This window comes from Corvus moneduloides, chromosome 1, assembly GCF_009650955.1.
Source record: "Corvus moneduloides isolate bCorMon1 chromosome 1, bCorMon1.pri, whole genome shotgun sequence".
In the NCBI taxonomy this organism is placed as follows: Eukaryota; Metazoa; Chordata; class Aves; order Passeriformes; family Corvidae; genus Corvus; species Corvus moneduloides.
Window position 1 is genome coordinate 42,843,021 of NC_045476.1, and position 72,089 is coordinate 42,915,109.

At 40.4% G+C, this 72,089-nt stretch overlaps 1 protein-coding gene and 1 long non-coding RNA gene across 6 annotated transcripts in view; one reads left to right on the top strand and one right to left on the bottom strand.

Moving 5' to 3' along the window:
- Positions 1–22,203: 22,203 nt before the first annotated feature.
- On the top strand, positions 22,204–49,401 carry LOC116443554. Its single transcript, XR_004239971.1, has 4 exons — positions 22,204–22,409; positions 36,246–36,397; positions 40,473–40,544; positions 42,433–49,401. It is a non-coding gene; the product is annotated as an uncharacterized LOC116443554 (long non-coding RNA).
- Positions 49,402–71,631: 22,230 nt separating this feature from the next.
- The window catches only part of LRRC3B (leucine rich repeat containing 3B), a 51,808-nt gene continuing 51,350 nt past the window's right edge, over positions 71,632–72,089 (bottom strand). For all 5 annotated transcript variants that reach the window (XM_032107771.1, XM_032107764.1, XM_032107781.1 and 2 more), the window contains one exon: positions 71,632–72,089. This exon is cut by the window's right edge and continues 807 nt beyond it. In XM_032107771.1, coding sequence (XP_031963662.1) covers positions 71,952–72,089 — 138 coding nt within the window. In that variant the 3' untranslated portion in view covers positions 71,632–71,951.

A 72,089-nucleotide genomic window follows, 5' to 3' on the forward strand; every position in this document is an offset into this window, starting at 1 on the left:
AGAAGCCTTTCCCTCAAGGGAAGTCTCAAGGGAAATATGGAAATTCCATTGCAAATGATCCTGTGAGTTCACAGATTTGGTCTAAAAGTTGTTAATGTTTTTGGCTATAAGATCATAATTCCAAAATAATAAAATTATGGATTTTTATTTCTAATTAATTTTAGATAAAGAAATACACTTAATAATTAATAATTTGGGTTTGCTATATGTAGTATATGTATAAATATAGAAAATATTTTATATCTTCTTATGAAAAAATAGAGAATAAAATCTAATAAATTTTAGTTAATTTAATTCTGAATTATACGTGAGGCAGTGGAGATCTGACCCTGTAAGCCAAAGTCGTGCCTGATTGCATCTCTTGCCTTAAGACGGTAAACATTTCCCATTCAAAACAATAAGCATTGTAAACACTGTTCTGTTCCAAATCATGGTCAATTATAAGATTACTGAAGGCAGTATTTTTCAATAAAATATCCATGGCTAGAATGGAACGATAATTTTTTTTATAAAAAGTCAGCAGAACGCAATAAAGAAAAACACCACATGAAATTGAAAAAATGGTTCCTCCTCTGAACTGTGTAAGAGGAATGCCTAAGCACAATACATATAACTGTATTTTGCTCAGTACCAGCAAGCACTGTATTAGTATATTAGAATTACATGGAAATGGAAATAGGGGACACACAAATCCATTCTAGATTAGTTTATGTGATTTGGTTTCCCATTTCAGTCTCACATTCAGTTTTCTTTGTTGATGAAATAATCACCAGTATGTCTGAGGGAAAATCAAAAGATCATGCTGGTGCTCTGTCATGACTCTTTTGTTAGGTGGTTAGTTAGTTAGTTATTTTAACGCAAGGTGAAAACTGTGAGGTAGCTGTATGTCTGAGATGGACATCCATTCCTAATGATTTCTCTAAAATTAATTGCTGAAGAACATGTATCTAGATAATTCCCTGATGGCACCACCCTGAGCTAAAAACACCCATTTATGTGGGGACAATTTTTTAGGGATGCAAAATTGTTCTAAATTTACCCCTATGGTAAGCAGTACTGCTTAGCATGAGGTTTGTCCACAGGAGCTCTGCAACATTTCCCATTAGCAGCTATCTGCTCACTCCAGCAGAGGCAGCTATTTGATGCTGAGGCTGTTATGACAGCTACTTAAACATATAAATAGAATCATGCTTTATAAATGTGACAGTATCACATGGCTGAATGCATGGAAGTGCTGAAGTGGGAAAAATTTCTCCTACCCCATAATTATGTGTGTGTTAGTATTACATTCAGTGAAGTGGTAGGCCTGGTTAGACCCAAGAATGAAGCATTTTTGACAAGCTTTGATTTAAACTATAGCTGTGATAAAATTATTAAATTCAAGTTTGATGTAGATGGGTACCAGCACTCTGTCTGTGTAAACAGCCAGTGCATTTTGTCTTCAGCTCCACGGCTATCCAGTAAGTCTCCTGGTGATCTCTGAGTAGATATGGCAGTGGACTGGCTTGAGACAGGCAATAGATTGGATATCTGTGCTGTTTCATGGACTAGCAACAGTCTAGGTGGAGATTTCAGACAATTGCGTGTTGTGCCTAGACCAGTTAGGCACTATTTGTGTGCTTCAGTGTGTTGGTGAAGTCCCCGGGTGGAGGAATCGTGGGCAGTCCCAGTGACACTGCTAGTTCCAGTGACAGGTGAGGGAACTGGCCAAACTCCACAGGGATAAATTTAAACAGTCTGCAAAATGCAGGTGCAGAAATGTCTTTGGAAATGTTCTAGACTTAACTAGTCAGCAACATATAACTACCTAAGCAGCTTGAACTAATTAAGGGCAGGATGGGGAGCAGTGGGAGGTTGGATTAGATGACCTTCATAAGTCCCTTACAACCTAAATCATTCTCTAGTTCTATGGTTATAGGTAGGACACTTTGTACATAGTAGGAAAACTAGAAGAAGTTCTGTGCATGGTTCTAAAATAATAAGTAGAAATGGATCATTGATGTACTGTAGCCATCACGTAGGACCACAGAGCAGCTGGACTGTAAGAAATTGTCAGAACAAATTGTGGTATCTCATCTTGATCCTGTAGAAGCTGCTCTTGCAAGAACGCTTGCGATGGAGACTCCCATCCAGACAGCAACTGACCATCCTCTTTGAGAGATTTGATTCCCCACATGACCAAGAATATTTATGCATGAGATATTATGCAAAATATCTCAGTGAGCAGATGCAATGTTGTGTGAGTGCTTCTCAGAACCCATTCGAGGTTCTCATCGTGCGATTAAGAATGAAAGAGTTGAGCAAGAACTGGTCAGTTTCAAGTGGTTTTCTTGAGGGTTGTCTTCTTTCCCACCAATATGGAATGGTTAATGTAATCTTTGCAAAGAACAACACTGGCGGATTTTCCTTGAGAAACAGGGAAAAAAAATGTTGTCAGTCAAAAAAACACAACAAAAAAACCCAACCAAAACTCAGTAGTAAATTGTGTGAATTTGTGACACTGTTGTTGTATAGCAATAGAAAAGATTAGAATGAAAACTTGTAAGCAGGTCCTGTTTTCTTCCCTTCAAAGCAATTATTCAGATGACATGAATTCTTACAATAATTTTTTTCCCTTTCTGTTTTACATCTCCTTGTCTTCTCCAGTCCAGATGCCACAATAAGTTATGTCTCTATGCTATGACGACAACTACAATTAGTATTTCTGTGTGCAAGAAGACACATCCCAAGAGACCAGCAGCGGAATTTATTTTCTATCATACACACAGACACATATATGACAATGAAATATTTCAAGATGTTCCAAATATTTCCTCCTAGAAAAGACTGATGCCACATTCCTGCAACATAGTATCACATTCTGCAGGTGTTGTGGACAGATTATGCCAATCAAACACTGGAGGCAAGAGTATTTTTTATGTCATTCCTGCAAAGTCTACCTCATCCCAGAGATAATAGCAAGAACGCTTTTTCTTGAAATCCTAATGTATGTGCCATTTTCTAGATAGGTCTTGACATCATGCTGTCTTGAAAAAGTGATTGGCTTCGATTTTTGAAACGTTATGCATGGCATAATCAGTGCAAAGTATCCTTTCCCATTTGTAAGATATTATTACTAACCCTTGGAAACTTTGATTTCTACTTAATCTTCTGCTTCATGCCTCCACTGATAGTGAAAATCATTATCAAATGCCATTTTGATGTGTTACCTCATGCAATGAATTACAGAAGTCAACTAAACAGCAACAAACAGAATGAAGGCTGGTGTGCTTGTAGACCTGTATAACTTCACTGGTGCCAGTACTATTATTTTTATCTATGTTCAACTTGAATTGAACCCAGATCTTTATTTAGTTTGCTAGCAGGCAATTTACATTCTCAGAGTCTGTTCCAATGCCAGCTGAAGTCAATGACAGCCTGCACTGACTTCAAGGGGTTTCAGATGAGGTTCCAGTTCTTAGATGTGATGAGATAAAGGTAAAAGATCAATTTTTTTTTTTTTTTGGTAAAAATGATGGACAATTTTTTGTAAAAATGCAAGACAGTAGAGCAGATTACTATATAGTCAATGACTGTTTCAGTGGATGGAGAGGTTTCACCCTTTCTGTGAAGCTGGAGAAGTCATATGTGGTAGTCAGGAGAGGTAGAGTGGGAATTGTTCTTTTCAACCAGGTTTTGTGATGGCTTTTCCCCTTTTTATAGGATTTTTTTTTTACCTAATTCTGAAACTTTAAATGTCTAATTTTAACTGACTGAGATTTACATTCATTAACAATCTGATCCAGAGGTTTTGGACCTTTCTGATAATCAGTAAAACAGAGTATATTGACAAGACCTGCAACACTCCTTGTTAATTGTAAGCTGCTTTCCCTGATTTACAGTGCACAGCAGGCAATTGGTTGTACCAATTCTCCAGGGCCCTGAACTTCTTATTCTACCACTTTAAACCACCTGGAACACAACATCAGTGATTCACTGGCTTCCAGACTGCAGGTTCCTACTCTGATACACAGCCCTCTCATGCAGATGGTCTTGGTGATGAGTGTGACAATAGGACTCCCACCTCTTCAGAAAATACTCATGCCATTAAAGAAAAAGAAAAATAGCATACTGTATATGATTTATCTGCAGCATTATTTCTTTCTCAATAGTCATTTTGCTATGGCTTTGTGTTTCCTTTTTCCAGGTCCTAATCAACGCACCAAATCTGTAGTCATCAAAAAGCAGGTCTGGACATATGGATTCATATGATTGTCCTAACCCAAGATCAAATTCTGACTTACTAAGTGCTTGCTGAACAAAAGAATATCATATAAAAGCTCCATAATTCCACTGCATCCTTTGGCAAATATTTCAACTTGTCAGGTATGTGACGCACAAAGAACCATTCCCTTTGTTGTTTGTTCTGAATCTGGCTCCCACCAGCCCCATTTGGAGATCTTCAGTTCTTGCGGTAGACAACAGTGCTCATAGTTGCTTTCTACTTACCATTGTCATACCAATCATCATTTTTCTGGATAATTTTTCCCAACTCACAAGTCGTAGCCTGCTCAATTGCCTCTTGTATAGAAGGTGTTTTCCATTTCAGATTATCCTTCCAGCTTTTCTTGGGATCTTTTCTATTTCTAATATAAATTTTCTGGCACAGGCAGATGCAAACTGCATATTTTCCATATTGTAGGCAAATCGTGGATCCGTACACAGTAACACTGTATATTGCGCTATTTTTCTTACTGATGCCTGCAATTTTAGCTTTTATTTCCCCCTAACTGCTACTGACCAATACACTGATGTATTCATGGAACAATCTCACTTCTGAATATTAGTGCTTAGCTTAGAGCCCATCATTTAAGATGTGACCCTAGATGTACTATTGTCCAGTGCTCATGCCTTTGTATTTATCTGTACTGAAAGTTATCAGCTGCTGTGATCTACACAGGCCGTCAGTCTTGTAAGTTGTGCAGTTTTTCACAGACAGCTCATTTATCAATACTCTAACCAGAACAGACTCCTGCATACATCCCTCTAGTTTCTGCCCACCATCATGTTTGTTCACTCCTCTCATTTTTTAATGTTTATTAAGAATGCTCAGGAAATTAAATGTGAGGAAATCTACTGAAAGTAGATTTAGAAGGACAGATACACCATACCAGCCAGTTTACCCAATTCAACTCCTTACTGACTTCTTCAAATAACTTCACTGAGCCTGCAAGGTAAGGCATAGTCTTAAAGAAAAACACATGGACTCTTTCCTAGTTGATCATACTTATGCAGGTGTCTGTTCTTTGTGATATTAACATTCTATTGAAGCCAGGGACAGGCATCAGGATTCCACATTTGGACTTCAATTGGTCCTTCCTGAAACTGATTTTTCTTCAGTTAGTATCATATCTGACTTCTTCAGATGTGTGAGGCAGATTTAAGAACCTTATCCACCACTTTTAGTAATCAAACCATTTCATTGGTGAGCTCTTTGAGCTATTGGCTGAACACCATCTTCATCCTGAAAATTTGCTACTTCTGTCAATTTTCTCAAGGACAAAAAAACCCTCATCTGTTTTACAGTCACTTCAGTATCACACAGATTTTGTAATGAGGTTTCCCACAAAAAAGAGTCTGAGCAGAGGAATTGTTCTTATTTTTTCTGGTTTGTGTGTTGATGCTAAGGTGCTGTTTAGCTTCTTGGCAATCACCTCATGGAATCTGAGCATTCTTTTCATATCCTGATCATTCACAGACTCAAAAGACTCTCAAGTGAGCCTGTTTCCCTGACACGCTCCAGGTTATATTATTGTCCTTTTGACAAGAACTAGCAGAGCAAAGTGATAGGACTTAGATGTCCATGAGAAGTAATGGATAATAGAAAACATTAAAAAAATGCTCTGTGGTGTTTTGGAAATTCCTCACTTCTTAAAAATTGAGCTACTAATGATCAAAGACCATTTGCACTTTTTGTCTCCTGCTCATTTTGCTTTTGTTCCTCTCTTTGTCCAGCTGGATGTTAAAGAAATGTTTACCACCCAGTTTTCCTGCCGAACTTAAGATGACTGACTGTGACTGTATGACTTACCAAGCAGGTACTGTTCAGGGAGTAAAAAGAGATATATTAGCTTATATTACACTGGGGGAAATCTTGAGTCTAGATCCAGGGCCAGCTGCACAATTAAAGTATTTATCAATATAAATTTCCAAGACCAAATCATACCAGAGTGCATTTATGGAAGAGTGATAGACAGCCAATGTGATACACTCTTTCAAAGACCATGGAAATGCTGATTGCTTTTTTCTGTGATTTTTCATGTGTAGGATTCAAATGTTTATTTATCAATTCAGAAAAATCTAATGTTTCTTTAAAATGCAAGCAACATTAGAAAAGCTCTGAAAGAAACTCAGCCTATTCCTGTTTTGCTAGGATTCTTTTACTCTAAGTAGATTATCATAAAGTGATATTGGCAATTTCCAAGTCAATTGCACAGGGTACAACTTTCTCCATCTGCTAAGCAGACGTAACTAGATTGAAAACCTGGGTGCATTAGTCTAATCCAATACTATACAGAAATGTACAATCAGTTATACATCATATCATCTCAGCACTGTGTCAAATCAATATTTTTTTCAGCAGGAAAAATGTGCAGGAGATATGACTAATGGGAATGCTATTTGGAGTGTTTGGAGTGCAGTTTGCACTGTAAGGAATGATGACAATTGGTTTCATCTGGAGTAATTACAGCTCAATGGCCACCAGTTAGGCAATTACTCAAAGGAAATCCTCTTGAGGGAAGCATATCTCAGCTTTGAAAAGAAAACATAACTAATATAAATTCCTTACACATGGTAGAAAAACATCTCTTCCAAAAGAAATAAAAAGCAACAAAACCAGAAGAATGGATATTTCACCAAGCCCCACAGAATTTCATGTTTTCTGTGTGAAAAAAATTCCTAAATCCTGCTGTGTCTGGTTTGGTCTCCATGATGCCGTGAACATCTAGAAAAGATAGTGAGAGAGGAACGGCAGTTTTGACAAAGTGCTCGGTCATCTGCGTTTCTAGCGCACCATGTCTGCATTGGGTAAGGTATGCATGCAATGAACATGATTTATGATATAGACTTTATGAAGCATTGTGGGAATGTTGTCTCTTGAAGTTGTCTTGAATGGTTCTGACCTCCAGGAAGGGCATTTTAAGCAGAGAAAACATACTATTTCAAGAACATGCCTAGACTATGAGTTCAGGACATTCCCAGAGTGGCAATAGAGGCATTTTGCACTTGACACTTAAGAGTGCAACTCCAGAAAGTGAGGTAGTAGGACAAGGATGTTAATAATTAGACATATGTTTAAGAAAGAGTTCTCTATTATCAAAACCCCCTTGTTATGGAGTAAGGAGCCAAGAAAGGTAAGGAAAGTGAACTCCTGAATAAAAGAGAGATATGTAGTGCCAGGTGGTGTACCCAAGGCTCTTTCTTGGATTAAAAGACCCCCTCCCATTTTGGTCTTCTACAGGCATAAGCAGAAGCCTTGATGCCAGTCTATCAAACCTCTGCAGAACTACACTAAGGAATCAACTGTTCAATAAAGCCTTGTTTGCATTGTAGGATTCAGCCTGCAGAAATCAGGTCTTTCAACAAAACCTATCGACAAAGCTTACAAAGCAAAGACATTGCTTTTTATTTTTTTTAAGTTTTCCCAAGACTACCTTGAAGTAAAGCCACAGATATGGCACTGCATAAATATCTTCTGCTGTTTCTTCTACTTGTAACACAGATGAGGATCAATTCACAAGAAGAAAAAAGCCATCTTTCGTGAAGTGCTTTTAATAGCTATGGAAAAATCAAATACTTGACACAAAGAGACATAAGGGTATTTTATTGCTGAATTTTAGTACCTACTGTGTGCATAACAGAGCTGTGAAGCACAGATTTTTCAGACAGGTCTTGGAAGCTTCCAGACAGGTATTATAGCAGGGCTTATTGCAAACTCCATCCCCTCCTCTGGGGACGGCAGAGCACTCTGACATGGGGGACCTTCTGAACTACTGAGTCAAACCTGCTTTGATGAAGCTTCATTTCTCCCTAGACAGCTCTTAGGTATTACCTCCATCCAAATAATAATTTTATATTTGTTTAAAACTTTTTAAACTGCAGAATCGTCTATTTCCATCTTTATTTTATATGAAGAGAATTTTAGCCCTCACAAAAAAAAAGACATGTATTTTCAATAGTGTTGAAATCTACCTTGAAGAATTACTGCTAAGATTAGCCTGTGTATTCAAGCTCCCAGAAGATAAAGAGCATTTTATCACCTATATTTATTATAACCAAAAAATGCTTGTTATATATAGAACACAGTACCTAATATCTGTCTCAGTACAGACGAGGCAGATTAAGTCTAACTACCATAGCATTTTTCATTGGCTGAACTACATTCTTATAGAGATCGTAATTTTGGCACTGATGGCCATAGTAATTTCTTCAGTAAATCACAATACACTCCCTAAGTGGAAAGGGCTTTGCAATTTCCCAAATGAATGGAAAAATAATTTTGCAGGATCAGTAAAGGTAGCAATAATTGTTATAAGGCTTATTGTAGTTTATGCAAAGAACCTCAGTTGTTCAACATACATTATCAGAAGTAAAAACACCATAAAAATGGAATCCATAACAAACATAAGTGCAGCATAGTTTATAAGAACGACTTTTTTATTGCTAAAAAACACGGGAGTGCAGAAAGTGATGAAGTGACTGCTTCAGAAGCAATGAAGTGCAGAATGTCAGGTCACTTCATCGTGATTGCACTGTGAATAATTTTTCCAAGGTCCACTTAGAATTAGGCTGTAATTTGTAAGCGCAAAAGGGTTTCTCAATTTTTTTCTAATTAAAAAGGCCACTGATATCCCAATACACGGAGATATTAGAATGTTCCAATAGCTGTTTCTAGCTGTATGTGTAGGTGCACAGTCCCTTAATTGTTGTCTACTTTGTTGCTTACTTTGAAGGCAACGTGGAATCACACCAGGAATGTTGGAAGAGACAAAAAATATTTAGCCATAAAGCAGTGCATATTATTAGAGCATGAAAATAAATATTATTCTAAATAATCTCCTAGTCCACATACTGAATAATACAAAAAGGGAAGCTGTATATGCCTCATTATACAGCCTTGAATGTATATGATGAAAATTTAAATTATCTCTTCCACTTTTGCCAAATGCATTTTTGAATTAGGTGGCAGTTTTCATTTTGTTGTCCTTGAGTGCACAGAAATGAGGAATTTCTCTGCAAAGTGTTTATCTCCAAAACCCTACAAATTAAGAGCCTGAAAATCTTGATCTTATATTAGAAGCTGTTTTCATATTTTAGGCTTCAGCTACTTACTTGGCTAAGATAGGGATGATGAAAAGACATTTTGAATAACTGATACTTCATTCTGTACTCTTCTATTATAATGATGACTTTTACAATGTCTTAAAACTAGAATAACAAAAGATTTAATGCTGTAGTTGATGAAATATAGAAAGTTTTTTCCTTAAAATAATGTTCAGAAAATACTAAGCATTTCTGAAAGACCGAAGAAAAATCCAGATGCAAATTGCTTGCAAACAGAACAACTTGTCATCACTTCAGTGCCATGTGTGGAAAACTGTGTTCTGGAATAAACTAACATTCTGCCTTCCCTTCATAGTTGTTTCATATCTCTGAAGTTTATTTTTTTCAATCCAACCAGAAATGCAGGACTAGAAAAAACATTTTTCTTTTGTGAACAAACTTGGACATTTTACAAAAAAGGTGCTGAATATCAATTCTCTTAAGACAGCACTTCAAATAAGTTAGTTTCAGTTGTGCACAAACAGATATTAATGAACTGAAGAAAATATAAATATAATTTTTAAATTTAAAAATTGAATTTTATGGCAATGGAACTATTTAGATGAGGGCATCAAATGTACATTGGAGAAAAATTAGGTGGTATGAAACAGTGTTTTTGTAAATATTCCTTACTGGGTTTTTGGGGCTTTTTTTGGGTTGTTTTTTTGTTGTTTTTGTTTTTTTTTTTTTCAGGTGGTTGTCCCTGGGGCTAGGACTAACTTTGTAAATCTTTAAACTATCATTGAAATCTAAGAACTAGAAGTTCAGAATGACAGTGTAATATTCTTCAAATAATCCAGGCAGCAGTTAAGAGAGATTTCAAATATAAATGCTGCTCAGGATGACTTTGTGTTGTCTTTGTCTATACACTCTTGCTTTCAACATTATCATCAGGAATGAAACCATTTGTCGTACTAGAATAAGCCCATAGTGAATTTAAGGTGTTCTGATGTTAAAAGTGACTCATGGTACAGCTGGTAAACCCGACCACTTTGTGTAGATAACTGAGTCTCATCTAACATAACTTTTTCCTCTTTTGTTAAAGGTACTTCCACCAGCTCCCACATTCTCACTTTCATTTTTCTGCCTTCCCAGTTTTCTTGATGTAAGTGTGGGTAGTGACCTGCCCTTAAGCAGGATCAACGAAATGAAGCTGGTTTAAAAAAAAACCAACAAACTACAAACACGTTCTCTGGGGGAATGACAGCCTTGCCCTCCAGAGCTAGACCTGCCTGCAGGCACCTGGCAAGGCTGAGGGCTGTTTTGAGAGACAAGATTCAGCACAGACCAGTGTCCCTGGAGCTCCAGTGATGGAGGAAACAGCTGGTATTCCCAGCACCCTCAGCTTTACTCAGACCATGCAGACTTCTACTCCCTTGACTTTGGCAGGGAGATGAGAATGCCTCTGAAGCTGTCTCTGGCTGTTGACTTTTACAGGGAAACCTAAAAGGGTCATGTAGGTGCTTTCATATTTCCACCCAGTTGCTAGCTCTGGAATGCTGCTATGCCAAAAGTGCACAATTGTGCTTTAGACAACATATTTTTTCAACTAAGCCGTCACAGTGAGCATGTCATTCAGTGTAAGTACTAAAAATGGCCGGCAGATTTAAACTTTTCTGGTAACTACTGTTACCAGCAGTCCAGACTTCTCCTTGATAGTAGCTGAAATTAGGAATACTTTTACATTATTTAACGTCAGTCTCTGCTGGTTAATACTTGATTTAACTACTGGCATATTGTTCCAGGTAGCAGCACACTGTGACATGTCAGTGAAACTATAAAAGCAGTCAAGAAGGATAGTTAGCCAGGGAGTAATTAGCTGGTTTTATTTTGGTAACAAACATGTTTAAATGAATTTTAAAAAGAGAGTAGAAGTGATCTAACTTGTTTCTCTCCAAGGAACAGTATAAAGGCTGATCATGCATTTGGTGCTGGGAACTACAGAATGAATTTATAAGAAAAGTAACTCCTTGGTCACAGAATACTCACATACTAGGGAGAAAATACTGTGAGTGAATTGTGTATTTAATCTAGCTAGTAAGGGTACAGAAAAAAACATGAATGTGAAGATAAAGGACAGCAAATTCAAAAAACAAGACATAGATTGTTCTGGTAGGAGTGATTGAAATGAACTATCTGGTGAAATGATAGATTCTCCATCTTTCATTGACTTCCAGAGCAGGCATGTTCTCTGAAGATGTGACATTTTTTGCCAGTGGCAAGTTACTCAGAGAGCAGTTTGAAGAGCAGTAGCTGATGAGCTAAAGACCCCCTCTAGCCTAAAATTCTTTAAACATGGTACACTGTCACAGATCTTATAGGCAAGGCACAAAGTACAAAGATGCCACAGCTTTCTTTTGCCAGCTGCAGGAGAGAAGAGGAACAATAAGGGCCAAAGTGCAAATGGAAGCCTGAGAGAAGTAAAACTCCTGTGCAGGTATGTCTGAAACAAAAAAGACTGAGGGATGTAAATAGGTTATTCTCCCAGGATGCAAAGAGGATGTATGAGCTTCTCTGTGATGCTTTACACATAAGATCCCCTATTAGTTTAAGTGCACATTAATTCAGATGCAGTATGCATAAACCAGAACAAATCCTCGAAGCTGGAGTTTCTCTTGGAAACAGCTGGAGTACTCTTTAATTACAATGAACCCTTTCCATATGGGATGCTGGGGATCTGGCATGAAAATTAAAAACAATGCTGTAAAATGTCGTACTTGTGCACCTGCAGTCCTGAAGGCACATGTGGCAGGTGCCTGTCTGCATATCCCCATTTTGCTGGCCAATTCCCTAATTTTTCAAGGCGCAGGACTCTGACAATCACATTACATGTTCATGTGGTGATAGGGAAAGGCCTAGCGCTTTACCACGGGAAGCTAAACATACATCATTTCAAGGTCTTGACTCATGCCCTAACCACACACTGCAGAGTTGGTCGCATCACCTTCATCTAGAGGAAAATACTGATTTCCAGCTTTGCCCTTGCACCCGCATAGCTCACCTGTCTGTTTGGGGAAGATGTGTGAGCAGTTTCTGGTGTGTGGTGGATTTTTATGCTTCCACAGAGAGACAAAGGTGGAACAGCAAAGAGGTGGTACTGTCTGATTTTCTCCTTGAAACAGGAAAATGTGGAGCCGTGTAGCTGCACCTCTAAGCTGTTTTTTGCAAAGGTATCTGCAGGAAGGTGTGGAGGCCAGAGGAAGTCTCAAGGGACCAAGTTACAGATCGCCCAAATCGCCATGGTTTTAGTTCAGCAGTAATATTTGTTTCCAATTTCATTCCCACACCACCGCCTTTTTTTTTAGTAGAGCTTTAGTAACATGATATTTTGCTTGTACTGCTAAAACCATGTGTCCTTAATCCTTTTTTTTCTTTCTTAACGTGGGTAAATGTGATCATTATCTTGCAAAGGCTCAAGTCTGTCATTTCCTTGGCACTGCTGTTACACCGATGGTATCAGTGGAAGAGAACAAGCTACTCTGAGCTATTACAGATTCATCGTTAGCATAGAATCCTATTGGTTCTCTATATCCTTTTTCTAAGGCTGAGCTACATGGACAACCTATAATATAATCATTGAGTATCAAGTTTAAGTTGGAAGTGCTATAGCTTGTTTTCAGTTGTCTCAAAGTAGAGTAAATAGCAGGAAATATTTGCAAATATTCTGTATGTTTGAGTGCTAAAAGTTATTTTTTTGCTCCACGGTGGATACACATTTTCAGATTGGTGTTTTCAAGTGGGAGTTACAGATATACAGTTGTTTGGGTTTTTTTCTGCTAGGCATTCAACAGGCAAGACTTCTTTCTAAGATGTTTTATTCTATTCTGTCCTTAAGACCCAGCCTTGATTACCTGCAGACAGGCCAGAAGGAGTTATTTACATATTAGTTAGGTATTTTCCTCCAGTTTCCATCTCCTTTCCTTTACTATCAAAGGTCTACTCAGTGTTAAGTATGTCTCTTCTTTTTTTTAGCTTTATTATGATGAAATGTGGCTCAGTGGCTCGGTATGCTCTATTGCTCCTTGAATTAGGCAAGTTCTGAGTAGATTGTTCTTTGAATGTTGTCTGCAGATTCATGAGTACATCCTTCCCTGGGAATGTACATAATCTTCTTCTTTCCCATCAAGGGGAGTGTAATTACAGCAGAGAGTGGTGTGACAGATGTGGGTATTATAAACAGACTATCAGTGCTTTCTGAATGACTCAGGCATTAGTTTTCCCTCCTACCAAACACCAATGGAATGTTCTCTGTACCTCTGTATTGTAAATCAGAACCTTGGTATCGGTTCTCATTCATTCCAACACTGTATTTCAGCCAAGTATCAATAACTGTACATTGCAATGTGTATGATCCCTCCTCCCTTCTTCTCTCTGCTCATTTATTTCTGCTTCCCTTCCCCTGATTTAGTTGCAACTGGGAGCCTTTATTAATTTTCAAGTGGAAATCTGTCTAGATTTGCTCTTACCATGTATATCATCCAATCTTTCATTTACTACCCTTTTATGCATTTCTGGGTGCTGTTTTATTTTTCTATTAATAGAGAACTGTCTTGAACTTTTGCACCTTTTTTGCTTTGTGTGTTAATGTAGCTGTTCAAATCACACAGCTCATGGCTTACTTCTCCTGAGAGTCCACTTTTTTATTATTACAAATGTGTAGTGAAATTGGAGAAGCAATCTGCCTTGCAATACATTTTACACTTACATGAACATACAGACTGAAGACGGTTTATTCCTAGAGGTCCCACTTTCCTGTAATTCATTTCATGCCGAATAAAATGAAGGGCTACTCATTTTACCTCTGACTTGGAAACTGAAAAACACAAGAAAGCTCCAAAACGAAACAAAATCTCCCTTGATGTTTAAATGACTTATTTTAAGGGAAGAAAAGAACAGTAAATATACATTTTTTCGGATCCAAATGCAAATGGAGATAGAGGAACCTAATGTCTGTGTATGCTTTAAAGTTATTCTGGCAAATCTAGCCCTGTTTTTTATCTTTGTCCCATTGAGATTTGTGCCACTATGGTATGGAAAATATTTATCAATATTCTTGCATATAAAGGCAAGTTCTCTCTTATTTATTTTATTTTCTCACTCAGAAGTTCAAAGTCTGCTGTCTGGGCAAGTATCCTAGTACACTTAGTTGTTAAGCAAAGGGAATCCTGTTTTCTCTTGCTACCCTGCATTATGAGGAAGATGTGTTCCTGCCAGTGCCTGAATGTTCAACACCTGTGCTTGAACCCTTAATGAGACCTTGGAGGCTGAAACCCACCTTCACAGGTAACTGATGATCCAGCCAAGGGAAAGACAAAATTTTAGTCTCTCTACCTGCTTTCAGCATCTACTGTCTCCAGGTTTGGACCCCAGTTCTCAGCCACAGCCCCAGCACTTAGAGGGTTTGACAGACAAACTTTTATCCCTGGCTGGAAGGCATTACCTGTCTAACAGAGCTGAGAGAGCACAAGTACCCAGTCCTTCAGATTAACTCCATCCTCTCTGCCCAGCAGCTTAACCTGGGACATCAGGTTGGCACTGAAGCTGCTGAGATGCAGAAGTGAGTGCCATGCTGCTGATGAGGCAGCAGAGGCACAGCTGGAGATGCAGCGACATAGGTGGACAGCCCTGGGCTGGAACACTTTCAGCTTGTACAGCCTGTAGGCCTGAACCTGAAAGTCCTCCTATTCAGTACATAGTTGGGCCATGGGAACACCAAGCAGAACCCAGCCTCTGACTCCTTAAAAATTGCAGTGCACAGCTTTCTGTCTCTGTATGAATTTGGACCTTGGAGAAGTGAATCTGAGAGCATTAACCAAACACTGGCTTCTCTCTTCCTTAAGCTGCAGATGGGCTGCAGAGTTGCTTTGCAAGTATTGCCCAATCCTAAAGCACAGACTGAAACTTAGTGGGAGTTTTTCCTGTGTTTCTTGCAGGCATGTCTGTGTACGTTGGCAGGAAATGCAAGGGATCTGCCAAGTAAAGAATTCCCTAGTCCAATTCTCTCTCTAGCCCCATCCCAACCTCTCTAGGGTAATGGTCCTCTGCAGGAAGAAATTTTGTAGAAGATTTTTCACAATGTGGAGAAATAGGCCATTTCACACAGCTCCTGGCATCCCAACCCAGTACAAGGGGATCCCTCAGGCCCTCCTGTATAAGTCCACACATGGAAATGTGGGCTAAGTCTCTTTCTGGCTACTTGTTTTTATTGCAACAGTTTTCATGGGAAATGCAAACACTATGGACTCCATCCCAAACTAAGTCATGCTCCAAACAGTCTTGCAGCACTTGTGTTATTCTGATGCCATACACTTCCCCATGATCAGGAATAGTCTCTATCAGGCAAAAGAATACCTCTTTCCCTGTGGGACAGGGGACATGGGACATGCCATTCCTTCAGAGAACAGAAATAAGGGGATACAGCTCCTGGTTCCAGTCAGATGCTGCAAGAACTGAGCATATGTCTTGTTTCTAGCAGCAGCTTTGTGAGTGAATTGGTGGGTAAGATTTGTTTGCAGTTGTATAGAAAAATTGTGAGCAACATTCTTGACTGGAGAAGAAAGATCTGCATTTGCAAGGTAATTTATTTGGGATAAATTGCATGAGTGACTCCAACCACCTTCAGTGCAGCTGGTTACATGGGGTGCCACCAAAATAAGAAACAGGAAGGAAGGACAACCTGAAAGCAACGGGGTGAACAATTTTCTTTCTCAGTGGCTGCTGTTGCTGGGTTGGCTGCATAAGTGACTGTTTAGCTGTGCAGTCTGTTAGAATGAAATTCATCTCAGATTCAAGCATTTTTTCCACATTTTGGGTTCATATTTACATTTGTTAAGGTTAGTAGACCTGACAATTTCTTCATGTTCTCACCATGGAGAAGTCACTGACAAACCGTGGGAGAGACTGAAACAATATTCTCCACAGAAAGTAAAATCTGTGCCTCACAAAGCTGTTACATATTCCCTCCTAGTAACAGTCCTCAGTCCTTGGTGGTGAAAACCAATGCAGTGCCCCTGAATTTACCTCATCAATGCCAGTTTGCACCACATGAGATCTGACGGCTTATCCTCGTTACTTGTCTTCCTCATTGTTCCGGTAATTGAAGTGGGGCCTTAGCATTTCCGAAATCCACTTTGTTCTTTCCTATTCTTCTGGAGTGTTTTGGTTCCTAATTCTTCTATGTTTGTGCTACAAAGCCCCAACTTCAAATGTTCTAATTTGCCTTTTAGGTGCCATCTGCAAAAAGCCATTTTTTAAAAGCACAGGTAAAAAGTAGGCATCAGGCAAGAGGTGCCTTTGGCCACTTGTAATGGTGCATGCCTTTAAAAAGAAAATAGTACAGGAAGTCAGGAAATTCCTTCAGGAGAGAACTGAATTGAATTTTTAAGGTTAGTACATAACCTGGGGAAGTATGAAACTGCATTTTTCCTACTGGAATCAGGGCTCTTAGGATATCTGAGGCAAGGACATTACTGAGTCCAAGACCCTATCCTTTCAGCTTTCTTCCCCTTCCCAGACTCCACAGAGAACTACACAGGCAGACTTTAAAATTGAAGAAGACAACCAAGATCTAAGCAGTAGCCCCTTTTGAGCTGAGCTGAAGTAAGTGGCCATATGCCTGCTCCTAAGCTAAAATAAACATGAGCTAAAATGCATTAGCTAAATGGAGCAATTTAAGGTAAAATATTTTATTTGCATTTAAAGCAGTATAAGTGGTATAGGCAGGTCTTGTGACTAAGCTGACGTGTAGTATCCTGCCACTGAGGGAACCAAATCCAGTGCATGAGTCCACATAGAAAGTACTCTATCTTCCCCTTATTCCAGGTTCTATACAAAGAGGCAGGAACTGAAAACTTGTAAAAGTGTTTAAAAGTCCCTCCTTTGCAGACTAGGGTTTAGAAAGACTCATTCCCAAAGCTCACCTGGTGTTTTATAAGATAGTTTCATGTCATTTATTTGTGCTCTTGTCTTTAATGAAGTCTGGCTCAATTACTGCAGTGCTCACCAGTGAAAGATCTCTCACCACAATGCCTTAACTTTAGAGATCTCCGTAATAAATATCTCCCCAAAGTAGAGGATAGTTGGAATAGCATGGTATGGTCAAATTCTTGCTCTTAGCAGCCTTGTGGGGAAAAGGGTGAGTTGGCCTTTGTTAGCACCTGGTACTGGCTTCTGTGACAGGTCATACTGCTCTTTCTGTGGGAGTCCAAGCAACAAGTGCTGCACATGGCCAAGTACTAATCATAGCTGTTTATTTGCAGATCATCCTTCCTTACACCAAGCCTGTCTCATTTCTCTGCCTCTGGCTCCACCCCATGTATCCTCTGACATTTTGGAAGTCCAGGAACAGATGTTATGTTATGTTATGGCTCGCCATCACTGCACCTTTGTTATCTGATGTCATATCGTGTTTGCTGTGTGGTTTTGGTTCATCAGGAAGTTCTAGTGGACATTCTCTCTGAAACTTTTAATTTAGTCCCTTGTTGGACAAACCTCATATGGTGACAAATGCAGGAAGAAAGATTTGGTAAAAGTCAAACAGTGTCTCAAAGATTTGGCCCCAAGTGAAATAATGCTAAATATAAATGCAAATAGGAAAGGTAGACTGGGGGAGAGAAAAAGTGCTGGCTTGCATACAGCTTTTCTTCAGAGATAAATAAATTCAGAACATTTTTAGATACAGGCTGAATAGAGTATAATGCTGTATTTGTCCTCAGCTTTTATCACAACTGAGAAGAGTTAAAAATTGCCTCATCTGTAAGGGCTGGGAATATAATGAGCAAGAATGAGCTTCTCTGTCAGTCCTAATAGCTTTCCCTCTGAACAGATAGCTGCAGTGGGGGAGATGTCACTTCTTCCTGCAGTTATCAAATAGCACTAGTAAACCACAAGTTTGCCACTGCAACTCGGCTGGCTAGTAAGAAATACAGACCCCTTCCGTGGTATGCTCTGGAGCATCACTTACAGGCGCATGAATACGGCTACAGATGCACATAAAGAAAAGCACACATATAAATGCACACAGAGAAGAGAAAAAGGCTAAAAAAACATGTACCCTACAACCTCCAACATTATGGTCCAACATTTTAAATACATGACATAAAACTTTGTTTCAACTAAACTTTCCATAGAGTAACACCAAATTTGCTTAAAATATCTCTCTATACTAATACATACCTCTAAAATACTGCACATGTATGTAAAATAATATATACTCACATATGTACCATATATATATTCACAAATTCATTTGGAGCAGCACCGAAGATGTTAAGTCCCTAAGACCCCAAGGTTTATTTAACATCTAAACTTAAAGAAGAGTAGTTCATGTTCTTACATACCACTAGATGGTGACTTGTGTAATGAGTTGTTGACTTTTATCCTGCAGCACATTTCTCTTTTTATTGGAATGAATCAGAATCACAACATTACTGTCTGCATGGTTAATAATTTACCCTGAAGGATATTTCTGTAAACATCCTGCTGGTTATAGGGGTCTAAGGCAAAGCTATGGAAAGAAAAGGTGAACATGGTTCCTACTAAATTCTCTTTGGGATTTTTGATATCTTTGTACGATTCAGAACTTTTGTTTTGTTAATAAGGGTTGCAGGATGTCACATGCAAATGATTAGGCTCCAATTCAGATGTCTTCTGAGACAAAAAAGCATCCAATTACAATTATGTAATGCCATGTGCATCAGCTTGTATAAACAGTAAGCTTTCACACATCAAGCAAAACTGCCTCCCCCCATGTGTGTTGTGTTCCCACTCAGAGCAACCTCTCATTTTAGCTATCTGCTATTAAAAGGCTACTTCAGAATCATACTTGGCACCTTTCCCTCCATGGTTGCAGCTACCACATCAAACAAAAGCATTTTGTTTGGCAGCTGTAGTCTCGTTCTTCAGCTGGGCAGGGGATCAGAGTCTTATCAATAACAGGCTGTACCAAAGACTCACTCACTGCTTTCATCCAGTGACACTTGTTGCTATTAATACCCTTCATCTGGCATAAATGAGGACAGCCTTTAGCCTCAGATAAGTGGTGAAAGTTCAATGGTATCTATGCACTGAATAAGGAAAAGTACTATTTCTCTCTCTCCTGTTAATACATCATTGAGAGTGGAAGATACTTAGAGCTGAGTTTGTCTACAAAGAGGGGACCTGTCTCCAGTTGCTTAGCCCAGGCTGCCAATCTTTGTCAACAGCAATGCAAGTAATAGTAGTAATAACTCACTGCAATAAGAGCCAACTTCCTGTAGTTCTGTTGTTATTTAACAGACTGTAATATATACATTATGGCTTTCAGAAACAATAGAAGAATGAGATTGTCTTGAAGATCTTGGTTCCTGAAAACCTGACTCCTTGAAGGAAACTTATAAATCTGCAAACATGAATCATTTTTGGCCTATACAATGGACCCCCTTTCCATATGTGATTAGTAAGCGGTCTGTAATGGTTACTCCTGTAATTTGTAGCTGGAATGAGAGTAGGTATCCCCTTGCTTTACCTGTACTGTCCTGATGGATGACTGCACTATAGGGGTCTTGTTCTCTCCACCAAATCAAATTTTCTTTTCTCAACAAGCAAACTTCAGCCTGTGAACTAGCAGTTGTTTTCTGTGAGCATTTACACAAGGTGAAGTTTTCTCGTGCAAAGGGAAAGCCAAGCCAGGGCTTGGCTGAATCAAAATGTTCTCAAAGACCACATTTGAACATCCTTCTGGTCTTCACCTACCTCCACTGTTGATTGATCTGTTGTAGCAAGGCCTTGTGCTTGGCTGGACTCCAAACATTTCTGGTACAGTGTTTATTAATGCCTTGCCAAGATGAAACATTTCTGAAACAAGATTAGCATCAGTATTTACAAGCAGAGGGTTAGCTCTAGAATAGCTCAATCAAAAGATGTCAGAGCAGGCAGCTATTCATGGGAAGTTATTTGCAAGGGACACATTCTCCCGTCCTCAGTTGTGCTTCATGTTTTCTTCCCACCATCAGATTCACTCTCCAATTCAAAGCTTAAATGACAAAAACATATCACTGCTTCCTAGAGTACAGCTCTGTTTATTTTCTGCTACCTTTCTGCTTGCAAAACTGCCTATTGATTTCTTAACATGTGTATTTCTGTCCTAATGACTAATGACTAAGCCTTAAGCTGTGCCAACCCTGGCAAAACAGGTTGTGTCTGTGCCACACTGAAGTGGACGTAAGAGGAATTTTTTTATTTAATTGAAATAATCTCTGATTGTGTCTTTCTAAGCAGAGACTGCTTTTATGTCCAGATCTGTGGGGACAAAATGGATGGGAAAAGTCCTGGGAGAGCAGCTTTGGAGGCACATGGAATTTATGCTGAGTGTGTAAACTATTGGTCAAAAACTATTTATATACCTTAGAATGTCCTAAATATGAACGTAGTTTCTAAATCTAGCTTTCTACCCTGATAGGGTGTGTATTTGAGAGATCCAGCAGTCCTTCATTTTTCATTCTGAGGAAACAACAACCAATACCCTGGCTTTCAGAATGGATATACAGCCAAGCCTTGTGATTGCAATATGGCTAATTTGCAGTGTCCTGCTGGGAGCCTGGTGACACTGTAACCTGAACCCTTGATGTGACCAAAACTGGCCTCAGGCAGAGTGCATGTCTTCTGAAGTAAACACACAAAAAGCAATAACAAAACCCAAACCCAACCCCAACTGAAAAGCAAGTAAAAATCTTGGATAAGCAAAGCAAAGATAAAATGGTGGCTATTCCTTATCTGGTTTGAAACAAGAGCTTTTTCTAGACCCTAAACTATATTCTACCTCTCTTTTCACTACAGTGTGTCAGATGAAATTTGAAATGCAAGTAAAAAATAGGTAGTTTAAAAAAAATTGCTCCCATTAAAGTATTTTAGAGGGTTATAATCTAGTCAAAAAATATGTTCTAAATCTAGCTCACTTTTACTAGCTAAGGGGATTTTTGAAGAGTGACATGCTATACGAAACTATGCATGCACATGCCTTGTAACTGGTATCAGCTGAAGAGTTAATCCTTATAGAAAATGTGCATTACGTTGACTAGAGCTCATGTGATTTTCTGTTTTCCTGTTGAATAAAGTATCTGGGAACAATGAACGTGATACATTGCTTCTACTAATGCTGTAGCCTGTCTTTTTGCTTAATTACTGCAATTAATCTTAATCTGTCTTTGTTTGGCAACAACTAGGTTAGGAAGAACCAGCTGAATGCTTTTCAAAGAGACTGCTGTTTTGATCACTAAGCTCATGGTCTTTTCTTTGGCAGATGAAAATATCTGGGATTTTATTGCAGTAAGAGTATATGCTGTATGGTTCTCCAAAATACAATTGTGTATTGCTAAGAGAGTGGGAAAAATATTTGCTACAAAAGGGGTTTTTTTTGTATACACAGTAGAAAAATGAAATTCAGTGTGTCTAGAACATTTTGCCCTGTTCTGTCTATAAAAATGACACAGCTGTGTTTCACATTGTATGAACCACTCACATAAGCATTTAATTCACTCATTGTAAATTGAGCTACATAAAGATGATGTAATAATTAGGTCTGAAACAGATGGAAGTCCTACTTTAGATAATACAATCACTAAAATAGCATATGCTGGCTTCCTTCAATTCTATACATTTTAGTCTGTAAAGCTGTACTTCTGATCAGATGACAGTTGCTGAAAATAATAGAACAGGCAAAGTTTGCAGAAAATTTTCTGAGACAGAAGATCTTCATTTTTTTTCAGTACTGCATTTTTTTAGGCATTGCTGTATATACGTAGAACACTGTGTACGATTTCTTGGTTGTGATTTTAGGAAAATACGGTGAAGGAGTAACAATCTCATGGAAAGAAGCTTAAATTTTCCCACTGAGTGTCAGTGAGTATAACTTTACCCCATACAGGCTGAAGGACCATGAGCTGCTATGCTGGGCAAAGATCAGCCACATGGGTCATCTGCTCTTTACCTACCCTTGATTATGTGAAGAACAAGACTGTGCACACACAGGGAGGATGGAACACACTGTCCAGACAGACACGCCTAAAAAGGTAAGTTCTGTGTTTCAGATGGGTCTCCAGCATCCCTGTAAGAAGAAAAGGTTCTTTTGGTCTGTTTCCAGTGTTTTCAGCAGCCAGGTAAACTCAGCTTCTGCAGGTTCCAGTGACAGCCTTGGTAAGAAATTACTGTGTGTGGCGAAAAAGCATCAGGGATTGTAAACGCTGCTGAATAAAATTGGTCATGGCACATTTGTTGTTTCTATGTGCTAAACTCTAGCAATATAGGAACATGCTAGCATTTGTGCCAGCATTGTATGGCAGTGGATAGTGTGCTCAGATCCCGGGATCTGGGTGATTTTCTTTTCAAAGTGACTGTATACCTGACCTCTATTCCAAAATATTTTAAATAGGAAGAAACTACCTGAGTCTTCTGACCTTCTACATGTCACAATGACCTTCTACATGTCTACATTGCCTCAGTGTGGGAAAGACATGAGCCTGTTAGAGCAGGTCCAGAGGAGGACCACAAAGATTATCAAGTGGCTGGAGCACCTCTGCTAGGAAGACAGGCTGAGAGAGTTAGTGTTGTTCAGTATGGAGAAGGGAAAGCTCCAGGGAGATGTGACAGCCCCTTCCAGTACCTAAAGGGGGCCTGCAAGAAAGATGGGTGAAAAACTTTAGCTGGGCCTGCTGCGATAGAACAGGGGGCAATGGTTTCAAACTGAAGGACGGTCGATTTAGACTAGCTACAAGGAACAAGTCTGTTACAATGAAGTTGATAAAACACTGGAACAGATTGCCCAGGAGGTGGTGGAAGCCCCATCTGTGGAAAAATTCATGGTCAGGTTGGATGGGGCTCTGAGCAACCTGACTAGTTGAAGATGTCCCTGTTCACTGCAGGGGGTTTGTATGAGATGACCTGAAAAGTTCCTTCCAACCTAAACCATTCTATGATTTTCTCTCTGTCCTACTGATGGCCAGGTGTCTCACAGAGTTCCGCTTCCTGTGAGGTGACATTTTAATATTTATACATTGTGCTGCTTACAGCCACAATAACACAACTCAGTTAAGACTTGGAGAAAACTGAAAAGGTTGCATGGATTTGTTTGGGAAATGTATCAGTGTCTGTAAAATCAGTGTGCTGTGGTTTTATGTTGATGCGTGATTTGGTGTTGGCTGGTTCAGACAGGTAAGGCTGAAGAAATTCCTCTTTGGACCTATAATCCAGTCCTTTAACAGAGGGCTCTCTGCTCCAGGGAGTGCAGTGATGTTTCAGACCATTGCTCAGACTCAGTATGAATGAGAGCAGATTAAAGAAACAGTTAGCATTAATACCCCTCAATTTAATCAGCGCAGAGTCACCCAGCTGTGTCTGGGCAACCATCACTTGCTCCCTGGAGGCCCAGTCCAGCACTAGGAGTACACATGCTTGTGTTTTGCCAAATAAACTTTGGTCTGTGCTTGCAAGGTGTCCTCCACAGGGATGCAAGTCTAAATCACATAGATGCAGAGAAAATGACTCCATGAGTGATTAGTTCAAATCTAAGGATTTATAAAGCAAGACATGGTGGTTTTTTTCACTTGAGGAAACATTCAGCATTTATTTGTTATTATGAACAAACACCAGCAGATTATAATTACTATTTTCTATTCCTATTACTGTGGCAATCGAAAACACTATAGAGCAAACCTGTCTTTGGCCCAAAGTGTTTACAAGCCAAGCATAACGCAAGAGATGGCAGATGAAAGTGATGGAGGTGTCAAACTTGTCTCAGAAGTGAAATTAATAAATAGATGCTTTATTTTAACTTTTTTGTTAAAATTTTTTTTTAAAGGAAATAAAATCCCAGGATTGAATGTAGTATTGCATCTGACCCAAAAGTGAGCTTGTTATAAGTGCCTGAAAAAATGGAAAGGAAATGAGGATCTGGATTTTTCACAGAGCTGTTATAAATCCCAGACAGATTGGTGTCTCTTTTATCCAATGACTCACAAATAGGCATCTTGTATCGAGACTGTTGGCTCCCAGAAGGAGAAGAGCACAAACAGACTATGAGGCTTTGTATAGTTTTAAGTTTGGGATAAGGGTGTTATTCTTAAGAGGGGCTGAAATCAGACATCCAGGTCATGCCAAAGAAGTTTTCATGCATCCTGTGTGCTAGTCCCTAGCATTTCTGCTACATTTGTGATGCATGCTCTGTAGAAAGAGGTATTTTGTGTAAGCTTCAAAGAACTGTTTTCTCTACTGCTGCCCTTTATCTTCACCTGTCAGTCATGCTGCTAACTGCAGGCAGAGGCTTGTTTAGCATACTGCAGAGATGTGTCCTTTTGTTCGGTTTACAGATTCTTCACCAAGGACCTGTTTGTTATTTGGCATTATTAAGCAGCCGATTTTGCAGGAGCCCATTTGAGCCATGGATTGTTTGCCAGCAGTTTGTAATAAGCCAAGAAAGAACAACAACATATAATCAAATCCATTATGACTACATTAAGATTACAGTAGAGAAAGGAAATTGAACAAACAAAAGTATTGCAAAAGTACAGCTAAGAACAATGAAGATATCTGAGCAATGTTGTAAACACTTATTACTACTTACATAAGGTCCACATGTCTGTGTACTCTCAAGCCTGAGACTGAACAGACTTTCCTTTTAAGGCTGTGCTCAGATAAGGTCAACTTCTGCTAATATGGAATCATATCAAATACAAATTTGTTTCTCAGCAGCTCTCTTAGAAATACTGAAGCCATTCCTTAAGTGGCCAAACTCTCCCTTCAGTTCTGACAACTTTTATTATTGGAGAAACAAGAGAAATGCAGGTAGGATGATAAAATCACAGAGGAATACATCAACCTTAGGGAAAATAAATATTTAATATAGACAAATTTAAAACTTAAAATAGTAAATACAAAACATAATGGATGTATTATATTTGTATAGTATTTAAGATGCCTTAATATAGATACATTTGTCAATGCAGAAAACAGGTAGTAAAGTAGGTGTAGTGTCAGCCCAGGCCTGAATGGTCACCTTCCTCTTGGTGTGGGGTGGGAATGGAAGGCAGAAAAAGTAAATACAGGCCACTAGCAGAGAGGAGGTAGAGCACCAGGCTCTACAGAAGGCGAATGGGAATAGTTTTGTAAGTCAAATGTGTTTTCCAGTTCTCCCTTATGTGACATTTGCTGTGGGAGAGGCGTTGGAGGTGGCTGACAACAGCAGCCGTCTGCCCTGCACACACCACACGCTGCTGGCTGGCCCACACGCTGCCAGCAGCTCTCACTTGCCACAGTGCTAACAGGAGGGGCACTTGCAGCAATATGCAAGGTCCAACCAGCCAGAGAGGCATGCTGGCTATGGAAAAGCATTGTTTTTAAGGGAATGGTCTCATGCAATAACTGTTATAAAAAGTCAGTCTCTCCCTGCCAGCATCATTTGATGAAAATTTTAATAGCAGACTTTGGATTATTTGGCCATTAAGTGGATTGAGACTTAGCTCAATCAGCTACTCTGCCATTAAGATCAGTGGCTTTCCTGGGATTGAATTTATCTAGAAAAGAATTATTCACTGTTTTCTCAGAAGGAAGGATTGTATTTCAGTATTTTGGTGGAGAAGACTGCTGAGGCATAACGAGAACACAGAGAAAGAAAATATATAGCATGCTGTGCAAATGATACAGTCCTCCTTTCTTCTCTGCATAATTCAGTCCTCGCCAGATTTTAGCAGACAGGCTGCACTCAGTTTGCCTTTCAGAAGCTGATGATTGGAAATGCCAGCTCTCCCCTATCTCCCTGCCATATGGGAAACCTGCACCTCCAAACACAGCAAATGATTCCCTCAGAATGGAGACTCTGAGTAGCTAGAAATCATTACTTTTCCCCCAGGTTTCCCCTCTGATCATTTTGTCATTTAGGCTTAGCATTGTAGCATTAAAACACGAACTAGCTGCAGGAAGTACAGGTAAAATAAGCTTATTGAGACTGAAGAGATGAGCTCTTTTGGTCAGTACATTTACACTGAAGTAAAGCTGGTGGGAAGCAGTCATGGATCTGTCCCACTAGGACAGATCTGGCTGTATCAGGGGCGGGGGGGAGAGACCATTCCTACCCTCTCTCAGCAGGGCTTTCTGCTCTCATGTAACTAGGCAGTAAAAATTAGTTGGAGGGGAATTCTTATTCTTCTTAGGCACAGCCCTCTTGATTAAAGCCAGCATGATCACTGCCTTCTGGGAATTAAGTCAGTGCCTTTGTAAATTAAATCATGGGGAGGGTTGTTGGTTCTCCAGCAGCTCAAGATCTGAAATGCCTTTCAGGCTTCACAGAAAGAAAACCACTGAGTTTTCTTCATACCCAGGGAATGGCGCAATTGTGACCTTTTTTTGCAGTGTAAACCCTGAGAAGATCAGCTAAGAGCATAGAGATGAGTTGCCTTGGAGAGAGGCTCTGTTGGTAAACTCTGCAAGGGGAGGGGAAAGTGGTCAGCAGTCTCATGGGTCAGCAGTTGGCCCCCCGAGGGAGGTGGTGGACTTTTGGCTATCTGCGACCCAAAGCCCTGCTTGGCCACACAAAATGTGTAGCCTGCACAAGCCCAACACAGCAGCATTAGCACCTGTCCAGTGTATGCTTGAGCCATTTTTAGTGTGGGTCTGAGCTCTATTCACCCATTAAGAAGTATCTGGGCACAAGTCCTCTGTGCAGAGCAGAGATGCAGGGACAGGATGAGTAAAGCACAGGGCTGTGCCATCCCCTACCTCTGTGTGATCAGGATATGAGCCACTGCCAAAGCTGTCATCACTTATCCCACGCCTGTGGGAAGCACTGGGTATCTGGTGTCTGGTAGGGTGCCTAGAGATAGCCAGCTTTACTGGCTGCAGAAGCACAGAGATGAGCTAAAGACATTATGACAAATGGGCACTGGAGATTACAGGGCTTCTGCTCATGCACTGGCCCACACTGCTGTGCTCTGTGACTCCTTTACCGTGTATTCAGATAATGTTTGTATTCTTGATGACCTATTAATTAGATTAAAAGCAGAGAGATAAAGCCTGCTGTATAGGATCAGGCCACTGAGGCATCTGTGCCAGTATCCTGCTCTGGGATCAGCTGCTCTGAAAAAAATGCTCACAAAACTCAGTAAGTGACATGTAAATGAGTAAACTTCTCCCTGGTCCTCTCTCACAGAGACTTTGTTTTAATTGAGCTTGGCTGCATTCAGAATTCCATTTTTTTAAGGGGGGAAGAATTTTCATGTAGCATTAAAAGAGCAGCTAACTAAGGAAACATTTTTATGATGAAAATCAATTTTTACTTATGTATGTTTATGTATTCTGTTATGAATACAAAAATACAGCATCCTCCTATAAGTATTTACTTCAACATATGCATATACACACACTAAATATTTGCTCAGTTTCCCCCATAATTTAATATGGAGATCTCTATCTAGTCTTTTCTTGGTATGCCCTCTCTTCCCCTCTGTCATATCACTTCAATAAAAAGCCAAAATCCACAGGAATATAATAATGCTGTAAAAACATCTGAAATGTGAAAAGACGTGAGAGAAAAGCAGTTTCCCTTACACAAAGCTGTGAGGGATAAAATGAAGGCTCATCAACTCTGTGTAAAGAAGCAGAGATTCAGGTCAGGTATAAACCTTTTCCAGTGCTAAAGCAGATCAGGTTGTGGAATTACCCACCTGAAAAGATCACTGAGTCACATCAAAGGAGTGATTGTGGAGCTGGAGGCTGTGGAAATTGCACTGGCATTAGGATGCAGTGCCAGAGCCCCACTAAGGCTGGCTCAGCTGCCTGACCCTGCCACCTCCACCTGGGGGTCCATTTTTATTTCATGCACAATTAAATGTGACTTTTGCCTTATCTGCATGTAACAAGCTTGTTGTGCAGCTCCTGGTGTCCCTAGAGTGAAGTTTCAGGCTATGGTAAGCGTATTCAGCCTCACACAGATGGGGAGAGAGATGACTCTGCCCCACCTCCCTGGGCTTTGCGCTGCCTGGGAGCCAAGGAAGGCAGGACAGCTCCCTTATGGGCAGGGCTGGCATCAGTGGAAGGTGAGACATGAGACCTCACCTGCAGCAGGTGAGACTTGAGACCAGCAGTGTCACACAGAGCTGTGCCTCATACCACTGCTGTTTGTGTTGACCACCAGCTAATGAGCTGGAGAGAGCAAATATCAGAGACATGTGGAAAACAGCTGGCTTGGTGTGGCTGTAAGCATATCAGGCACAAACACTGATCTGTCACTGCCATTTCCTGATGTCAGATTGACCAGTTCACCAGGTGCCAGCAGCCAGTGCCAGTGGGAGGAGAATTCTTGCTCCACCACCAGCAGCCAGACCTGCACTGGACTGGGGACAGTAAGTCTCTGTGCGTGCCAGCAGACAGTGCCAAGTACTTCACGTTTATGCACTACATGTTATAACCTATGCTCCTCTCTTACCGTAATTTCCTTCAAATGTTCTTTTTCTGCTGTGTCTTTCTCACTTCCACGACAGTACCATATTCCCAGTGACACTGGCAGGTGATCATCACTGAGATCATGGCAAAAAATGTCCCTGGTCATGGTAATGGTATATAGTCATGCTAAGTGAGCTGCAGTGTGATGTCTTTTACTTGCCTGGCATTTTTTCAAACAAACACTGACTTCACTGAATCACAAAATCACAGAGTGGGTCAGGTTGGAAAGGACCAAAGTGGGGTCATTTGGTCCAGCCTCCCTGGTCAGGTAGGGTTGTCCCAGAGCAGATGGCACAGGATTGTGTCCAGATGTTTCTTGTGTGTCTCCACTGAGAGAGACTCCACAACCTCTCTGGTCAACCTCTTTGAAACTTCACGGCCCCCTCCAATATTGGATCAGGATGCTCTTGGGTATCAGTGACAGACAGACTGTGTTACACGTAGCAGCTTTACACAGCAGCTTGGAAGCAGTTTGGAATTAAAAAAACCCAGCCCATGCTGAGTATATCTGTCATGGGGATGCACAAGGGCAGCGTGTACAGGTTCCTTCTGGGACCCAAGCTGGAAAGGATACTCTAACAGGTTATAGCCAGGCACCAGACAGGCTGCAATGAGAGAACTGTGTCTGAGTGCAGTTGGTGTCACTCCAAAACTAGCTGAAACTTGGCACTTCATCCTGGATACTCTCAATGACACTGTCCCATTCCCAGTGTAAGGCAGCACGGCTGATGCCCGTCCTAAGCAGGCTTTGAAAGCACAGGCAGGGAAGGGGGGGGGCGGGGGGGGGGGTGTGTTTGCAGGTCCCCAACCTCAGGATTTTCAGCCCTCATGCCTTGTAGCAGGATAATTGCAGCATCTTTACCTCTCTCTGGTACGTGCCTGAACTACTCCACTGGGCTCTGTGTGTGGATAATGAAATCTTTACTCATTTCCATAAATTGCAGAGAAAGTCTGGAACAATTGTGAGCTGGTCACCTGCCAAATATAACTGAAATGATGTAAGGTGAATTATATAAAATAAACAGTTAATTACAAAGGCACAGGAGAAAGGACTACTTAAAACTTTAAAATAACTGAACTGTTTTTAGACTGGTGGCAATGAACTTTTTCCAAACTAATGTCCCAAGGACTATGAATACTTAAGACAGAGGTCTTAAAGAACTCCTCCATTTTTCAAATCCATTAAGTGTTTTTCTACAGATGTGAACAGAAGGACAAGCCTTGCAGGTTGCCTACATCTGAAATGGAGGTTTGTGATGGAGGTAGTGGGTTCCTAATCTGTGTGTCAGGTTGCTTCAGGCTTGTTTTTGAGAGAGCCACCAATGTGTACACGGTGAACAAGGAGGGTGCAGAAGGCTGTAATCTTGGGTTTAGAGTTACCATGTGTTCTGTGCATTGCCAGGTGCTATCCTTCTGCTTAGGGATGTGTTGGTATTACTGTAGCTGGTCTCCCAGGCTGGACACTCTGCAGCTCTAATCCTGGAGAGATATCGCTGTTCAGCTCGTGTTGCATTTGCATGAACAATCATCATTATATCAAAAGAAGATAAATTGCTAGTTAGAAAATTATTTGGAGGGACTTTCAAAATAGTTTTCTGATAAGGAGGCTGTGCTAAAAACAAATACCTATTTACGTATATGCATAGTGTGAGGATTATCACATAAGGAAAGCAGGATATAATGCAGTTAAGTGTGTGTAATGCTTCTCCACACCTCTACATGCCACTGTGGGAATTAAGTTCCTTTCCCCTATAAACTCATCTCTGTTCTGGCAGGAGAGGGTCTGGAAGGCAGCTGCCAGTACTAAATGAATTGCACAACAACCATTGCCTACATCCCACTAGTCTGCAGAGACTTTCCATTTTCATATTTTCAGTTTTTCACTCCTATAAAGAAACACTTCAAAGCCCAAAGACAGTTGACTTTCCACAATCACAATCTCCCTTGGACATAGCTACATGCCTTTCCTATTTATCCTACCTTGTCTTAAGGAGAGTATCTCTTGCTGTTGAAGAGCAGGGCTGAGTCTGTCATTAATATCATTTACTAGAATCATGTGCTGTTCTCCTGCTAAAGAAAACCCAAAGTCACACAATCTCCTGGAAAACAAAAAGAATATTAAACATATTTATAGATCTCTCATCATTACTAATTATAGGCTGTTGCCTTCTGTTCAGACTCAAAAAAAAGCACGGTGTGCACAAACATTCAAGTGAAACAAGCATGCAGTATCTTGCATGCTTCTTTGGTTAAAAAGGTTGTTTTTAAAAGCTGAAACAAGTATATGTTTTGTGTGTGAATATGGAGCTGAACAAATATGGAGCAGAACAGTACATCGTAATTTCAACTGAGAATCCAACAAAGAACCCCCAGTCAGAATACTACCTGAATAAAATACCTCATTATACTATGCTTGAAAACACTTTCAGCACCTGTGCCTGCCAAGTTTTCCTGCATTTGATGAGTAATTAAATTATTCCCACCTTCCTGGAGATAGATTTGCAAGCCAAATAAATTACACGGACAAACAGGTAATTAGACAGCTAAACGTTGTCATTTACAATCGTATTTATTTAACCTACAATATTCAACTTACAGGTGACTGGACATTAGGAAGGGGGATGTGGACTCACAGGCTGTTTAAAAGCATGGGGTCCATGGTGCCTGACTAGGTCTAAATTGATGTAACAACTTTCCATTATATTTCCCTTATATTTCTTGCTGTCATGCTTTGCATCAGCTCCTTGCATGTCTCCCATTCTCATTAAGCAGTGACTGAATCACTTTCCCTGTTCCCTGCTATGTGGTTTTTCTGTTTCCCATTCTCTAGCCAAACCTCCTTCTTTTTTTCCTCCCCGTGATTTGAAAAATATCCCATCCATGTTGTTCTGTGCTGGAAGGTAAGTTTGGTTAGGAAGCCACAGGTCACAAAGCTTGGATAATTCACAAACAAATATATTTGCACTAAAGGTTAGACACTTGCATCATCCACTTTTCTAGCCTGAGGTGCCAGATAGCTAATATGTGCAGTAGCTAAATAGCAGCTTGATGTTTTTTTAAAGGTTGCATTGCTTTTAGTTTACCTGCATTATGCTGGGCATGGTGCTACTGGCATTTCATGACATCAGAGTTACCTTTATTCTGACAACAATACAGAAATACCCAGAAGCTACAACATGATATAAGCCCTTTAAGATGGTTATGCTTAAGGTAGCCTTACAGAAAAATGCAGATTTAACTTCTGTCAGAAAAATTAACTTTTCTGAGGGCTGTGGTATAAAAGTGAGCTCTCTCCTCATTCACTTCTACGTCTTACCAGTCATTTAGTTGTCTGAAAAACCATATGAGATAATCACAAGACTTTTATGTCATATTTTATTCAATCCTTTTTATTGAACTGAAATAAAACAATACAGAAGGTAGAACTTATTCAGTTGTATTCTAGAGGAGAAAAACACAGTTTCTCTCAGTGAGACACCCAGATGGATAAAGAAGAGAAGAAGCCCAACACACACCCTCACCCCGACTCTCACTCCTTAAAACACCAAATTAATAAAAGGGAAAGAGTCAGTGGGTAGGTGGGCATCTGTCTCATTTCTGTGCCTGTGGGAAAAAAAAAAAAAGAAAATTGTTCTTTTGACTCAAAATAATATCTGGTTCAGTAAAAATTTTGGATGTCAGAGCAATTACCAACAGACATTGATTCGAGCTAGCACTTTGAACCACATCTGAAAGACAGTTGAAGGCCTGGTAAATCTAATGAGTTGAACATTTCTATGCTTCCAAACTAAGCTCCTTTTATCCATGTAGCAGTGACATCTTCAGATTACACAAGTGGGACACTGCAATCTGTAGGGTTCAGGAAAGTTTTGCTGTATCAGGGCTTTCAGTTCATCCTTCCTGCTCCACAGATTATGGGTCATTTGAGAACCAAGAAGATCTGTGGAGATGAAGCAGAGAAATTTGGCATTAATGTGTCACTACACAAGAGAGAACAGTTGTTCATTTTGATTCTGTACAAAATCCCAGTGCAGATGATGAGAGCATTTCCTCCCCTGGAATTCACCAAGGCTTTTGGAAAGAAAATTACAGCAAAGGACACTACTGAACAAGATCAAACATGCAGTAGTCAAATGCCAATTTTGATAGAGATGGCAGATGGAGTGAGGTACTAATATGGGGGGTTTTAAATGCAAAATAGATTTAAAAATAAGCATTTTCCTAGCATCAGGATTTGAAAGTGAGGTTAAGAAAGAGCATCTAAAATTACATGAAGATGAGACTACAAGAAGATTTGCTCATTATTAGAGTTAGGTCAGGTAGCTGGACCTGGAAGAAAATTATAGGAAATGTTGACTGGTGCAGAAGTAGATTCTCCTGTGGGGGTCCTGTTGGCCAACAAGCTGAACACAAGTCCCCATTGTGCTGCTGCAGTCACAAAGGCAAATCGGATCCTGGGCTCCATGCTCAGGGACATTATGAGCAGAGACAGAGACATGATCATCCCACACCGTTCATTCATGAAGGAGAGCCTTTCAATATCTAAGGAAAGTTTATTTTGCTGTAGAATTGGAGAAGAGAATGATAAAGAAATGCACAGTCATAGCTGAAAATAGGTAAGAGAAAGGTTTAGGTTAGACACCAAGAGAAGTAGTACCAAGCATGTTGTATGACACTGCCCTGTGAAATAGTTCCTTACAAAATGTGGAAACAGGCAGTGCAAAGAAATCTAAAAGGGAAGAAAACCTTGAGAGTTAATACCAATAAATGTATCTGTCTGGTTATGCCTGTTTGGGTGCAGAGAGAGAAGACATGAGTGGTTCGTCCCGTCCCTTAACCTGTTGTCTGCTACCAACACTGTAAGAGGGATGCAGCCATCCTGCTGTACTGTGTGCCAGGTTAACCAGGGACAAGCTTAAGTCCATGAAGATCTCCCTTTAATGTTACTGGGAAGGTGTTTCCACTGGTGCTAGGGAACAGCTTGCTTTGCAATTCAACCCCATCTGTGAAGCTGTTGCTTGGATGTTAAATAAAAATATGTCACATTTATAAAAAAAATCAACTAGCTCCTTGTTTTCTATTTAGAGTAGTTTATATTGTCAGAATAGCACAAGGAATATACTGTCAGAAAGGGGAAGAAAATAGCCCATGAACCCTCAGGGTGTAAGTATATCACATTATCTCTTTTGGTAAATATACAATGGTTTATTCCTTGACAAGGAATATTCACTCACCTTCTTTTCTGCATATATTTTTTGTTGAGTGAGTGGGCAGGCTGTGATAAGGGGTACTTCATTTGACATTGCATGTATTTATGACCTACAAAACTTGATATAGACCAAAAAGAATGGGCAGGGGATGGAAACTGAGAGCTGGCTTAGCAGCTGAATATAGACCTAAGAGCCAAGAAATCCTCAGTACTAATTGTACTGCCACTACTGATTTATGGAGTGTCCTTGGGCACTGTTAAAACTTAGCAAGTGTTTTGAGGTGGAAGAGAGCTATGTGTTTCTATTAAGATGGTATAATGAGGCTTTAATTAGGGGAAAAATTGGCTACTTCTCTGCTGAGATGGAATAACTATTGTAGATGTGAATATATTAATACTCTACTGAAGCTGAAAAGGAAGCTACTGGTTCCTCTGACATGAAATCCTGAGAATGGACCATAGAACAGTTTCAGCATTACAATAGAGATTGTATATAGTTTTGTATGGGCCAGTGTTGCCATCAAAGGTAAATAGCTTAATTAACTTTAATTTATAATTAATTCTGATTGAAAAAATTGTTTTCATTCCAGTGCAATTCATATAAGCCAGTATGTACTCAAGACGGGTGGAAACTTGGCCCTATTTCCTTCCCACAGGGGCATTAAGCCAACTTTGACATTTTATACATTTTTAATTAAATCACTATGATCTTTGCAGGCCAGTGTATGTTCTGACAGTATTTTTTAGCTTGAAATTCAAAGGTAGATTATTTTAACAAATGTGCACAAAGATTAAAAAATGAATCCCTTCAGTATTGAGACAGCATTGTCTGTTATCTCTGTTTTGAGTAAAACAGATGGTTCATATTGCAAATGATGCATGAATAGGACTTCTCCAATGTGATGCAAATGGATCTGTGAAACTGGCATTGTATGGAGGAAAAGAGGCTGATGTTAGTAGAAACTTCTTGGACAAACATCAGTAATGAACATGTTCTTTGATTATGTTTCACAACCCGTTAAAAAGCAAAGCATGTTCAGAAAAAATAATCAGAGAGAAAGATGTCCTTTCAGAGACTGATAGTTTCAGGGACAATAAACCAGTCCGTGAGACAGCGCCTGGTGCTGCTGTTGATTCCCATTGTCACCTTTGGCAAGTACAGTCACTCAGTGTCTCTGGGTCAGCCTCTGTAACACGAGGGTTACAGCCTCCTGCTGTTTATTAGCCTTCTGATGCATTCAAACTGTGCATGTTTGGGGCAGACATTTTCCCCCAGTGGTTGGCACAACCACTGCACACTGCTCTATTCCAGAAATTGGATACAAGCAACAGTGTGATGGGAAAAATATTTCCCTGAGCTTGAATGACCTTCTATGTGCACTGGATTGTATGGAATAGATCTTATAACATAAAAAAGCCATTTCATTTGAGCAGAGTTTCTCTCCTCACTGTTCTCAACAAAGTATTTTCTTGAAATACCTCATTGCTACTTTAGGCAAATGAGGATCAGGTCTAAATTCCTCTTTAAGCTCCCAGTTTAGAACAGACCTTAATGAGCTTTCAGTCTGTTCCTACAACTGTCAATATACATGTTTCAGTGATTAAAATTAAATACATTCCCAGGCTGGTGATATGCTGACCAGATTTACATAATCTTTTCAATTACTGATTCTTCCAGATTTTGAGGAAAATCCTGATCTACCACAGCAAACCAGTAGGCAAAAATGGTTTGCATTATCCTTAATTATGGTATTGAAAGTGCCCAACAGCCTTGATTTAAAATGGAGCTTCCCAATCACCATGTCACCAGCTTCTCTATTTTTTGTGTTCTACTTCCTTGAGATATCACAGATGAGAGAACAGTGTTGTTTTTGGAAAATAGTTGAATGAGTTGAGCTGAAGGATGGGAAAAACATGCTCATAAGAAATAAGAACCCCAAAATTTTGCTTGTCCTCCTATTTGCACATCAGGATATCTTGCAGATTTTGATCACATGGGTTCATTTTCGTGTGTTTATTGCACCTATTCCACAGGCACCCCAACATGGTCATATGTGGTCTTGCTGTTAAGTGCCATAACTGATTGCCAATTACCCCTAGAAAACTTTCCAAATCACACTGTCAAAGAGCACTAAAACCTCCGTCTTTGCACAACTTCCCACTGGCTTGATGAATCTCAACCTTGTTTGCTCTGTGGCTCTTGATTCAGAGCACACAGGTGGAGAGACCCAAGATGGACGCTACCAGGAAGAAGCTGAGAGACCCTGGGAAAGAAAGGTGGTTTCCAGGATCACCAGTTGGGAAGGACAGAGAAGGCTGGGTCTGAGAAGGGATTGTGACAGAGCATGTGGAATAAGGCAGGTAAGGTAATTTGAAATTCTAAGAACAAACAAGCTTAGAATGCCATGAAAATTTGCCTTGTTGTAGTTGTTGAATTTTATGTACTCTGTCCTCTCCTTGCAGGGGTACCTAATTCCTGTATTAATTACAGTTTTTGTAGCATACTGGGTGCTCCTGTGCATATTTGCTTCAGAGCTCCCCAACCTGGAGGCCATGGCTGAGGTTCGCTCCTTGCCTAATAGAAAAGTCAGATCTTAAAGGGGTCTATCTGGCCACTGTAGCAAGTGATGCAGGCAGCCCTCATAAAATGAAATGTTCAATATTCTGTGTGTAGAATCACATCCATTTTCACAACTTCTGGAATGATTCCCCTGACTTTTCAGGGCTCTTTAGCCTAAATGCCCTGTGAAGCCTGTGTACAACTAACAGTTGCTGCTTTTTTTCCTGGAGTGAGAAGAGAACGTACATTTTTGCATCCATTTGTGTGGCTTCTGGGACTTTTTCTGCTTTTAACATTCTCTGGCAATGCCTCATCCTGAGTCTGCCTTTGGCGGCAGCCACTGCACTGAGGGGCCATGCAGGCAGAATAAATAACAAGGCAGTGCTGAGAGGCTTTCCTTGATACAAATTGCTGTAGGCTGGGAAGAGAGGGCATACTTTGTTAGCAAAGAAAAGGCTCCCATGGCTGCTGTAGGAAACTGATCCATTATTGTCACTCTCTGTTCTGGGAAGGGACAGAAGAACTTTTTGATTTTCTTTGCTTTCTGCTGTATAGTCTGCCACAGCAGCCAGCATTAGCAAAACCAGATCCATGCTCATCTGTTCAAAATATCACTGTTGTTTCTGAATACTGATTATTCAGGCAAACTGCAAGGCTGAGGTATGAGAGGTTCAAAAGCAGGGCAACAAATTGTACTGAAGTGGCAATGACACGAAAAATGGAGGCAGGGTACGAGAAATCCACTTAAGGGATCTGGAAAAACTGTGGAAACAAAAGGACTGTGGCTGAAAAACAGCTGTTAGATGAAGAAAGCTTTTACTCAGCACTTGTTAGACCACGTCTAGAGTACTGTGTCCAGCTTTGTCCCCTGCAACACAAGAAAGGCACCGATGACCCAGAGCAAGTTCATCAGAGAGCGTCCAAGATGATCAGGGCAGGAGCACTTGCCTTGTGAGGAGAGGCTGAGAGAGGTGGGCTTCTTCCATCAGGGGATACAATGGCTTTGGAATGACTTAACAGCAGTTGCCTGGTGAGTACAAGGAGGTCACTGAAAAGATGGAACCAAGCTGTTCATATTTGGGCATGACAGGTGGTCCACAGACAGCTGGATTTTCACTAGATTTAAGGAGAAAGTTTTTCACTGCAAGGACAGTCAGGCAGCAAATCATCCTTCCCAGGGAAGCTGTGCAGTCAGTCTCCACTCTGGGAGGATTTTCAAGACCCAGCTGGATAAACCCTCAAGCAACGTGGTCTGAAGCTTACCTTGCTTTACACAGGGGTTTGAGCCAGAGACCTCCTGACCCTTCCCACCTGAGTTACTCTGTGATCCTGGCTACCAACCCCTCCATCCCACTAAATATAATGGCTGCTCTGCACAGCTCACTACACCTCAGTTGTCACCCAAAACTAACAGCCACTACATGAACTCTTAACCACAAGAAAAAAATGCTCAAGCCTCCAAGCTCCAGGATCCTTGCAATATTTTTATTTTCTTAGGAGACAAACCTAAAATGTTGACCTCAATGTCTTCAGTAGAGTTACAGCAGGTCAGGGCTGCAGAGAGCATGAAGATGGTTTCAACTCAGAAACTTGTTCCCAACTTGTGTTATATTAAGCCTGAAATCTCCTGCTCTCAGGCCATTGGTCCTCTTAAGGGTAAATTAGTGTTGTGTGCTCTACCTGGCTTAGGCGTCCAGCAAAGTCAAAGATTGGGGTACCAGGAGAAGTTTAAGATGTTATTTTCTTCCAGACTGTGACAGAGGAAATGGTGTTAATCTTCTTTTCATGCCCTCTGGGTTGCTGTTATTATACAGGTATAATTGTTCTCTGCTTTAAACCTCCTAATGTAAGTAAAGAAGTAAATGTAAACCACAGGGCTGGTGCTTTGTAACAGTGTTAGAAAGGGGTAAACCACAACTACCAGTTAGAACTTAGCACTGTAGAAAACACATGAAGGAAAGTAAAGAAATTACAGAAAAAAAGGTCTGCCAGGTTTAGCACAAGAAGGACTCTTGGAGTCAGAGTACAAACAAATGAAGTTATAAAAGACCACCTTTGCAAAGTGAAAATAGGACTGTTCGTAACTTCAATAGACAAAAAAAGAAAGAAGTTGACAATAGATATTAATATTCTGTATTTGGAGAAAAGCAGGTGATAAGCCTATGCCGCTTCAAATGTTTTCCAGTCCACTGGAAAGTAAGAAAAATTCTAGCATGTCTTTAAGAGGAATGTTTGTACATCATCAGACCTGAGTAACTTGCATCAAAATATACAGCCAATTGCTTCAATCCTTTGGTGATAGTACAGTAAAAAGATAAAAATGGGTTAATATGGGCAATCACCTTTCCATCCTGATTTATTCCCTTGCAAAATAAGAGAAAAATTAACAAGATTTAATTAACGAAGATGTAAATAGAGGTAAAATGTGTGAATACCATTTCATGACAGTTAATATGATGCTGTTAAAAAAAAAAATCTTGTCAATACAGCCTGATTTTACTATGAATTATGTGTTTGGCTGATAAACACTGTCATATAGACATAAAAAATTTCTATGGTTTAATGTGTACTATTTGCTGGCATAGGATAATCTGAGTTTTTAAAAAATGAGCAACTGCATGGCAAGGTTGCAAAAATGAGCAATTAGTGTCAATAAAGCTTGGATAAGATGAATTTAGAACTCTCTAAATGGCAGATTGCAAAGCTGTTGCTAACATGAAATTTTCTCTGAATGAGTATGTTTCTAGTGGCATCCCATGGTGGTATGTACTAGAAACAGTGTTGACCAACCAATTTCATCAGTGATCTGGAATTAAATGCAGCTTTCCTGTAATTTAAAACAAATCTCTTAATATCACATGTGCTGCTGGAATAGAAATTACGATAAGGACATGATAACTATATGAAATGATGTAGGGAGTTTAGGTGTAGGGAGTGTAATTAAACAGAGCTTTTTAATATGGCTGAGTTACACAGGCCGTAGGCTGTATCTGCAGAGCTGGGGAAGGAGCAATGGTGAGAAGAGTCTCAGAGTTGCCAGAGGGAAAGCAGAATCCCCCTGTGATGCTCTGGCAATACAAGCAAATGTAATGCCCAGCTACATAAACATGAGATAAACAAGTAGGAGCAGGGAAGTGATTTCACTGGAACTGAATTATTGCATGAAGCTCTGATGCAGGCATCTTGAAAAACATTTTGGAAAATGAAAATGTGCAGACATGATTGGAAGCCTGATGAGTATGAGAAAATGGTTTATTCGTAGAGGGTTTGAGCTATTTATTGTGAAGTGGCTTGATAGCAGCTGAAGTAGGGAAAAAAGAAAGGTAGGGCACAGTGAATACTTAATCTATTGAGAAGAGTTCAGCAAGAAACAAGAACAGGGGTTATCAAGTTCAAATTTTGGAAGCCAGAAAGGGTTGTAGGACAAGAAGACCCACCATTTTTTTAACACTGGGGTATGAATCTTTGAAACAAATTTTTAAAAAGGGATGGTGAATCTGTTTCTGATTTTCATCTCTGTTAAGAAGAAAATGCCTTGAAAAATAGGTTTTAGTCAGACAGAAGTCGCTTGGTGTGGTAGAAGAAAAACTCCTTAAGCATTAAGTTGATTAAACAGACAAGAGTCACTCTGAGATCTTCCCTCCTGTTACCACTTGGGTCTCTTGGAGATGTCCAATGCATGGGCATGTGAGGGTGATTTTATACTTGAGATCATGTTTTTGGTTTACCTATAGGGTTTACCCCCACCTGTGGGGATGTCTGTGCTCTAACAACACTGGTCATACTCACCCTTTTTGTTGCATGTTGAATCGGTTATCACAGTTATCACAGTATTCTTTTTCTGAACTGAGAAGAGCTGTCTGTGTCTGTCCCCAGGTTCCCTCCAGGCAGGGAAGAAACACCAGGAAAACATCCTGCAAACAGAACTTTGTTTTCTGAAACTTTCAAGTAAGAAACAATTTGTGAAAGAGGTGTGAGCCATTGTGTTTTCTCCCTGGAAGGATGCCTTTCCATATTATTGAGATTGGCCTTATTACAGCAGTCTCCAGCTTGCAGGAATGTTATGTATGTACTCAATAATAGCAAACATCAATGAAATGAGCCTTTAGAGTCCCTTACTGTGCTTGACTCACCTTTATTGATGCAGTGGGGTGCAAACTGCATTTCCAGTAGCAGTAGCTGATGGAGCTCACAACCAGACAGAGGAAACTGCCTGTGACTGGGGAGAGCAAATTTAAACTGCTCCCGAGTGCCCCAAAATAACCTCTCAAGCAGTCATGATTACAAGAGGGAAGGCAGAGCTGGCTCCGCTACAGACATCACCTAGCCAAAGTGCTCTTCTGGAGTGGCACTTCATCTGCCTGGGTAAAGCAGGGGTGGGAATCACTCACCTGAATGTAGGTCACCTGGGCTGAATGGTGACCAGGGGAGGCCAGGACTGAATGGGCATCAAAGTGTGATTCAGCCCACCCTAAAATAGACATCTAAATTAAGGCTCCACAGAAGTGTCTTCTCTCTTTCTTGGCTGCACAGGGAGTTTTCTAAGTGGCTCAGCTACAGACTGCTCTGCTGCAGATGTCTGCCTTCATTAACTTTTAGGGTCTTGCAACCAACTCAATTTCTGCCACCTGTCAGCACTGGGAAAAGGCCCTCATGGGCCACAGTCACACTTGTGGTGTACATGAAAAGGAGCAGATGTGTTTTCATTGTGTTTCACATGCACAGAATACACATTCACACTGGCTGATGAGCAAGCAGTGCAGAGAGGCAGTCCAGGCTCTGTTCATCCAGTCTTTGTTAGCAATCTTTGGATATTGCTTATAAATGAGTGAAAGTGATTTCTCAGTTTTTTCCCTGCTCATTACAAATGAGGACTGATCCAACATTGATATCAAAAGGTGACAGGCTCATTCCACATACCGAGGGCAAACCAAAAAAGCCAGTTTGAACTTTGCACCAGTGACACATGGAAAATATGGTGGCGCAGTTTTTCTGTGTCTTCTGATTATAAACTACAATCCGAAGTTAAGGTGGGGCTGTCACATTTCCAGAACAAAAGTGTCGCCAGTGGCATTATCAGAGGGCTGCAGGAGGAGCAATGGGCTGGGTCCTGTTGCAGCTCAGTGCTAGGAGGTGAAAACAGCATCAATGGAAAATTTGCACAGAGCTCTGGGACTTCCTTCCTGTGTGCTGTGGGATGCAGTGCTGGCTTTGAAAGCTGTAAAATTAATCAAGTGATTTGAAAGCCTCTCATTATTTCGTTCACTGGGAAAAATATCGTCTCCATCAGAGATGGACTGTGAAGCAGTGTAAGAGAAGCAAAGCTTAGTTCAAGATTCCTGGCATTTTTGGGAGTTGGATAGAATTTTACTTGTGTGAGATTATTTCCCTGCAAATGGAAGACTGTAGTTACAATGTGATGGAAAAGAGGAGAGGAATTTGCAGTAGACTAACAGAGAATAATCTGATACCAAAGAGAAGCCTCTGACTCGTTGATTTACACAGTTCAAATAAATTAGAAACTGCCCAGTAAGCCTCTTAAAATGCCAACAATGTTTGAAATAGGCTAACAAGTGGCCATGTGAAAAAATGGCACTGTAGGTGACATCAGAAGCTGTTATTTGAGCAACTTCAAAAAACCCAGATGGCCATGAAGTTTTACATAAAAGAGGACCTTAGATTCCTATGCATGTAACACATGGCCTAAATTAAATATTTTTATCTTTCCAATATGTGTCTTCTGCCTTTCATTGTGGTTCTTGCTTTCACCTCTTGTCTAAGACCAAATTAAGAGTCAATAGTAAATATCTTTTTTCTGTTCTCACATGTCACATAGGCCAGAAGATGCTGAGTGAGCACTGTGCTTAAAAACACCTTCAGAGACTAGACACAGAAGACGTGTGATGGAAAGAGGAAAGAACCCAAGGACGTGCATTATTTCTGCAGTGAAACAAAGCCTGCAATAGCAGTAGCAGAGGGAAGCATCCTGGTGGTAGTATCAAATAAAAAGGGACAAATATGTATGGCAAGCACAGTATGTCTCAACCCACACTCTGTGAAGACCAAGTCAGCAGGCAAAGGAGGGAACACACAGGCAAATCAGCAGTGACATGCAGGATCTGTTCCAGTGGAAGTTGATGTTGGCCTGGGCCTTGTTACATGCAAGCACAACTGATTAATCAAAACTGCACTATTGTGAACTGTGGAGATTGCTAATGCAACCAAGGTGAATGGCCTTTACCATTTGTGTTTATTCCCAAATGCATTTGCTGGAGCCAAGATGATGCTTGTGCATCTACAACACTGCTTCCCTTTGTACTGGAATTGTTTTCCTCCGAGTTCATGTTCCCAAAGCCCTGCTCTGCCATTTGCTTCAGTGTTCTTCTCTCTCCCCCAAGTTTTGCAGTATCATTGCTCTGACATCCCCAGCATGATCATACTCGACATTATCCTGTCTGTCTTTTCTTCCTGACAGCCACTCGCAGGAAATTCTCATATGAAGGAGGATTTGTGAAGAGACCGTTGTCTCTGTGTGTTGCCTCTGACTTGTTCCCTTTTTGCAGTTCCTGTCATAGCTCCCTACTGCTCAGTCTCAGCTCTCTGATGAATCTAATCTGTTTCCCCCTGCTCCTTGACTGAAGGTACCTTCAGAGCTGTTACTCAGTGCATAGCAAGGGGGACAGCTTTATCTTATTACTCTCTTTTAAAAGCAATAGCTTTGTGCAGAATGTTTTCTTTCTTTGGGGTTGGACTAGATGATCTCCAGAGATTTCTTCTAACCCTAACAATTCTGTGATTCTGTGTTTCTTCCCTTTTAAGTCACTCCTTCCTTTGCAATTTGAGGTGGGCTCTTTATTTCTCAGCTCAGATTTGGACCCTGGGGTTTGGACATTTCTGTCACATTTCACTCAGTCACCAAACTCACCTGCTTTAATCTGGAAAATGGATTCCCTACATTGGTCAAATTCAGTAAATGCCTTTCATGTGACTATATGTGTGTGTCCATTCACATTGAGGTATGAGCTTGAAGGCAGCAGTCAGAGGATTCAGCAACCTGCCCCCACATCTCTCTCTTTTCACCACAAGGCTTCATAAAGTCCCACATTCTTCTACAGACCTACTCCTTGCCTGTGGTTTCTTTCAGGTCAGCTGGACTGTGTGTCCAGCTCCTCCATTTAAAACCAATTTGTTCTGTCCCAGAGTTTGTTAGCATGAGTCAAATAAACTCCTTCAATACCTTCTTCAGACTATTTCTCATTGAAGACATCTCTTTTTTCCCTTCTAAAAAGGAGATGTTACAAATACATTTTCACCTCCTAATACCATAGCCCTTGCTTGGCAACTGCTTCCTCAGAGTCAGTGGAATTTCCCAGTGTGGATGTGAAGGACCAACCACACTCCTCAGTGTCATATGGCTCCCAGCCAAGATGTGCAAGTTCCCCTCCCGGCTCTGCTAGAATGCTGATTCATTCATTACAGAGAGCTTGGAGCTGAACAGCAAGGGGCAAAAAACCTGCTTAGTGAGGTGCTCTGTGAACACATTTTTCCCTGCAATGAAGTGGAGGAGACACTGAAATGTGAAATGATCCTCACCACTGCTACTAGGGACCACAGTGTAGTTGGACTTTATTTTTAGCTCTTTACCTCTTTTTCTGGCCATTTATTATTTATCTCACATCTTGAGAGAGGTCACTCTTGCTCATCACTCTATTAACTTTCAGGTAGTCAAAGACTTCAGCTCATGCCTTTCCCTGCTTCGATTAGGTATGGTCCATTAAGCCTGACTACTGCTGGCAGACTCCCAAAGTTTCATTTGCTAGAAAATAACCTTAATGCCCATTATTTTATCCCCAAGGTACTTCAGGTTTCCAGATAGCTTTCAAATTTCAGTTTAGGAGGCATAAATAAGCCAGTTGATTAATTACAAGAGGTAGTTTAATTCATCAGATTCCATTTTTCAGCTGCTAAGTAAGAGGAAGCCTCCTCATCTGCCAAAAGGGTGCCTGTTGGCTCATGTGGATACTTTGTATGGGAGCAGGCTGCCCTCACTTTGAAATTCCTGTTAACAAAGAGGAAAGATTTCTAACTAATTTGAGGAAACAATGAAGAATGAGGCTACCACCCCCACTGCCCTTGCTCATAGTTCTTCACCTCTGCATCCTGGATGACCATGCAATAAACTCAGCGTGCTTTTCACATATTGCTCTTCATTTCTTTCTATTCATTTTGATGGAAGCTAACAAAACCTCATCATCAAACAAGCACAGAGATCATCCTCACTAAAGGGAGGTTGGGAAAGCCTGTCTCCTGCTTGCCATGAAGGCACACTCACTTACAGCTACACCAGTGATTCCCAGGATCTGTGTTGTTTCCCCTGCTGCCTTTGCAATGGTGTCTCACCCCAAGGCTGCTCAACCTTCCCACAGTTGTGGCAAGTTCAGCCTAACCATGGCATTAGAAAAGAGCATCATAGGAACCCTTCAGTGTCTTCCAGGTTTGTGTCAGAGGTGCCAGGGTCCTTATCTCTCCCTCCTAACTTGGGTCTTCATGACTCCTGTTAGTACTGACTTCATGGGGCTGGGACACCCTTCCCTTCCACACAGGAATGCTATCTTTGCTGGTGCAGTCTGTGTCTGCTGCCTTTCCTACATCTCACTAGCAAATGGCCCCCTCTCTTAAGGCAACCCCAACCCCGGACTGAGAGATACAGAAGGAGAAGGGAGGACTAGGCCTACAAAAGGTTTCTCTGTGGCACCTCCCTAAGAGCATCCTATTAATTTCAGCAACTTCTTCCAGAATTTCCCCATAGACAGAAGTTTTTAGTTGACTTGTAAGAACATAATTTTTTCACTAAGTGAAATTGGTCTTGCTACCAGAAGCAGAGGCAAATGACGTCTGTTAATTCCTATCCCCGCATAACTCCCTAGTGGTTAAAAGCTCTGAATGCAGAAAACAGCGGGGAAGGGGGCAGGGCAACTAAGTGATGCCACAAAAAATGAAAGCTATCTTGAAACAGAAAATTAGAGTATAATTGAAAGCAGCTGCACTTTTTAGTTTAATGCCCATCCTAGATACAAAATGAAAACAGTAGCTACAATTGTAATGAAATAAGGGCTTAAAACAGTCCTAACTAAGAGTGAGACTTCACATCACAGACCTGGTTGTCTGCTGGCTTCTGGAGGAAGAAATGAGGATCACTTGGCACTTGCCAATGTCATATCCTGACATTTCTAAAAAAATCTAGTAACATACAGTTCAAAGACTACAATAGCTACAAAAGATGACTGAAAATGCTATGAATGACCAAAAGTTGAAAGTTGGAGGTCTCAGAATAGATTAATGGTCTATGCATAATAGTGAGACATACATAGAAAAATCAAGTACCTGAAAATAAATGAAGTAAATAAAATTCTAAATCAAAGAAGAGATTGCAGTAAAACACATTATCCTCTCCACCACCCCACCATGCTCTGCTGACAAAAATGTCTGAAACCCATGCACAGTAAAAAAATGCTCTGTCCTCTAAAGCAAGGTAATAAGCTAGACGTGGAAGACCATGGCAATGAAGACACTGCATCCATATTTCAAGTGTTTTCATGACTGATGATGACAGATTCTTTCCTGGCTGTGAGTGGTATAAGAAGGATCTAATTTTCTTTGGCTTTTCTCAGGCATACAGAAAATAAGGCAATGAAGCACTGATAATATGGTTTGGCAAGTGACTTCTCAGAGTATTCAGTAGGACAGATCTTTAGCTTGCATATATCAGCATAACATCATTGCCTTTATATTAGTTTAACATCTGCCCCAGGTTATTAATGGTACTGTTGCTGTTCTTTCTTAATGGACATTCATACATATCCTAACAAAGAATCCCCAAAAGAGCTGTGTTAAAATCAATGGAGCAAAACAATTTACCCCATAGTGGAAAGAAATATTGGAATGCTATTCAAGGGCTCCAAAACAATGCGAGTAATTCAGCCTGGGATTTGTTTGAAAGAAAAATGAAGATTCAGGGCATGGTTTAATTTATTTCTGCCAGGATATGGCTGCCCATTCTTGTACCTCTAGCCTCTATGCTTGCGTGCTTCTGTCTACTAAACTAAATCCAGTCCTAGTATGCAAAATCACTCCCCAGTACAAGGATTGCCTAAATTAGATTAACCATCACTGGGCAACCATGTGTCTAATCCTTTACCTGGATTCTTCTATTGATCATAACTGTTTCTTTGTTCGGTATTCTGTCCGAATATATTCTAAATATAAAATGTAATGTTTGGTGGTGACATATGAGGAATGGCTGGGGGGAGAGTGGGGGTTGTCTTACTTCTCAGTCAGCAACTATGAGCTCGACATATTCCTGCCCATCTTACTGCCTCTCTTTGGACCCAAGAGTATTTCCTCCCACAGGCACAGAAACCTGTACATTTGGAAGCCATAGCAATAGGAATAAAGCCTTTTATAGTTTCTTTGGGTATTGAAGCTTGCCTCAAAGGTCCACATCTGTCTCTCCTGCTTATTACCTACTTAACTATTGGCTGTTCTTGGCTCTTCTGTCCTTCAGTCCACTAGCAATTCATCTGCTCTTAATGAGGTGTCAAAAAAGATTGATAATGCCTCTGTAATTATCTCTGCCTGCTCTTTAAGAACATTTGGGTGAGACTATCTGTCCCTGCTCATATGTGAGCATTTAGTTTGTCACCATAATTTTCTTTGTTCTTTTTCACCAGCCCAAACAACTGCTTCCTTAATTGTTTTCTGACTTTCTCACCAGCTGAATCAAAAGTACAGCTCAAAATGCAAAGCAACAAATTCTGTACTTGCACATACCTTGCTTGTGAAGTCTCACCGAGATAAAGTGCAAGATACAAATCAGAGCACATGTTAGCCTTAGAGAAATGTGCTCTTGTATTCTTCAATCTATTCCTTCTGGCTAATATGTTTGAATCCCAAATTGCCTTTGATTCCTGTGCTTTCATCTGCTGTGCCAGTCTGGGGGCCAAGTTTCTGTATTAGAAGACAGATTCTACTCTTTGATGGGGGGTAGCCTCTGAAGGCTTTTGGTTGAACTCCATGCCCAAAGCAGATGGTAAAGTCAGTTTTACAATCCGGGACCTTAATTTGGCATGGATGGATGCTCTAGAGCACCTATATTGTAATGAAAAGATAAAGGTGCTTTTGAGGTACACAGGGACATTTCATCAATTTATTCAGATTATGGTGCCTTGAAAAACATCATTACAAATTAAGACAGAGGCATGACCAGGACTGATAAAGCCTGTTTTCACTGAAAAATGAGTGTAACATAAATGTTGATGTATAGGATATCAGGAAATGTATTGTGAATTTTGTCTTTTTAGGAAAGATTCAGTGCATTCAAACAAACACAAATTAATTTCCTTCAGGTACCCTTGATTGTAGGTAAGAACCATATGACTGCACCATTTTTTTCACTGTTTTTTTAGCAGTGAAAAATAACTGAAAAATTTAATGCATTGAAACTGAACAGCAAAAGGTACATGACATAATTTTAAAAGCATCAGGTCCAGTTTTTAGAAACTCATTAGAATTCTTTCTACAGACTTTGCAGAAGCACCCAACCAATATATATTTCAAGGCATGTATAGTGGGCTCTTCATCCTGGTATTAGAGAGGAGGCTTCACTGAGCATATTTACTGGATACTCCTCAAGTAGGGTGGTCTCATCCAATCTTAGACATCTAAAGCAAAGACATTTATAACAATAAGTCTCCCTCCAGTCAATGGAAAAAACTTAGGCATCACCTTCAGAAGAGGAGGAATTTTGCTCTAAAGAGTGTCTTTTTCTCCCACTTGGGAGATAACTCCACTTTGGCCAAAGGATCCATTCAGAGTCTTCTTCCTCTGCATTCTCTTGGATTTGATGAAAAATCTGGGCTGGTCATACAGGTTTCTCCACGGTTGTTTCAGAAATCTGCTTAGGGTCAGAAGAGAGATTTGGACAAGAGACTAATGGTTATGGGTTTTATTGCCTTACTTGTGGAATAGGAGAGTTTCTACTGGTACAAGATGGGAGCACAGCTGCCATTCTGAAACGGAATCACTGCTACAGCATGTCCTGCTGTTTTTTCTGGCACAAGCCTAATGAAATGTGCACTAAAGTTTATTACACTGATACTCTGTTCCTTTTAAGATCTTTTTTTTGCAGTTCTGATGGAGCGCTATGAAGAAGGTCTACAGTTTCACTGGCATCATTATTTTTTTATTAAGTTCACCCACATCACACTGTAATTTGGTTTCCTGATTTGGAAATCCTGAAGGTTCTCAGTATTCTTTCAACCTATCCATCACATTAATGTCCGTACCAAACACGTCCTCTCCAGCCACTGGCACAGATCATTACGCACCCTGCACTTCCGCCCTAGGCAAGTCCTGTTCTATCCCAATCCAGTTATCCTGGCACAGATGGATTTTGCAGCCATTCTAACTACCCAGTCAGTTAGAAGAAATGATCTAATGTTGGCACCAATGAGAATTTTGTACATACCACTTTTTGTCCCCAAACTGGAGAAAGCACACCAAACTACCATTGCTGGCTGGGAGGATGCCGTCCTGAAAACAGGATGCTGCTATGTGCATTGCTCTGCATAAGCAGCAGGACCTGCTCAAAGTGATCAGCTTCCAGTTTGGGTAATTTCTGTGATCAGAGTGATGAGCTCTGTACAGTTATCCATGATGGAAATATAAACACATATATACTATGTCGGGGTCCCTTCCCCCCTGCCATGTGGTCCTGGGAGAGGGGCCCTGGGCGGGAGGCACGGGGTTTCCCTGCCCCTGGTCAGCCTCGTTCCCCATTGGTTGTTTTGTGTTCCCCTGCGTGGGCAAGGACCCTCGGGTCCTGTGATTGCCGCAGTTCCTCAGCAGAGCTCCGGCCATGTGGCTGGAGAAATAAACATCTCTGAAACATCTACCAAGAATCGCTCCGTATAGATTTCTTTTCCACAGGCCTCGTTGTCTTATACACGTGTTGCAGTATCCCCACTGTAACAATACTAAGCACTGAAAAGGAGTGTTTAGACTCTTTTTCAGCACATCAAGTGACTTGTCTAAAAGAATGCTTTATTCACATGAAGCCAGGCCAGGAAACATGTTTACTCAGGACAGACATTTTAAATACGTTTTAAATAAATTTCTATGCACAGATCATGTGGAGTGCTGTTTTTGGTGTTTGGTTTGGTTTGGTTTGGTTTTTTTGTGGGGTTTTTTTTTGTTTGTTGGCTGGGGTTTTTTGGAATTTTTTTTGTTTTGGTTTGGTTTTTTGGGTGAGGAGTTTGTTGTTTTTTTAAAAGTGCATAAATATTCAAATTTACATTGAAACTTTTAAACAATTTAGCTTAATGCTTAACTTAACCCCTTTAATGCTTCCTTTATTCACTTCTGGTTTTGCTCTTGAAGCAGACATCCTGGGATGTGAAACATCTTTCCTTGTGTCTTTCAAAGAGATTTACATAAATCTGAGACTGAGCATGAAGAGCCAGTACAGATTAAATTCGTGCTTGTTAGATCTTCAATAAAGACAACAATGTTCTGGAGCATCTTAGTCACAAAGGCCAAACTGTTAGACCAAGGAAATGCCAAGCAGGGAGAAAAAATATGCTCATTCATAAGCAGCACAGTGAATTCCTCTACACACATCTTTGTTGCACCTTGAAGCAACTACAAACAACCTCCTGTTTGGCACTGGTCATAACACCCACACAAGTACTGCAGGTCCCCTGCAGGACAGCAGCTAATGAGGTGCTGATAATGCACCACCTCGCTGAACTGGAGATTTCAGTCTCCTGCACTGGGAACACCTGTGTGGGGAACGTGGCTGCCCAGGGCACAGCTCTGACCCCTGCTCTGGGTGTTCCCTTGGCTTCCATTCCTGGCACTTCCCAGGCCAGGGAATTATTACCAATATTTTCAAGGCGCAAATATAAAGCCTCCTCTCTGCTAATTGCAAATTATTTAGCTTTTGGCAGATCGTTGCTGCAAAAAGAAGTTCTGGGACCATTAGCGGTACAGTAAATAGTGCTGATAAGGCAAGTGTGTAACCCTGAAAAAATAGCATATTATTCAACTATCAGAGTGACTGACATGTTGTTTAACTTCAGCACTTTCTTGTTTTAATTAAACATGTCCCTTTCTTTCCTTCTTTCATGAAGAGGCTGTCGGCTAAGGAGCATAATGACTAAAATAAAAATTAATTATTCAGATTTGCTGAGGACAAAGAAATAATTCTTTCTCAGTAAATTTACAGTGAGTCAGTCTGCCAGGGCCAAGAATCAGCACTCAGTGAAAAGAAACCCAAGTACACAATTAACAGCAGTACCAGCAATACCAGAGCTGGGAGCTCAAAACAGCATAATCACAAATGTTCTTCAGGTGCTGTTTTAGTTCAAACTGACTGGAAAATGAGAGCAGTGCACTTCTTCAGAAACTCGTACTGAACTGTTAACTCTTGCCACATAACTCCCTCCAACCTTACTCTTAATGTGTAATCTTAGACACATCTTCATAACCAAAACTGTAGCTGCTAATGTTGTTGAGAAATAGGCAATTGGAGTCAATGTTCCCAATGTGTAAATTTAGTGCCATATTTGGGAAAAATACTTCGCCTATTACTGATAAATTCTTCACCTACTACTTACTGTTTTGTTCCTATTTTCCTCTCAGGGAAAATAGCCATTTCATTGTGGGATCCAAGAAGTTATGCTAAGTCTGGCATGGCTCAAATTCCAGCTCGAAACCCATAGGAATGGCATTTTATACGTAGAGTGATGCAGAATGAAAGATAGAGCACAAGAAACTGATAGCCTTATTTTGATCATTTTAAAATATAAACTGAATACTGATGTGGAGAACTCTGATGCTTGAGTAGCCTGAAATTACCTAAATCAAACTGCAGCCCATCCTAGTGCAAGAGCAGATTTTTGGTTAGAGCTGTCCTTTCTTGAAATTTAAGTTTCTTTGGGCATGTGAAGTTATCTCTATAAATCATGTTAGAAATATGCTTAAAACCTGCCACACTTGTGAGTAATTCCAGTTTCACCCATAGTTTATCTAGTTTATTGCCATAAATATATCAGTACTGCCTATTTTTAAGGATAAAGTATAATTATTAAAGACAAAAAATACACTACACAAAGAAAGTTATGTATGACATATAACAAATTAGATTTGAAAAGGTCAGATGATAACAAAGCCTAACTGTATGCCAAGATCTCCAAATAGTCATTCAGCTATTAATTGGGCACTTCACACAGAAGAGCCTTGGCTCTTGGCCATTACATCTGACAGTACAAACTTGGTAACTCTAAGTGAGTACTCTTTGAGGGTCAGATGGTTGCTGCTTTGGTTTGCTTTCCACATTTGTCAGAAGCAGCCAGTCTGACTGCAGACAGAGACCAGAGCCACATGCGTGGCTCTTCCCCACTTCCCCAACATTTGGCAACGCTTAGCTGGCAACCACCTTGTGAATCAAATGACTTCTGTCAGACTTTTCAAGAAATGCAGAAACTGGAGGTTAGGAAGGGAAGGCAGCCTTTTGTGTTCCCTCCTGGTGATAAGGATCCTTCTTAGAATCTGCCAGAACCTGGCTTTCCAGGAAGTACTCCTTAAAGCACGATTTTGCTCTCAGCAAAGGTTGTCAAAGTAATTCATGCGCAGCATTCAGGGTAAAATAGGATCTTAGCATTAATCACCTCATTTAAAAAGGAAAGTATCCTCCTTATGTGCTTGAGGATTTTGCCTTTGTTGGGGTTAACCCGCAGGTCTCCCGTTAGCATTTTCTGCCCAATTAGTTCTTTCAAAGGGATTATTGAATCTACACAGATATTGTGTAATCTAGGTTAAGTCAGGAAATAGCATAATGAGAAGCAGTTATATGGAGAAGGGAGATCAAAAAAAGCAGCAACAGGAACTCAGAAAATATGAGGATATAAATAAAAGGACAGGTGCTATCTTCAGTCATGTAATGTGATTTGAACTCAGTAATTGACCTAAAAATAGAGGAGACTAAAAGAAAACATTCTGAAAAGCACAGGAGAGGCCATAATCTCAGCTGGTGTAATTCAATGTACTTCCAGAGAAATGAGTGCAGAAGTGAATCACTACAGCAGAATAATAATAACCTATATATTTATAGAAGAAGTGGCAAAAATAGCACTTGTCAAAAAACATTACTCAAAGCTGAAGCAAAATGCTTATCGAAGTAGACCACATTCTGTGAACAGAGCTGTGATTACTATATTATGATTACAGTAAAGGCAGGCGATGCATAGACTCGGTTAATTTTAAATGCAAGTTAAGCAATAAACATTTGGTAACTATGATACAGATGGTAACAATCCTAAAAAAGAAGGGATCATATTTATATTTTCCTCCATGGCAGTATTTTTGGAATGACAATGGCTAAGTCAGAACAAATACTTAAGTGGATCCTGCTCAGCTGGGTATATATCTGATCACATTTCAGACCTTGCCAGTTTTGCCTTGGATATAATTATCTCAGACTCTGGAGAATTACTGAAGGAATTTTACTTATCAGAGGCAACTGGTGATTTTAAAGGATGGGCATTCCCATTCAGCCTGTGGACAAAAGGAAACCAAAGGCTGAGATTGCCTCAGACAACATAAACCTGACTTCTAGACTTCTTGCTCTGAAATGAGATATTAGATCTCCAGTCTTCCCTGTTTCAAAACCGCCCTGCTCAGCTCCTGAAAAATCTCACTGTTGAGAAAACTTGAGAGACAGAATAGATGAGGAAATGCTACTTTCCTCTTTGGTTGATTTTTTTTTCACTTCAATAGAAAACTTTAATAAAGTTGGAAAAATTCTGCTCCAAGAGGAGTAAACAGGAGGAGAAACACGCTTTCTGGCTGGTATCCTTCAGGCCAAGAATACTGCTAAATCTGGGCTTTAATCACTGACATTTTATGCAACCGTCTATAATTAAAAGCAGAGTTTTCACCCAAAATGTATCTTATGCAAGCAACATATGTTTTGTGCAAGTGAGCTTAACTGTTCCCATCCACTGAAGGAACAACTTCATTCCTGGAGAGCTGAGGCCAGATTGCCTCCTTCCAATGCTGTTGGGCTCCAGGAAGCCAAGCGGTACCCTTGCCAGGCTCGTGAGGAGCAATACCCTTGTCTTTGTAAATCAGTGTAGCATGGTACTACACTGATTTAAACCTCCAGAGACTGTGGCTCCTGTAGAAGCAGGACTGTCTGACTGCCGAGACTTCACGCAGCACCGGGATAATTGCATCCAGAAGCGGTTTTCTCCCACAGTGGCTAAATGCAAAGCCCTGTAGCAGAGCCAGCTCCCCAGACGCACTGCTGGGTCATTGCATCCATTCCACACATTCGTAGCTGAGCAGCCTCCTGTGAACCATTTCAGAATGGTGCACCTCAACACAACAGAGGAATGACAACTGGCAGAAAGGGCTCTGTTATCTGTATCAATAAGGTTAAGGCATAATTTGATAGCACAACTTTTAATAGCTTTTAAAATTAACAGAATATCATTTCAGCCTTCCCAAAGATCAATGAAAGCAGCATGAGTGTGTTATTTCTTTGAGAACTAGCACAGCCAGAAAGTGTTATGGAAGTGCTAGGGTTATTGGCTTTAGAAAGAAGCCAACAAATTATAAAACATCTAAACCAACAGCTTTGATTCACTCTACTTGCTTTGCAGCTGAATAGGCTAAAATTAAGTAAAACTAATACATATACCTCAAGGTTAAAAGAAAATTTTTCTATGGAGTAGTAAAGTAAGACACACCTTTTTACAAACAGAGGAATAAAAACAACAAAACAAAACATAACAAAACAAACAAAAAAAAGCAGGAAAACTTAAACACTACTGGGACCTGTTTGCAAAACGTCAACAACTTCCAGAAAAGGAAAAAGTTAACTTTTTCAAATCAGTTTGAACCAACTCTTCTCAAATGCTTAGCAATCTCTTCTAAGAAACAAGAAGAGAATTGGCACCAACTTCAATTCTGTGCTGCAACATCACAAAATACAGTTCAGTAGGATAATATAACTCTTCTTGTTCTCTTAATATTTTCCCCTTGGTTTCTTTTGCCCAGAAGTGTCCCAAAGATTCTTTTTTCATTAGTTCTGTTTTGCTTGAAATACTGATCTGTTGCTGATGTGCTCTGTTCAGCAAAAATGTTCTCATGGTTTTTATATTTTTCTCATGATTTTTTATATTTAATCACTTCTGAAATATCAGAAACCGTGCAACCAGTCACACACTGTTTCACCACTCCTCTTTTATTACATCCTATTAATGTAGACTTTGTTCAAGTCTTTTCTAGAGTGAGTCTGTGCATTAGGTACATGAGTATACTCTGCCTTCTGTGCACAAGAGTCTTCTTATTCCTCACTGGAAATTCTGACATTAGCCTTGCAAGTGGTCATGAGATATATGCTTAGGATGGTGCAGTGGCACTGAAATGCTAAGGAAACCTCACTGTGTGTTTATACTCCTCCAGCAGAGACGAGGGTGTCTGAGGCTCTGTGGTGACACAAATTGCAGACCAAGTCTGCAGCAATGCAAGATATGATCAGCAAATCTGTCCAAACTTTGTTTAATAATAGGCAAACTCTTTCTCATCAGCTAGTGAAAATCATTACATTTGGATTGTTTGAAATCCCATTTATTCCATATTTACCAGTCCATGTTTTCTCCAATTTGACAGAAAACTCAGTCTCAAATGTTGTCAGCAGGCTAGAACAAGATTATATTGGAAAGTGGACAGTGGTGTTGGGGCTGTTTTGAGACAGGCTTGTAAAATAAGCAGTTAATTGGTAAACCAGTGGTCCCTTCTATGGATTCTATCAGTATTAGTGGGGTGATGAATATTATTTGTTCTCAACAGTTGAAAACACTGCATCCATTTAAACATCAACGGCATTGTTTTAGCTGTCATAAGGCCTCTGGCAAGATATGTGGGAGAAGCTGACATGTTTTTGTAGCCAACTGACATAATTGGGAGAAAAAAAAACCAAACGAGAATTTTTTCAGTTTCTGCAGTTTGAAAGCTCTTGTCTGTTGGGTTACCCCCATTTTTCTCAGCTATATTCACAAGTCTAAGAAAAGACAGTACCTTTTCACTTTTATAACAAGTACATAAAGCAAGGGAGAGCAAGTGCAAATGTGCTTGAGAATTCAAGAGAAATGTAAGGTCTTTGTTAATTTAATTCAAAACCAGCCAACTGGAAATCCTTGTGTGAACTTCAGTGTTTTTTAATGGTAAATAGAGATGATCAGGGAAAACATATTGCATTACCCTATATATAAAATTTTGCAACTGCTTTGCTGAATGTCATATCCAACACCAACAGTGGAACAGGTCTCAGGTGAGCAAAAATAGTTTAGATAGATGGGGGCATGACAATAAAACACAGCTTATTTCAATTCTAAAATTCTGTCACAGAGTATATATTTTTTATCCTGCTCCGCCTCAAGGTTTTCTGTTGTTTCCCCAACCCCTTTTCCTAGCATAACTGCAAAAACAAGACAGGAGGGTAAACTCAGATACTCCATACCATGTAACAAGCTGAGCAAACCATGTCCCTGAGCAAACAAGCCATTCTGTTGTCAGCTACTTTTGAAGAGGTTACAGATGCACAAATTGATCTTCATGCTGAATTTGATGAGTAAAAGTGGAAGCACTTCAGTATGTGACGTACTTCTAAAGCCAGACTTTCCCAGCCAGATGATTAATTCATACTCCATTAGGATATGATGTCTGACACCAAGACCTTTAGTTCTAACAAGTGGCCAGGAATTTGGATACTCCGAGCCCTTCATCCTCATTCGAGACACTGAAGTAAATGTAGTTTTCCTCTGGAGACAGTCTTAGAAAACAGGATATAAAAGCAATGACGTCTCTTTAAAAGTGGTTATTAGTAAGCTGCATGTGTTTTAGAGGAGGTCTTTAGGCTTTGTTCTCACAATGCCAGAGCCCCTCTAACCCTGTACTCAAGAGATACAGTTAGCACACTGCACGTAGAAAACGGCACTCTCAAAACATGAAACTCGTTTTCTAAAAACACTTCCTCCCATTATGGGAATCACGAGTGGGGAAGACAAACTGTTCTGCAGGGCTTGGATTTGGATATATCTGCAGATCACTTCCCAGCCCTTAGGCCCTGCTGGGGTATGTCATGTTCTGTATTGACACAGAGGACTGAATCTTGCCTTCAGTAATTGACAGGAGGGAAAAAAGCAAAGTGGAAAGAGAAGAAACATTTGTCACAAACATCCCCACACCTGGGGGGTCATATGGGAGATTATCTGGGTGAGCACCATACTAGTGCCACGCATGGCAGGGAATGTTCAAGGCATGGAGGCAGGAGCAGTGCAAACTCTTACTGATGACCAGGTTGACAACTCACCAAACTGGCTAAGCCACACCCTGCCCTCGCCCCAGGTAGAGCCAGAAAGAACAGCTCTTATCTGCTTGATTCCCACCCCACTGGCAGCAGTATCTCCACACACCCTCACTCAGCATCTGTGAATACCATAGCTCAGCACAAAAAGAGGGGTCCTGGGCTTGACTGTGTTCTCCCAGGCTACCCTGCACTTTTGAATGAAGAACTGTTTTTATTAGAGAAAGATGCTTTGGTTTCTGACTTTTACCATCTCCCTAAACAGGCATTTCCAAACTTAGGGTCTTCATTAAGAAGATGCTGAAGAAGCCTTCTTCTTTAAGAGAAATTTTTAATCACCTTGACTTTCAAAACAATCTGAATAATCCAGCCTTAAGTCTCCTCATTAAGACCAGATTTATAAACTCAATCAGACTTTTGCTTGAGGTTTTGCAAATTTGGTTCGAAGTATCTGTATACTTAGAGCTGCACAGAGCTGTTTGAAACCTTGGGAAATTAAAAGAAATTAAAACCTCTACACCAAATATTCCTTCCATTGCAACTGATGAGAGAACATATATATTTTGTATGAAGCTTGTCATCCCCATCAGTTTGGTGGCTAAATTACAGCTTCTGGGTGAAGGGCAGATGAAGAGAATAAAGCTAAAACCTTCTTGGTTTTCTTTTACTTTAGATCTACTTGAAAGATCAAGAGTTTAGTCTTTCACACTTTCCATGGCTTGATAAAGGATGCATCAAGGATGTTTGAGTTCTTGCATCTTCATGAAGAACTGAAATTGATATTAAAGACTTTACAATCTCTTTTATCTGAAGTTAATTAACCACTGAAAAAAAAATTACATGCTAGCAGAGTCTAAGGCAATCTGACTTAAAAAACCCTGTTCCTTTGTCCTATTAAACATCCTCTCATTTGGCTGTGGCAATTCACTACTGTGCTATTTCTCCAATCACTGTAAAATTGTACAGGCCGGGTAGGACTTCAATTTCAAAAGCGAACCATCTGTTTTCTGAACACCTTTCCATGCATGCTCCATAGATTCTTTCCTTCACAGGTGACCTTCACCCAGGTATATTTGTCTAAAAGTTGAACACTAGTCCTCTATTTCAACTGGAGTTTCTCAGCCTTCGTTGATATCAAGCACCCCAGCAGACCGGTCTCCCATCCATACCATTCCCATCTAAGAATGGTGAGGTCCTAGGAAAGGCTGGCAGCAGACAAGGGTTTACATTCATGGTACTTGAGTATCTTTAATGGAATTAAGAGTGATAATAGACCTGAGAAATTCTCATTTCCTTGACAATTATAAGGATCTTAGGTAGAGACAGCAACTGTATCTAAAACGAGTTATATAAACCTGCAAAACAAGGTTATTTTTAAATGCAGGACACCTGCTTGTAAAATATGTCTTCATAAATTCCTCATAGAAGCAGGGGACATAATACTAGCGTTATAACCACTAAACTTAATAAACCTCTGGTTTATAAGTTTTTCACTTTAGACAAAGCCTGAGACAGATATTTTAAAAGTAGTTTAATTTTTTTAAATCTTACTGGGTGAAGGAGGTACCTCTAAACTGGGAAGGAGGCATATCTTGAGTCAACTGAAGAAAATACTTGCTTTTAGCAAAGTCTGCTTTACTGTCCTTGCAGTATAGCAACAACATTTGCGGTATAGTAAAAACCTTGCAACAATAATATTATACCATATAATTCCAGGAAAAGGAACAAAAGTTACATTGGCCTTCACAGGCTTTGGGCTAAAACAAAAGACAGGTTTGCTCCTACCCTTAAGGTGGAAGAGTTCATGTATATGCTTCTTGTCCTTCTAAGAACTGATGAAAGAATATGATCTTTTCAAAATTCAGTGAAGATCGTAACTAAAATTAGATTCTCTTTCTTATCTACAAAGCCTTGAAGCTGTCATAATTTGAGTGCTATTCTTCTTGATCTACTTAGCCCTGTCAGCTTAAGTCAATGTTGAGTTAAACTTGTGCCAAACCATCCCCTTTATCAGTATCTTTTTCTCAGATAGGCACAACCGAAATGGGAGAACCTTTAAAGTAGACTGGCTAAAGATTCTCCCCAAATTACCATGGATTTCTTTCCCTTGTGCTCAGTGAGGATGCCAGCAGTTAAAAATCCTTTCTGCAAGAGGACCTTCACTGTGATAAATGAGAACTGCTCCTTTGATTTTAATGGAATTACATTAAACTACTGCAGGTAAGGCTCTGATCCTCTACATTTTCGGATTTCACCCAGGAAAATATTACAGCAGGATAGGTGGTGTCCCACTTAGAAATTTTTAAAAATACATACAGAGCCGATAGAAGCATGCAAGGGATGACTTGATTACATACACTACATCTTCCCTGTGTTTCAAAAGGCACATGCAGCTGGGTTAAACACCTTTCAGTGGGAAAGCAGAGCATGGACATTATTTATAATTCACTTCCGATAAAGAAAAATATCTTTCCTCTTCAGCCCTTGATGAGGGCTGGGCCCAGAAGAGCTAAGTACCAGCTTGAAGAGCCAAGTTGTGGGGTAGCAATATGGCACAGGCAGATCAACTCAGCAGCCACCAGAGGCTGGAACCTTTTCTCCCCCACCCCACTCAGTGGGAAACAGCCTCACAGCAGGAGCAGCACCAGCAGTGGGATGTCCTCCACCAATCCAGGTCTCAGTAGCTGCATGTGGCCAGGGAGAAACACTCTGGCCAGCCCAGGTGGGACTGGGGAGCTGACAACCAGAAGCATAAACATCCTAATACCTCTCTCTCCTAGCTCAGCTTTGCCCCCAGACAGCCTTTCTGGAGCAGAGAGCAGGATCAGTGGTGTCATGGAAGGTGGAAAACAAGTCACCAGCAAGAATTGGGGCAACTGAACAGGGGAATTCTCTCTGCATCTCCCTCTCCCTCCCCAGCACCTGTCTGAATGAATGCATATCTCCATGAAGAGCATCCTCTCCAGCTAGGTGTCTTACCTCAGCTTCTTTCTCCTCTTCCTCCCCTCTCTGCAGAGAGGGCTTCAGGGCTTCTCCCATACATAGATTGCCAAATTTCTGGGGCTTATTGGCTTTTCCAGGCACTCCTGTAACCCCTTGCCTCAAATCAGGTCCCCACTCATCCACTCCAGCCATTCTTTTCTCCCTGGGAGCACAAGTCGAAGATTCTCATCACCCTTCACCCATCTCCTCTAAATGACATCTTTTCTCCAACAAAAAATTAAGTTTACATGTGGAAATGCATAATGTTAGAGACACAAGTGGATAGTTTGCCTCTGACAGACACAGAGAACCCCCCTGAGTGTAGCTGCCAGGTGAACAAGGTGTTTTTCGCTCAGAGTCGTGTGCCCTGCAGTCAGGCAGGGATGTACCAAGAACTTGGCTGACTCCTTCCCCGGGGAGTCTCCCAGAGAAAAGCAACATGACAGGCTCTGATGTGACGTGTAGCACACAGTAATTAAGCGCTTCTTCATTATGGCAGAAACATTATGGCATTACTAATAAGTAATGATTTAATTACCCTTTCATTTTTACAGAAAAGGTTCCAGTATTAGACCAGTAAGAAAAAACAAAATAAACACGAACCACTTATATGAATACTGCAATAGCATATGATCATGGCAAGCACCCCCTGACCCTCTCCCACCCACTCTCCAACAAGTGTGCAGATAGTTTCCCTGGGATATTGTTGCCACCCAAGTTCATCATCTGTATACACAGTAATCCACAACATCCAGCACAGAAATTCCTGCTCTACCACCAGCAAGACCTAGCTGAGTCAAATGTTGCAGCACCCACACAAGTGCACACACTTGTGTATGGGAGCAGGAAGCTGGGACAGCTGAGGTCCATGTGTCATGAACCACTGTGGTTTTCCACAAGGGGTGAGAACTGGTGTTTCAAACTAAGTTCATCAGCAATAGCATCATCAGGCCTGCAGTGGAGGATGCCATCTGCTCACTCTCCCTGAATTCAGGCGGCCCACGCAGCACAGGCTTCTCAGTTTGTGTGGAAAAGCTGGTCCTCCGTTGAGCTCAATCCAGCACCTGCAGCAGAAGGAGCACACTCGTCAGACACCCAACACTGTGCTCACGTAACGTGAGCAGTCGTCACCCATACGCCTCTACCAGCTAAAACTGACTGCCATACCTAGAGTCATCACCACACTGTGTCAAAACAAATCTACTGGCAGCACAAGGAAAAGCATTTCAAGACTGATTAAAGACTTGCCTGCAGGATTTTCCAAATGTAAAGCCTATTTAATCATTGCATTTCTGTGTGCTTTCAGGAAAAGCAACTCGGCTTTGAATGACTCACCCTTCTCAGCCCAAACCATTTGTTCTCTGCGCTAAGTACGGCATCTATTTACTCAGGCAGTCAGGGGCCAGGCATGAAATGTGTGTCAGGTCTCCTCAGGTCCACAATTATGTACTGTCATATTTTTAACTGAGGTAGTTTCCATGAAAGACCTTTCTTCCACACCCCCAGGACAGCTTGGAAATTAAGAGCTCATTCCTCCCAAAACAGTCACCTCCACAGTGGTGTTCACAGAGAACACAATGCTGCAGAAACAAAACTGATTGTGGAAAAATACTAGAACACAAGCATTTAAACAATAGTGGTGGGTATTTTCCAGAAGCCTGCTGACTCCAGTGATTTTGCTATAAAGTAACTTTGTGGATGATGCTGCCTGAACTGTGACCCATTACTGAAAGCTAATAGCATGCAGTCAACCCTCTTAAATACCTTTTTTTCTTCACTCTAAAAGGCTGTCCTCATACACATGTACTTAAGAGATTCCAGAGGTCTGTGTACAGCCAAATACAAAAAGAGACTACATATCTTTTGTCATATAAGCAATAAAAAATTAAGGCAATTGTCATGGCTATCTGCCATCAAGATAAGGAAAGGCTAATTCCTCATTGCCATGCTAGAAGTCTGAGGGTGCACCACTGCAGAGCTGTGTGATGTCATTACTTAGATGTTAAACCCAAATTAACTCTTTCGAAAGTACAAAAGCAATTGCCAGTATGGTCGCTCAGTTCACCCTGAATCAGTAACACTGATTGCAGAAATGCTGATCCCACTGAAGGCAGTATCAAAACTTCTGTTTCACATACAGTCCGAAGTACATTCCTGGACTTGGGAAGAAAGTCTGCTAACGAAGAAAGCACAATTTCAAGTTCAGCCAGGAATTTTGGTACATTACAACATGAGAACTCAAGACAGAGATTGATTTTATTTAATTATCTAAAAATAAATTATTTTCAGCATTGCATTCTGCATCTACTATCGTGCAACTATTGTTCCAGGGTTGCCACAGCTTTTGAAAAGAAATAGATGTTTCCATGTACTTCAGGGCTTGTTGTTTGAAGGAATGCCTTTATACTTTACCCAGCTTTCCTAAAAAGATCGTCTTTTTCTACTTCAGAGCTTCAGAACAGTGTGGATGCTAAAAGGCAGGAGCAGAGGAATTTTCCAGCTGCTGAAGCATTTTAGCATCCACAGAACAGAATCAGTAAATTTCACTTTTTTCATTTATTGATTAGCCCCTTTTTTAACAAAAACCTTGTGCATACATATCCTATCTCATTTACTTTGTAAATATATTAATCAGTTCATGAATCTTGCAAAAAACATGAGAAAAGAACAAATCTCTGCTGGCCCGTGTATACATTTCCCAGTCAGGTTGACCACTAATAGCAAAAGGAAGTAATTTTTGATAAGTGGAAACAAGCTTGCTTGAAGATTCCCTCTGAAGAGCCATGAAGTTTATTCAACCACAAATGTAATACTAAACAAAAAAAGACTAAAGACAGGGTAAAATAGTCTAGTTTGAGTACAGCTGCAACGTGGTTAGACACCCTTGCCTTGAAAATCAAATGGGCTGTGCTGGTGGTTTTCAGTTTATAGCACCGGAGAGTTTGATGTATGTCATAGGTTAGCAAGCACAGTCCCGGAAGGGATGTCCTTGCTAAGGGGTGCTTACAGTTTCCTCTGGGAACTGATAGAACCTATCAGCTGGCCAGTTTGAATATGGACAATTCTCTAAGCCACTTAAAGTTGTGACCGCCTCTGTGATCCACATTTAAGAATAGGCAAACTCCCCCCCCAAGCTCTCTCTCGTTTCCGGCGCTGGCACAGGTGGCTGCGGGCCCCGTGTGGGGGCCAGCGGGCCCGGCCAGGCCCTGCTTGGGCCAGGCTGGGCCGGGTCACGGCCATCCTGGAGCCGATGGACCTGTTCCAGCCGTGGAACCCCCCCCCACTGCCTTGCCGTGGGCAGCCGGAGCGGCTCGGCTCTCCCCCCTCTCCACTGCGATAAGAAAAATTCAACATTCCAGCTGCAAAGCTGCAAGGCTGAGGTGAGAGTAACCCTTTTACTGCTGTGAAGAGCTGAAAACCTGAGGGAAGAGAGAGAGGAGATGCTTAAAGCTGAAATTCTGTTGTGAAGCTATGATATATCAGAGTATCCCGTTGTAATTTCATGAAGATATGGGGGGTGGAGTGTTCAACTCGTGAGCAAAAGCACCTGCGCTGAGATAGGCAGATGCTGACGCAGCTGTAATTTCATGAGAAGTTTGGACAGGGAGAGATGGACCAGATGAGGACTTTTGCTCCAAACGGGAAAGGAGAAAACCTCAGTCCCTAGAGATGAACCTGATGAGGACTTTTGCTCCAAATGGCAAAGGAGAAAACCTCAGTCCCTAGAGATGCTCCTAGAGATAGTCCTAACAATGAAGATGAGGAAGACCCTTTGCTCCCAGGGAAGGAGAAGGGCCTCTGTTTTTGTTTCTGAACGGCTCAACCTTAAAATTGTACCCCAAAAAACTTCGAGAGTGGACCCTCAAATGCGGGAAAACCAATTGCTATCTGTGTGTGACCTTGAACAAGCTGCAAGTCGGGGGAAGGGACTCACACGCAGGCAGAGACTCCTCTTCCTAAATGGACTGAACAATATTTGGAAGTGGGCGGCTGTCTCGTTGTGATACTGTTTTCATAGCATGAGCAAGAAGAGACTTCTCTTTCTAAATGGATTAAACAAGGTTATTATGGCAGTGGTAAACAGACTGAACATCTTAAGGGTTGTCTTTTCACATTGTCAGTGGGAGAAGGGAGGAAGGTAGGGGGAGGAGGAGAGGTCTGAAGGTGGTATAATTTTTTTTTTTCCCCTTCTTTTAGGTCTGTTAATAAACTTCTTTATATTCTTTCAAGTTTGGTGCCTGCTTTGCATTTCTCCTAATTCTTATCTCACAGAAGATAAACAGTAATGAGTATTTTGGACCAAACCACTACAATGTACCAAACTGAACTTGTATCATTCTGAAGGAAAGCAAGCTCCCTATGGTTTTAAAGGATGAGCAGTCTGGGATCCTGACCTGTGATGTATCTGCTACTAGCAGTAAGCCAAGTAACTTCAGGAGGGAGAGGGTTCACAGATGTCATCCAAACAGCAGGATCCCTCCTTTTACAGGTGGCCTAAACCAACACAGCTGAGGTGAGACTGAACAAACTGCTCTCAGGGTGGCATTTCCCAGATACGGCATTCCCCAAAGCTCTTGTCCTTAGAGGCTACACGAAGAAAGGGACAATGGGTTTTGTGTTCTGTAACAGCAACCAGACCCATCACTTCTGAAACAGAATAATGAAAAGGTGTGTTGGTTGCCCCATATACAGTCACATTAAGAACATAAAAGCCAGCATCTACTCGAGAACCTGAAATCTCTCTAGTATTACCTTAATTCAACAATTCTTTTCCTTTGCCACTAAATTTAATTAACAGGGTATAGAGGTATTGCCTAGAGGGCTTATTTGTTGCAGTCACAGCTTTTTTTTCAGACAACGTGACGTCTCAGTATTCTTTGTAGCTAAGAACTCCATTTATAAGAAACTTTGCTGAAAGTGAATGTTAATCTGGCTTAGGTACAGAAAAAAAAAAATTGGTAAACCATGAAATGCAGCATTGAGCACAAAGCTAATCCTCAAAGGAAGAAAAAAAGAATAGGTTTTGATAGGGCTTTTTTTTCTCTCCTTTTTGTCCAGCTTTGATGTCTGAAGACAACCTGAAAGTTCTGGAGTCTGTTTTTCCTTCTCAATTTTTTCCTTGCTTTTATATATTAAAGACTTCCAAATCATATCTGAAAGAGCATAATTTTATAACCACATCTATGTAAAGAAAATGTATATTTTTCTAATATATACCTAAAGGGATTTTTTACAGATGTGCAGACAGGCATACAAACAGACCTCAGCGCAGACAAGGTTTAGCTAATATGTTCAACTTCCACCTCCATTTGAGTAGTGTCAGGTCATACACTACCAGTGTTAGGGCAGATGTATTTAAGCAGACCTATTCTTCCAAATTAAGATGGAGCTATGAAGAATTCAGGAGATCACAAACTCTTTGTTTATGAGCCAGTGACTACTAATTGTGAAGGATGAAGATACCTAAACAGACAGCTTAACATATGGACTTTTTGTTTGTTTGGTTTTTTTGCTTATTTGGGTTTTGTTGTTGTGGTTAGTGGTGTTGTTGTGTTTTGGTTTTGGGGGTTTTTCCTCAATGTCCAGTTTAATCTGCCACTAACAGGATATGGAGATTGCTGCTTTGTTATGAAATATGCTTGCAGACTGCCCCACCAAAGCAGCAGGACGCTCAGGACATAGTTTTAAAACCTCACAACAGCATTAAAAATAATACAGATGTTTGATTTCCCAAATACTTAACTGCTTCTCAAGTTTCCTTGCAGCAGGGAAAGCTTAAAACCATCTCATTTTTCATTCTGGAGTTGCTTTTGGAATTAGCGGCCATATTCAGGCTCACAGCCATCTCAAGGAATCTCCTCCAAGGGCCATAACTATCTCCTAGGAGAAAAACACAGCCAAACACACTTGTACTGCCAAGAACCTACTCATTTACAAGTGCAGAAGAGGAGAACTGATCCAGGAACATGAGCTGCACTTGCACCCTCTGGTTTTCACAAACGGGGCTGTTCCTTATGAGCTAGAAGGCATTACATCATCCACCTAAATATCTTGCTCTCTAGGAAGTTGTATTACTTTCTGAGTCATCAGGAAAACAAACGGTTGTTCACAAAGATCTGTAATAGCTTTATATGGTAGCCAATGGATGTGACTAAGGATCTCAGAAAGAGGATGAGCTGTGTCAGTGTTAGCTCATTTTCTTCCACATTCTGTGTAGCTGGTACTGGGATCAGGAAGCATTGTGAAAGGCTGAGGATGGAGGTGTACTTGGCTTAAATGCAGCATGAATCATGGCTTCAAAGCAACAAAGCAACCTTTTTCATGATCAAATAGGGCAAATGAAAGCATCCAAGGGAGATCCTGTTTTATTTGCATGCATGTGTATGTACAGCTGACACAGCCATGCACACAACTAACCGCAGGGAAATATGAGTGAACTTGAGAGATGTATGGATGCCGTGCACATGTACATACTCATGGATGTACTGGCATGCAAAAAACACCTCCTGCACATATTGCTATGGTTCAGCGTGGATATGCTGTGTTTGAGGCTTTTCGGTGGGTTTCACTCCTCAGATTGACTTGGGCAAAACAAAACCAAAGCTTCCAGGGCATTTCCCTGTCTTAAGTGGCACTGTTGAAGTACTTACACTTTCAAGAAGACATCACACCAGTTTTCACTTGAAACAATGATGAAGGGATTTCTTCATGAAAAACAAGTTCTTAGACTTGTTTTAATGAAGAACCTGCAGAGAAATTCTGATCCTTTTTAGATGGACCACCAGGTGAGCTGTAAGAGTAGTATCAATTTGCCTTGATATGTCAGGCAAGGTCTTTGAATTAATTTTTCCACAGATTCCCAGTGGAAAGCTGTCACTCCTTTAGTTAACAGTCTTGGCACAACTCAGCACAGAGTGCTCAAACCTTGTCCAGCAGCTAGTGCTGCAATTCACAGTGAGTAGACACCAACATTTAAGTGGGATTTTGCCTTTCCTGGACTTCATTCCCACTCCATGCATGGGAAATATCCTCCTCTGCACTACAAATGCCCTCTCCTGCTTCTCAGGGAGGCAGCTTGATTTGCATCCCGCCGGACATATTGAGAGCATCGGTGCCATACAAATCAAGCTCACCTTCCCTTCCTCAACAAACACCCACAGCAGCACCTCAGAGAGTAAGAGGACCACAAACCTGTAAGCCTTTCCTAGGGAAACTACCCCTGCTTCCTGGGATGAGCAAGGACTTTCCTTGTGGAGAATCGTATCTATAGAATGTTAGCATTGTTAACTGCTAACAAGCTTAACTTCCAAGAATTTGTGGAGTCTTACCTTTGAATATGTTTTCTTCTCTACAGTAACCTGTACTTTATTATTTAAATGCATGAACTCTACAAAAATGTTTAAAAAACCCCCCAGCATTCATTGCCTGATACTGTCTAACCAGACTGCTGTTTTCTGATGCAAGAAACAGAGATCAGGTCTTCTGAATTTCCCTTTTGTTTACTACTCCAGTTACTATAATGAGTTCTAATGGCATCTCACCTCCATGACTGGGGATGTTGTATGTCTTCTCCTATGGAAACAACTTCATATCTTTGATTATCTTATTATCTTCTTCTACATATTCAGTACTTCAGAGGTAAGTTTATTTTTCTTGAAGACAAGGAGAACCTGAACTGAAATGCAATGCTCCAGATGTGTGTTCATTGCAGATTTTATTCAGTGGTTTATCATGCCATTCCAACATGCTGTGTGATTATTTCCCTCCTAATAATTTTTGGTGTTTGTCATTGAAGAGCTTCCCACTGTGCCTCCAAGATGTTTTTTTCCATTTGATTACAGCCAATTTAGAGAATATCCTCATGTTCAGATGTGCCATCTGCAGCACTTTGTAATTATTCACACCCAATCTGAACTTTTTTATATCATCATCTGCCAACTTAGAAATGTGAGAACCTTCTGTATTTCTTCACAGTTAGCTGTAGGCTGGACTGCCCTCCATAACTGTTTATAACCCACAAATGTTATCAGCTCACTATCAACTCCCTTCTGTACATCACCCAGGAATACACTGTACAGCATTGCTCCCATTCTGATTTCTGTGGGACCCCTCAGAAATTTCAGTAACCATTCTCCTTCAAGCCAACACATGATTTCTTCTTACTTTTGTTTCTTATCTTTTAACCAGCAACTAATTGATAGGATGAATTTTTCCCCTCCTCAAATGCTAGCCCAGTTTCTTTCAAAACATTTGCCCTATCTAATCACAGTGATCCCTTAACACCCTATTAACTCTAGGCTCTTGCTAAAGTGGGACTCCTGTTTCTCACTTGCTTAGGAAAAAAATGCTCCCATTTGTTTTGCCCATACTATGGCTTTACATGCAATCCCACCAGAATTTATATCCTCCTATATTTTCCTTCTTTAGACTTCCCTCCTAAAGTGTAAAGACCATTTTTAAAACAAATCTCATTTACTCTTGTTTAGCTTGTTTAACTCTTTTTCCAGGTGTGGAAGTAGAGGGACACCCTTTTTAAAATCGATTTAGATTCATTCCGAGACTCCACTGCACATCTAAACATGCTGCAAGACTCCATGACACCTTCAAGTGTTTAGGCCTCCAGCTGCTCCTTTTCCTTTCCTTTTTTTGCTTTCTAATGCTTACGATTTGCCCCTTTCAGCTGAAAAACAAATGTGGTAGATTTTCTGCATGGCATCTATTTGGTAAACAAAAATTCTGTTCTCTTCTTTTCTCCCTGGGAAGACCAGAACATGGATCACCATATCTTCATGTTCATACTCAACCCCTGAAATTTATTGAAATTGCAGGGCAAAATCTTGCTACCAAAGACTTAAGAATATAATGTACATTAACAGTGAAGATATCTGTATTTCATAGTGTACCAAACTGAGAATAAATTAAAACATAAAGCCTAAGCCTTAATATACACAGACCAAATGCACTACCACAGCTCTTACCCACAGAGCATAATAACACTAGAAAATTAGCAGAGAAAAAACTAATGTTGAGAGAGTTATCCTTCACCACTTAGAAACAAAAATAGGGATGTTTTCTATAAGAAAATCAGGGTAGAGAAATTAATCACATTTAAGCTATTAAGCCCCAGCTCTACTTTTCCTGAAACATCTTAACTGAAAAGAAAAAAAAAATCACTGTGTTATGTATGTCCCTTTGTATTTTCTATCATATGCTATCTCCTGTGAATAAGGAAACACTCATTTCCTCTCATCTGTATTTACATGCTTAAAGTATCACAGATAAAAATATACCAAATTACTCATTTCTCAGCAAAATTGGTTTTGCAAATGAAATAACTCCTTGTTTAACTTTATCAAAGTTTAAAAGTTTGTGCCATTGACTTCAAAGGGCAGCAGGTAGGCTTTTCTAGAGACAGTAGTTTTGGAAAGAAAGGTGTGAAGTAAACACAATAAAAACAAGCATCTTCTTTTCTTGGAACCATCCCTCCAAAGCATTTCTACAGAGTAATGCTTAAATTAGTTTAAATTTGTTTGGGTCAGAATTTAAAGATGTAGAGCCAGAAGTTCAGCTGTGGTAAAACTGTACCAGCTCTAGATCCTGTCTCATGTATCAAGTAATAAGGTAGAAAACCAGAAAATCTAAAGATAAATTATTTATATTTTTGTTAGTTAGTTCTGGAAAAGGGGGTTATTTTTGAAAATGTTGCTTCAAATCAATTTTTTAAAACCTGCCAAGTGTTTTTAAAGTGTTTTAAAACTGACCAGATTTTCTTAAATGTTGTGTAAATAATTTTGTCCAAATGTTCTGACGAAATTCCTGCATTCAGCTGTGAATAAACAACATCAAATTCTTGATTGTTAGTACCTCTAGCTTAGAGCCATCTTTTAGCTAGTTCTCCCTGCTTTTTCCAAAAGTAGCATATTAACTGGGATCCTAAGTATTGCTTGGGGAACACAGCAGTAGAAATGAGACCAAGTTTACTCTGAAGGAAATTTCAGAGAAATTAGGGGAATTACATCAGGAAGTAATTTTGCTCAGCCTACACAGAGACACTACATATCTTGTTAAGTAGTTTGTTACATTGCCAGTACAGTATAACATTTTATCTGCTGTCTTCAGATTCAGATGTGTATTTAACCCTACTGCTTTTGCGTTCTGCAGGAGGCCATACAGCGCTTGGGAGGCTGGGGTAGATATTCAGATAGAGCTTGGAAACAAGAAAGTACAAAGTGCCAACTAAGGAGGATGTGTAATCAACAACTGCCTCTCCTTAGAAAATAAAACTTTTATTAAGGGAGTTGGTGGCAGGGACGGAAATATCAGACAGTGGATATTTTATGGACAGACTGTGCCCTTTACAAACATTAACATTGTCTCAATTTGCCAAAAACTGCTCATGGAGATATGCAAACGGCTACGTTGGTCACAAGGACTCACCCTACAAAGAGGACAAAAAAGTGCAAAGATGATATAAAAAGTTGACTCCATGTCCATTTAAAAAAAAAGTCATTTTTTTTTTCCTGTTCTCTCACTTGCTTTGAAACAAATTTTAGCTATTTTTTTTAACAGTGTGCTGAAAAAAGCAAGATAAACAAGCTTCTGCCCTCGTAACAGAACTGTAACAGAAATAATGGATAAACTAATGGGAGAGATTAATCTGGAGGGTTTTTAAAATTTTTTAAGGCTGACCTTTAGCACTTTTTCTTGCAAAACAGCATTTTATACATTTTTTAATCCACCCTTCTGTAATACATATTCCAATGTCAGTTAGACTGGATCAATGGGGACCCAGAGACAAGCATCATTTTATTATGGTAATAAAGGACAAGAGGAATACATTCTTGTGAATTTGTTCCCTTTGAAAACTTTATCTATGAAAAGAGAAAAACACTGTGTTTTTAAAGACAGCAGAGATTTAAAATATCCATTTCATATGCAAGGCTGAGTTTAACCACATGTGGACTTTCTATTTTCCCAAACGCTTAGCCACAAAATCATACAAAAACACATATATCCTAACACACAATAGAATATACCTAGCCTGTACATTCATTTATTTCCTTCACTTTTTTTTAAAGGCTGGTTCCTAAAAAATAGACGTTACATTTAGTTATGAACTAATATACAGCTTAAACCCACCAGATTTATTTATTTTTTTAATTATCACTAGTGGTACTCTAGTTTGAACAGCATACTAAGCTTGCTGGTGCCTTCTTGCTGTACTCCCCAGTGCCAAGGTCACCTGCCTGGAGCTCATACAAGGCAGTAAGTGGTGTTAAGATGAAAACCCACCACATGCCCCCAGCTTACCTCTCTTCGATGTCCTGAGGAGTAGTTCCTCCAGGTTGCCTCCTCCCAAGCACTGCTGGAACGCCCTCCAAGAGGTTAACCAAGCATCAGTCCCTTACACTCTGCCCACACTGTGCCCCTTTCCCGTCGTGGCAGGCAGCCCACCAGCTGCTCACCTTGCACCCATGGGTGAGACATGCCCTTCAGGGACCCTCCACTCCTGGACCTCTCACAGCCCACTTCATCGTCGCTCCTCTCTTCTACATCGCGAGCACTGAACAAACCAAGAGTGCTTCGGCACTGGACAGATTTCTTATCAATAAATTACTCTGCTTTACATGGTTCAAATTTAAGCTTTTATTTGGTTTTTAAATTAAAAAAATAAATTTCATTATTAAATAGTGGAATGGGTCTAAACTAATGTTTACATATTAATTCACTTGCTTTAGGGTACCACCAGAGAAATAATTGAAGTATGCCACCTGGACAAAACTTTCTGTCAGAAAGCTCAACAGTGGCATAATTCAGATAAACAGGAAAAAAAAAAGCCCCAAAAGTCTTAATGTTTACAATGAATGTTAGAAGTAAACCTCTGGTTCTAGCGTCATCCGACTCTAGTTTCCATCACAAAGGCAGTCATTGTATTCAGAATACTATACCACAGTGCTAATGTCATCGGCTTCATCTGGTTTCTTTTGCCTGCTTGGCAGGGATTTCAAGTACTCAAGGTGCCTCCTTGCATCCTCCTGGTTCTGCCGGACGTAGTAAACTACGTATGAGATCACCATGGT